Below are 72,089 nucleotides of genomic sequence, written 5' to 3'. Positions count from 1 at the left end.
GAAGCAAAAAAATGAACAAATTTAATTATTTTGCACTTCTATAATAAAAAATTTAGAATTTTTTTTAAGAATTAAAAAAAAATTCTGATGTTGTGTATGAACGAACTACAAAAATATGAGAGATGTCAAAAGATAATTACAATGTCCTTTAATACATGATTTATATTCTGAATTATAAGAAAGCTTTAGAAAGTCATAAGTGATAATGCACTTTTCAGACAAGAAAGAAAGAGAATTCAGCTTGAGCCTTTCTCCTTTACTCAAATGCAAATTGGCAGTTTTAGCTCTAAGTAATTTCAGTTCTGAATTTTTTTTAACTGTGATGGCGTAGTTATAACTTTTTTTCATATTCGCTAGTATAATAAATCATATTTTAAGACTCCACTAATTATCCATCCTGCAGTTTTGAATACTTTGATTTTGTAGCTTATAAATGATAAAGTCTGAATTGTTTGTAAGTAATGTTTCGTCAAAGAACCTTTGAACGTTTTTCACCAGGATGTATAATATTTAATGTACTTAAGACTATACTAATTAGTTATTACACAGTTTTCTATACTTCAATTATGCCTTTTATAAGTAAAAAAATAAGTTGGGATTGTTTCTAAGGAAGGTTATTCTTAAAAGCCCTTTAAAGATTTTATTGTTTATAACTTAATAAATAGTTAAATACGTAATAAATTTGAAAGCATATGTTTTTCTTAAATTCTTTGCTTTGTATTACCTTCAATTTTGAACGTTATTTTAAAATTTTGCTTAAATGCAAAAAAGACAATTCATCCACAAAATAAAGAAAATTTTTCATGCAAAATTTTGAAATATCTATTTCATATTATCTTAAAAACTACAAGTTATACTCTTTTTTTCTATTTAAATGAGTATTTGTATTTAACTTTTTTCAAAATAACTTATATTTTTCTTATTCTTTTCCATTTCACATTCTGTTATTAAATATTATGTAAGAAATTAATAAAGAAATTCATAAAATTTCATAATTTTTTTTGTTTTAATTTAAATATTGTATACTTTGATACAATTGAATTCGATATGGGTTTCATTTCATTCCAACATGAAATAAACATGAAAATAATTTCCATTACTTTTCTGTGTCTAAAATTGAGGGAATTCATCAATATCTTATTCTTACTTCATGTCTACTTAAATAAAAATCGTCTTATGATATTCTTAAGAATTACATTCATTTCTAAAAGAAGAAAAATTATCGAATTATTTCTTGATTCGAAATATAACACCCTATAAGTGTATATTTTTGTTGTATTATAGTTTGTTTGATTATAATTTTAAAAAGCGTGCATTATTGTTACGTTTTTGCTGTAATTTTTCTTAAAAGCATAATATATGCTTTGTATTATATTGATATTTAATCTAGAAAGAAGAATTTTGCTTATTCCAAATTAGTTTTCTATAAAATTGTTTCATTTATAAACGAAAATCACATACTATTAAGGCCTCAAACTGAAATAAATTATTAATAAGTTTATATAAGCATTTCGATTATAAAATATTATTAAAATGGTTATTTATGCTTCTTAATATATAAAGTTTAATGAAGATTAATAGAAAATTTGAAGAAAAAAAATTCCCTTAATTTTATAGTGGCAAAACTTTCGGAAATTTCTAAAATATTCGTTCAGTAAACTGAAAGTTTTCAAAGAATTTGCTGCAAGGAAATATGTCAGAAAGTAATAATTTTAATTTCATTTTTAACAAAAATAATTGAAGAAGGTTTTTGCTAGTATCTTCCAGGTTTTGTAATATAAAATTTATTTGCTTCCATAAATTTATCCTTTTTCTCACTTAAATCCAGAGTTATATTTTTTAATAATATTTTATTTAAAAAAAATTATAACGCATATTTAACAGATTTTTAGTCAATGAGCTTTTTCTTAGTTTCAAAATGTTATTTTGTCTACAATTTTTCTACTACAGAAATTAATTATAAAATTCCTTTATAACATTTACTGCCTTTTCTCTAAGCGAAATATATTTTTTATGAATATCTTCAAAATTTAAAGTTTTGATATTAGTTTCTCTAATTTTGACATCACAAGAAAAATATTTATATCCTTATTTTGATACTGTTCTTTTTAATATTTTATAATTGGCAGAGAATTGCAAAAGATTATTATGTGGGATTTGTCTTATGCTAAAATACCTATCAAGAAAAATATGATACATTAATCTTATCTGAAGTAAATGAAGGCATTGAGATGCATGTACGGTACAAGTGTTTATTCCCGTTTTCCTTTGTTTTGATGATGATAAGAAAAATAAGCTCAGGAATGCAATAACAGGAATCAACCCACGGATACGTAAAGATTAATTTTACGTTCGTATAATTCATTCTGACAGAAGATAATCACATATGTCCTTTAATATAAAAATAAGCCTTCCGTCCAGATGAATCCACTTTACGGGATTTGCAGTGATCATTTAATGTTATCACTAAGTGATTGAATCTCTGTCTCACTCAATTGTTCCGGTTATTATGTATTCTAGACCATTCTTCTTGGCCGGATATTACAAAGCTCTCAAAGGATCCCTCCAAAGTATGGAACAAGAATACTCCAGACACACGATGAGATTTGTCTGGGGAACCTGCTTACCAATTCAAATAACAGCCAGTAACTGATTAGATCACTCAGACGTATCGAGCTATTTGTAGTCAGGCTATTTATATGATGTTTGCCACTACATTTAATAATATGTTGAATAAGATTGATAATATTGTTTGAATGAAATAAATGGTAAAATAACATGATTTTTTTCTTGAAATGTTCTCTCTTATTAATGATACGGAATAACGTCAAGTAGAGAAAAATACTTCAATGTTCATCTCAACATTTTTCTGATATTCCGTATGGATTTTATATATTACAGATCACATAAGAACCAATTATTATAAAGATGTATTTTTTAAAGCAATTTACTTCAAGACATGCAGTTATGTGCAATATGAATATCGGAATATGTTTGTTTTGAAATAATGGAATCGAATGTCATTTATAAACTGATTAAATGTAGTTTACGACTTTTTTTGATTTGGAAAGAAGTTGTAATGATTCTTTAAAAGCCAGATAACAACTACGAGACATGAGTAATTATTTTTGTCTTGTGGTCATGTTACTCAGCTACGAACCCAAACGTTTCGAGTTCGGTCCTCGCAAACAAAGTATAATATTGTTGAGGAAAAAATTGTAAGATATCTGGAAAATACTCAATTTTCTTATTATTAAAGTATTTCAATTTTTTCTACATTATCTTTCTACATTCCCTGTTTTAATTTTTAAGACAATTAGAAAAGTTATATTTATTTTCTCGTTTAAAAAGAATTGAATAGATCAAAATAAATCCTTTTTTTGCGAATAATTAATAATATCTTTCTTTATAAAGAGAATAATTTTTAAAAAAAATTCTATGAAATAATTTAGAAAATCTTTATTTAAAAAAATAATTCTAGATAAATTTATTTTTGCTTGTTGAAGTTATCATTTTCCAATATATTGTTATGGTGTGTTTTCTTAATCATCAATGTCAAAATTTTATTCTTAAGGTCAGTTCCATTTCTCCTCTTAGTTATCACTTTCTCTCTTTATCACTTTAAGTTATCACTTTCTCCTCTTTAGTTGTCCCTTTTTTTAAACGACTTTGCAGAAATATGCTCTAAGGAGTTTTCAAAAGTCATGCCATTACATATTTCTATTATACGATTAATTCTGCTTCACTCGTTTGTTATTCTGTATTTAATAATTTTCCTCTTTCGCAGACATTACAAAGATTTCCTCAACTGGATCTTTTTAGAGTATCCTAAATACCGAGTGATGCGGAGATGTGTCTGAGGTATTTGCTTTCCAGCTCTAGTCGCATCCGACAGCTAAACACATTAGTTAAACATTTAAAACACAATGCCAACAAAAACTTGTAGTATGCATAGCATTTAACTTTGCCAATCTTATTAAATGCTTTAATGGTAATACACTTATTTATTATTAAAATATGATTTTAATTTAACATTTGTATGTTTTTTAGTAAAGGAGAAATTAGTATTTCAAAAAGAAATAATAGTTTTATTTCCTTATTTCCATTTAATCAATTCAGAAACATTTATAATCTTTGATTTACACTTTGATGCATTTCAAATGTCATCATAATCATTTTAATTGCGCATTTCATAGAACCAAATACTTTCGAAATCAAATCAATCAAAGAAAATGAATTATTGTTAGATAGTATATTACTTCCAGTTGGAGGAATTCGAAATTTCTTTAATTTCAGATTTTGCAAAATTAGCAAGGTTTTTTTTTTTTTTTCTAAGAGTTAAAAAAAATTACTTAAGTTAGTTTAATTTAGATAAGATGTGTCTTTTAGTTCGATCTTAGAATATATAGATCCATTGTGATTATGAAGTTAAAAATATATGAAAAGGACTTATGAGAAAGCAAATTAAACTCAATAGTTCATTTGCTTATTAGTGTTCTTACTATGTTAAAGAATAATTCATATAATTTTAAAGATAAAACTGTGAAAAATTAATGAATCAAGAAAATTGAAGCAAGATACAGAAAACATGAGAATTTATTACATTGCTTAACAATAAACTGCATTTTAAATTCGGCATTTGGATGGAACGGTGTATATTCAAAGATTTTAAAGAATCTTAAAAGAGTAAATGGAAAATGAATGCAATATGCAAGACACGCAAAAAAAAAAATTCTTTAAAGAATGAATGAAAATTGTTATCAAATTATATAATGAGTGAATACTTCTCAAATCTTTCGGTTACATATTTGAAACTATATATATTTTTTAAACCGCAAATATAGGATTCTCTCAAGACATTATATATTGTCTTTTTATTCAGATATTCACTACTAAAATGTATTCATAAATGCAAGCAAGATGTAAAGAAATACCATAAAGTTGAATTTTGAATTTAATATTGAATTCTACTTTTATATAAACAGAAACACATTTCAGAATTTTTTTTTTTTTGGAAATCTTTTTGATTTTTTATATTATTGATATGAATAGAACTAGAATGATCTGTAATGAAATCTATGATGAAGCTAAAAATTAATTATTGATTATCTAATAATTTAATGAATATTTTTAATTATTCTTCTACTTCAACAAAAATAGAAAGCCCATCGGAATTTTTTGAAAGCCTAGAATGATAAAATAAAACCAAAAAAGGTTTTTTTTTTTCTTTTAACGAGAAAAAAAAAGCAACCGACGATTCATAAAAATGCTGAATAATAATTAAGGTGCCTTTCTCCTCAGAATCCATCTTCCGTGTCATGATTATGAGAAAGCTCTGGGAAATCATAAATGCTAATTTATTTTCTAAGAAAGAAAGCAAAAGGATTTGGCTTCATTTTTATTTTGATCATTTTGTAAATAGCCAGCTTCCCTTATAAAGAATTATAATCCTGAATATTTTTTCCATATGATGGAGTACTTTCGACTTTCTTTTGTATTCTGTTGATAAAATATTGGAGATTTAAGACCACACTAATAAGTTGTCACACAGCTCAGATTACTTGATTTATAAATATTAAAGCATGCTTTATAACAAACATTTTTGTCAAAAAGTCTCTTATATGTTTTCATTATTTGTAAAGATGAGTTTAATTCTTTAATAAATTTAAAATATAAGAAAATTTATATTTTCTAATTTCTCTTAATTTATGTTCAGAAAGAATTTATAATTATTTACTGAAACGAAGAAAATCTGCATAGCCTTCGCAAAAACAAACATTCTGATTATTATTTTTTTAATTCAGGATAATTGTTTACTTTTTTTTTCTTTTTGCCTTTGGAATAGTAAAATAAAAATAAAAATCAGTATTATCAGTAGACATTTCCCATTCAATGAGACATTTATCATTTATTGTATTTTTAAAGGAAATTCACATTGCATTTTTAAACAATTTAGCTGGGATTCTTTTTCTTTCTCTCTTCGTATAGAATTACAAATTAAGAATGAATGTAAAAAGGCTATTTATAAGATATAATGTTATATATATACCTATAATTATGATCAATTTCTCAGTTGCAATCCATTCCTTTGCAAAATTTAAAGAAATTTGCTAATAATTAGAAAAATCTAGTTATAAAAATCTGAAAACATTTGATTCTATGATTTATATCATCATAGATAAAAATTTATCATTGGAATACGAAATAAATAATTTTCAGGAATGGAAACCCTTTTGTCTATATACTTTTTATGTTTGTAGAAGTTAGGGGAACTTTATTTCTCAAGCTACTCTATCTTTACATTTTACTTAATCACATTTTTGCATGGGGCTATTATTAATATATCGGATCGGATTTCCAAACGTTTAAAGCCGAAATCTCGCAAAGAAGTGAGTGGATTTGATTTTTATTTGTTTTCTAAGTGAAGATTTTTCAGCTAAGATATCATGGAAATTTTTGGAAAAGGTCCCACTCATATTAGAGGTTACTCGACACCATATATAAATTCCCAATGTCTATCTCAAAAAGTCTTCGTATTGTTTCTACATTATTGTAAATGAAATTAAACTAAATGGGTATACGAAATGTTTAAAAAAAATAATTGCATTAGTCGAAACATTTTATCTGAAGTTATTGCTGAATTTCCCAGTTCAAAAGTTTCTTTAATTTCAATCATGCTTGAATCATGAATCATGTTCTCTATAATTTAAGTGAATATGGTATTATGAGATAGGCCAGTGAAACTTGGAAAATGGTCTTTATATCCAAAATTTGAGGTCTTTATTAAATTATGGAACAATAATTAATAATAAATTCTTTTCAAGAATACTTAAAATAGTAAATTGAAATTGATGAAATGCGGGAAATGAAACATATAAAAGCAAATCATTGAAACAGCTTACATCTTTTGACTGTAAAAAAGGTATTATACAAACACTATTAGCATTTTTCTTTTTGTGAAATTGCAGTATACTGAAAAATATTACAAACGTTTGCACAATAAATGTTTGGTGGCGTCATTTAAAAGTCAATTATTAAAACTTTTTGATACGTTAAACATTAAACAATTTTCAGGTCCTTCTTGGAGGTATTAACATTAATGGAAATTAAGGGACCCAATTTATTCTTCGTCTGAATCATGACCACAATATTTATTTTCAAATATATGATTTAAAATTAAACGATTGTATTTATGATTAGTGCATTTGTTATCATATATAATAAATGGTATTGATAGTTTGGATTCTATCAATTATTGATTTGTTAGGAACAAATGAATTTTGCTAAAAAAATTAAATTATTAGCTGTTTTTTTAGAGAAAATTAATTATGGCACAAAATAATTTTATGATAATGACTAAGACCAAAAATGCTGAATCATTAAAATTTATATGAGCCATACTGAGAAACGCCGAATAATGTTTTGAACTTTTTCTTGAGAAATGTGTTGCAAATAATATAGGAATTAATAGCTGAACTCTTCTTATTAAATTTTATTCAATATTAACCATGCAGTACATCAAAATGATTTTTTTATTTGTTTTAATGATAATTTTAATACTATATTCACTTAGAATCTTTTAAATCGATATAAAACTGCCTAGCATAACTGTTCTGTTTTATTAATATTTAGTATAATGTATTTTTAATAAGCGAAACTGATTCTCAATTAAACTTATTTAATTATAAATATTTTACATTGTTGTTAAAAATTGCTTCAAAATTATTTGAAATTTGATGGTTTTAAAAATTCGTATTGAAACAAAATAACTGTTGCAATACGAAATATTATATGAATATATTATGAATCATATTAAATTCTAAATAACATTTTCTTTTTAGAGAATAAAAGCAAAACCAAAATGAAACATTTTTATATAGTAAACAACATTTTTATCTGAATAAAATTTATATCCAGAATAAAATTTATGTCTGAATGTTATCAAAACAGAGAACATACGAAAATATTTCATTTTGATGTCTAGACATAAAGAAGTCCTTATACAATTGAAACAGAGAGTGGTTGAAAGGCCGCAAATAAACAAGATAACCTTTTACATTCAAACAAATACAAGCTTTCAGGAAGAAATGATTGAGTTTATTCAAAGAGATGTTCAGATTCCAAAAATAGAACCGATTTCAGCCTTACCGAGTCATGAGCTTATTTATATATGGGTGAAAGTCAAAGCTTACGAAATCCAGAAAGATCGTCAGACAAATAAATTATTTTTTATTGCTCAAGAGAAAATAAGAAAATGTTATTTGCGAAACTTTTTTGATAGAATCATATCTGCTCAAAGGTACGACGTTCAAAAAATTGCGTTTTTCATAAAAGTATTATTATTGAGTAGCATCCTACTTCATAAAAAGTTATGTACAATTTAAATAATAATTCTTTTAGAGTTTCAGTAATTCCTATGCAAGAATATACCTTAGAATGATGAATGCAAGATTTAGGATTCCTCCCATTTCTAATTATTTGTGGTGAATTGCATATAAGCCAGTAACAGCGCTTCTACCCGAACAGCTGTTTTGGCAAACTCGGAATGTTACTGGACTGCTAACCCAAAGGTCCCAGGTTCTATCCTAGCGCGTCCTATACCGCTAAATATTTAAAACAAAAAGTGAGAGAAACAGTCAAATTTTTATTGAAAATGTTTGTTTTGGCGCTTAAAGTAAAAAAAAAAAAATAATGAAAAAAGTTGTGTTATTCTTTGTTTTAAAAAACTTCACTTATATTTAAAATGAAATCAATCAGTAATTAATGTTTTTGTGTTTAATAATAACTACTGTTAATAAATAAATTTCGAATATTATTATTCTATTTATGTACTTGCATAAAAAATATTCTATCATTACTTTAAGAGTTTTCCGAATGATATTTCTAAATATAATTTTTAAATTGTATTACAATGTTATTTTCCTTTTGATAAAATTTATTTTATGCCCTACCAATATAAAATTAAATACTCAGAGAGAAAGTATCTTAAAGTAATGAATCGAAGAAACATCAAATACATGTGTGAATACATTTCCTTCAAATAGATGTGAACAAGTACAATGATTTAAATGATATGAATTTACGTTAACAAACTCTCATAAGATGACTAGTTCAATGAGTTACAATGAAAGTATGAATCCCTTTATGACTAATTAGTGTTATGACATTAGTCAACATTAGTTTGTTGAGTTTCATAAAAGATTGTATCTCCTGGCCACATAACACATACTATAAAACAAGCGTAATAAGAAAATTTATTTATGGTACATTTTCAAAAAGAAAGTTAACAACTATTTTCTATCTTTCAATAATGTTCTTTCTATGTAAGAAGTGCACTGTCACTAGTCACGCTATTCCCAGCGCTGCCATTACCTTAAATGAAATTTCAACGAAGCTTATTTTTAGACAAAGCTTCTTTTTTTATAGGCTTCAACTAAAAACTTATGTTTGTATTTCTTATATATTATAATTTTAATCAAAATCAAATTATATTTATGTACAGACACTCACTTTTACACTGGAATAACATACTTTAACACTCATAAATTCCTACGGCTTGATATGATGCTATAATAAACATTGGTAATAAATATAGGATATATTGGAAAATTCATATAAAGAAAAATGAAAGATTTGATTATTTTTAAATGTAAAAAAGTTGTTCCCTTGAAAATTCAATTATTTTGATTCTGCAAAATATGCCATATTGAGGTGAAAATAAGTATGCCAAACTAAACGAGAATACAACTCATTAACTATTCAATTGGGTATGTAGTCATCTATGGCTGCCAAACTATATCGACAACAATGGATCTGATCACACTTTTCTCCTCTAATTTTCTCGAAGACAAACTCCAATTCAAAAAGTATTGTGAATGTCACTGAACGGTTTACCAGATAACTTTTCAGGATATAATCGAACATTTTTCTTCTGATATATGTTTTGTTCCTCTGATAATCATGTTTAAGAAAAATAACCAAGTACATTGTTATTTACTTGTTTATATTTCTTTTGAATCCTTCGCTAACTTTAGCAGACTGAAAGAAATAATTCTATTTTTTTTTCCTTAGGAAACATATCCATTTTTTAATGCAATAAGAAATCAGTTAACTCACAGAATAGAATAGAATACTTCTTACAGCGGCTGAAAAACAAGTAACTCGAAAATGCTCTGGCATTTGATAATCGCATGGTCCAACATGTTTAGACTAGTGATTATGAAACTGATATGAACTTAGTGATAAGGACAGTGGAAGGACTGATTTTATGAAGAGGAAAGTTTTAATTTGCATAGTGCTGTATTAATCAAGTTTTTTTAGAATGACAAGAACTATGTTGTTGAAAAAGCATTTAATCGGCCAATTATGTGAAACACAAGTGGTGTTACCTTTCTATTCATCGACAAATTTTTTGCCAATATTTTAAAATAAAGTATGGATGAATATTGCCCATATCTTAAACTACCATAATACATACTTTGTCTTATCGAATATTCTGAAAAGCAGAAATTTAGTTTTGCCATTTCTATTTATTACTTAGTGAAAAATAAATGTTGCCACAATATATACCTTCATTATCCGGTTGAATGTATTTTACAATTAAAATCATTTTTAATTGAGTAAATACAATCGATATAAAAATCAATTTAGTTATCTTTATTTTGCTTTGAAAATACAATTATTCATAGAAACGTTATTGAATCAGTGAATTACCTTTGCAAATATGCTTATAAAATACAAATTTAATAAGAAATTCGATTACTATCAGTTTAGTCGCAATAACTAAGAGAATGAAATTTATAATCTTTTGAAAAGTATTACAATTAAAATAATTTTTTGAGTAATGCGAAAAATATTATAGAATTTTGTTTTACATAAGTATTTACTTACTGTGTATGATTATCTGTTTTATCTGCGGGTGTTGATTCCGAACATCAGCTTCCTAAATGCTTGTTAAGAGTCCTTCAGACACTATAGTAAAAAGAAATAATAAAACAATACATTTTATAAGAACAGAAAACGTATTCAATTATTTGTTATAGTAAATAATTAATTATTATTATTACAAATAATTTGATTTTCTTTATTTTCATTGTTTTTATTTATAATTTTTCTCTATTGAGTGAGTTAAGATAAAAAAACACTCAACCTAACTACCATTATATGTTTTAATTCATTGAATACTTATTATATGATTTATATAAGAAAATTTCTTGCAAGACGTTGGACATAACAATATACTTTCTCTACAAAAAAGTGCTATCAATGTTATTGTCCTTTAAAATAATAACTGCATTTAATGAGTTGTTAATATTGAAAGCATTTTACTTTTCTAAAATACATTTAATGGTTCAATACAATTACGAGTCCCTAAAATTAGTTGATTTTTAATATCTACTTACGAAGAATAAAAATAATTTACCATAACTAAACTACTTTGATGTTTTTATTTGCAATTATGTCTGATTGAAAAAGAAAGTTAATGCAAATTTTGAAGCAGTTTAATTGCGATAGGAAATATACTTTTGAAGAAATTTGATACATTTTGTGATAACACCAATTAACTGATTTTTCTCTGCATAACGAATAAATATGGATAAGTACAATTTTTCGTAATCAAAATATTTGCTTTAATTAATCCAATTAATCATTTATTCCTTAAAGCAAATTCAAACAAACCTACTAATAGTTCTATTACGAAAAATGTGAAACTGTTTTTTTTATCAATCGATTATACAAACTTAAAGTTCAGTTTTTAACTGTCTCATCAATTTCCATGAAGTTAGTAAAGTTAATAAATGTTTTCCAGGAAACGATAAGTTCTTTAAATTCCAATTAATTCTTCCTAGAAAGTCTGATTAAATATTGAATTCTCTGTAATTTTATATAATGATTTTTTTTCAATATTTGCTAGAAGTGTATCGCAGCATGAATTACCTCATAATTTAGAATAAATAATTTACTTAGTTAATGATAAAATCAAATTTTAGTTTACTTTACTGATTGGAATATTTATAAAAAAGTGTATTACATTATTTTTATATTTATTTAAAAAGATAAATGTTCTTTCGGTCCTAGATTTGAAATTTATATTTGGAACAAATATTTATAATATTTTTAGAAAAGATTTATTTTTCTATGTAGTTATTTCCAATCATGCAATTTCCAAAAAAATATGTGAGAAATAGCTTTACTACTGCCTTAAAACTGCAGTTAAATATCATAAACAGCGAGTAATTTCTATTCTGAATGAGCGTTAATGCCCTTCCCGTTTAAGCACCGAATCCGGTTTAAATTTAACCCTGTCAAACATTTGATGAACGCTGAAATAGGAAGAGTCAATTCAATTAAATCTCATTAGGGTGTAATATTGCGCTGAACCAGGAAATGACCATTATACCACGCTATCAAAACACGTCACTCGCTGTTAAATAGATTTGATATTTGCTGCAAAATGGACGTTAGAATTTCAAGCTTCAGTTCATAAATGCTGTTAGGATTTTACTAACAGCATTGAGATAACATGCATTCAAACTATTTTAATAATCAGTTTAAAGGGTTGTTGCGTTATTATGGTGGTTTTATTACGCTTGTTTACATCATACATTCTTGTCTAATTGTATAGGGTGACGAGAGTTCTGGTATTGAGTTATTAATAAGAGTAGCTAGTTCTGTTCAAAGTACCCAAACTTAGAGAAGTATTTAGATAATTTTGTAGAATAGTTCGTTCTGTTCAAAGTACCCAAAATTAGAGAAATGTTTAGATAATTTTCTAGTAATTTGCATAATTGATACCAGTTTTAGATGCTTTAATACATGTTTATTCTAACTGTAAAGGGCCATTTACACCATTACAATGTAGGCAAGTAGTAATGGTATTTAATATCAATTTAATGACAGCATTAAATATAGTATTAACATATAACTTCCCATGTACAATATTTTCTAACATTTTAAAAACATCATATAATTTTAATTATTTATCCATTTATATTGATAAGAAAATAAAACAAAAATTAACAGCAAGCGCTGAAATATTGCCATATTGATGATACATGTGTTGTAGAAACAAGAATATTGGATAGGTATGTTTTATAGAAATAATGATATTTTATCTTTTGTTTGCCATTTAGTTTTACTCTACACTAACTGAGTTTTTACATATATCAGAAGAATAAGCATATTTATAAAATAATATAACATACGCATATTAATAATAAAAACATGAACTGGAAGGATAAAAAACAGTATTAGTTTATTATTCGACAAGGCATGATTTAACCAATTTGTTAAAAAATTAAAATACAATTCATTTTAAAAAATATATAAAGAAAAGAATTCGATTTTTCATTTGGCAGGAATGTTTCATCTTTATCATTATAAAATTATAATCATTATCAAAATCAAAAATGTTTCTTTTTTATAATATTTTTTTTTCCTTCAGTTGCTTCTCACGCATTGGCTTATTAGAAAAGAATTGAAAATATCTGACTTTAATTATTTTGAATTCGTATATTTCGATTGAATGAAACCAGTTTTTTAATCCAAAAAAATAAGAATTTCAAGCTTTCCTCAAAGCTAGTTGTCTGTTTTATAAATTTGAAGAAAAAAATATGTTTTTATGATATTTGAGATATTTCTTCAATTAAATGATAATTTATTTTATGTATATTATTTTTGTTTTGCTAACATTTAAATTCTTATGAAATTAGTTCCATAAAAAAAGATATAGTTATTTATTGCTTTTATCTAGGTAATTTTTCAAAAATTTATATGAAATATTACAGATAATTTTGCTTCTTGAAAAGGCTTAGAAAAAATCGTTATTAAATTCTTTGCAAAAGTTCAAAAAAATATTACGGATGTTTCATTAAATTTATTAATTGTATACTTATAAAAAAAAAAATGTCAACAATTCTTAAATTCTGAAAAAGAATTTTAGTTGTTAAACTGCCATGAATTTATCGTATTCAAAATTAGTCGAAATTCTTTCTGAGATGAAAAAAATATATGAGTTCCTTTATTTAAATAATTTTTCATTGTAACTTAATCAAAATTCCTTGACATTTGAAGCGAATTTGCTTTTTAACTATGTCGCTTGCAAAAATTAGAAAGAAATTATGCACATAAAAAAAAAATATAAATATTTATTAAAATTATACGAAATGAATATGGAAATATAAATTTATTAAAATTATATGAAATTAGAATTATGTGAAAATTAATGAATTAATTACTAATAGTGTTTTTAGTAATGGTGATTTGATGAACGGATACCTTAAATTAATTTCAAAGAAGTTTTGAATTACTTAATATATACTAACGTCCAAATTTAACTATGAATGCTGTTTTGCAAACTTTTTAAACAATTCTATATTTTTTATCTGTCTTGACGAAATGTTACGCAGATACTCTTCAACTTCAGAGGTAGGCCACTGTGTTATTTTCCCGAGAATTAAGAAAAATATAAACAATTAAAAATCGTCTATGAATATGTGTTAAGCAATATTTTTTGGAAACATTATTTCACAAAAAATAATATCGAGCCATGTTCAATTTTTTAAATAAAATACCGTTTTAGTAATAGTAATATCATTTCTATACTATTTTTTATTTAATTTTAATGTTTTTTAAAAATTATATTTGTACATTTTATTTATATTACAATGCGAAGAAACATTTTTATTAATATGATGAAATTAAAAAGTAAATTCTCGTAAATCCTGATTTTTGTCTTTAAGATTGTGATAAAAGTTACTTTTCTTTGAAATTAAGCCCAAAGTTGAATTTCCATCTCCGATTTTATTTTATTATGCATACTATTTTTAATTTGTATTCGCAGAATTTTATGAAAATATACTAGATTACTTTTGAATCTTTATTTTTCAGTATCATCAAATAACAGGTAGAAATTTTAATTAATGCGTTATTAATTAATTGCAAAATAAAATATTAATACAGTGCAGATCCTCAACAATTGAAATTAATTGGCAATATTTATTTACCAAATTTCATGACTGATCATTCAGAATGTTTTTTTATTTATTGCTCAAGTAAAATGAGATACAATACATTCATTTTTTTTTAAATGTAGTCTATCAAATGTGGCTGACATTACTGAATTAAAATTACTAATATGTTGCCAAATTGCTGGTTGTCAATTAGCTCAAGTTAAAAGATTTTTCTTTACTGCGATTATAAATACTTTCAAATTTTATCAGATATTTTCAAAATTAAAAAGTTCTTCAAAGTTATAAGATTGTCAATGAAAAGAAAAAAAAACATTTTCATATTATATCTCTTAAAATAAATTCAAATATTTGCCGCAAATAAGAAGATATTAATTTCTATCACTATTTTCTAATTTGTAGATTTTACTAAAAAAAATAAATGGACTGAATAATTTATCTTATTAATTGAAATAATATTATTTGGAAAGAAATCAGATAATTTTTTTCTTTCAATTTCTGTTTATGTAATTCAAAAATGTATTTATTTAGTTATTAACTAATTGGTAATTTTAGAAGATACTCTTAAATGGAAAAGGTCAAATCAATTATCTTTGAATGTGTTTTCATTTCCCAGCTGAAAAAAATATTGCTTTCCATTAAAATTGTTTCACTTTCAGTTAAGACTTTTAATTTTGTTCAGAAACATTATAATGATTCAATTACTCTTAAGAACTTTTGATTTTGCTGTTATCATTAATTGATGCTAAGAAGTGATTTAATACCAGTATCCTTACATTCGCTTTGTTTATATGATGCTTTTTATATTAATATCTGGCTTGCTAATGCATTAATTATTTAATTTAGCTCATAAAGATAAGAAAATAATTTATTAAAAACACAATTTGGCCATATCAGAATGCATTAGTGTAATAAACATAATAAAGTGCGATATGTAGTAATATTTAAAAAAAAAATAAAGGAACTTTTTATTACATGCTTATTTACTTTGAATGCATTTTATGACTGAAGCCTATACCATATAATCAACCAGAACAAATACACAAAATTATTTCTAACGCATATTAATTTGAGAATGTCGATATCTATTGCCACAAATTTGGTGTCTACGTATGGTAAAGTGACATATCATACGTCAAATCGGTTACACAGCAATTTGTCGACAAACAATGGAAGTGGCTTTCCTCTCTCAAAAATAGGATACGATATTTGAAAATAGTGACTAAAAAAATTATAGAATATCTTCGATTTAGAGCAAGAGAGCACATTAATACTGAGAACAGATCACTCAAAATGCATATTCATTTGTGCTGTTGTTTTTTATGGCACTTGTCATAAACAAGCCCGCTGACGAAGTAAACAATTTTGAGCCAAGAGAGTGTTTCTTGTTTCAGGAGTGCCATCTAAGGCCAAGAGTGCGACTTAGCTACACATGCGTCACGCTCCTTTTTACTGGGTGGACTTCATTCATACATTACATTCACTCATCTACAGATCGTAATTTAAACCTGAATCAGAGAACAATCACCTCTGAATCAGTGCCCTCAGTGGTATTGTCTCGACATAGAGGACTTTGTGATAACTACAGATTTATACGTGCACTAGCCACTACATACACGAGGAGTCTTCGGCCGACAGAATTCGAACTCACAACCCCAAGTTTGCGAATCCAACGTGCTACCAACCAGGGTATATATTTGTCTGTTCACAGTTTCTGAAATTGGGTCATCATCTTGGGTCAAGACATAAACAAAAGGCGAAAATATTTTTCAGACAAAAATTGACACCAATATACTTTTGTCTGTTGGTATGTCTCATGCAGTAAATTGCAGTCAGGTCTGTAAGACTTCCTATAATGTGTTATTGTTATTCGTGCTTGTACGCCAAACGATGTGGTAAAAATGTAACAGATGAAATTTAGACAAATTCCCAAAACGATGAAGAGCAGTTTGAGCACCGAAAATAAAATCATTCTGAAGTAATTCTTTTTTTTCTTTCCTATATTGACACGTTCTATGCTAATATCGGAAATCGTTACCAAACAATTCATTTTATATATTTTATTCTTAGCATTACTTTACTCAAGGTGTTTTTTCGTACTAAACCGGATGCACTCTATAATTTCATAATTCACTTTTTCCTGATATTAGGCTGTTTTTGAGAGAGAAACAATAAATGCAGTTTTTTTTTCTTTGCTATAATTGACTCCACCATACACAAACAAAATGTTATCTACGCTTCATTAACATTCACCATACTATGATAGATGTGGCATTGAAATTCACATCTTGTGCCAATACGCTTTGTTTTTCAGTTTATATTTACTTAGCAAAAACAGTATTTTTTTATAAATTTTAAATATAGCTTAAAAACCTTCTATTCAAAATCGTTTTTCCCTTGCCAACAAATCAATAATTTTACAAAACTTTGCTTTTAAAAAAATTCACACATTTGGAATATGTAAAACGCAACTGGAAAATACGTTTTATTTTGTAAACAAAATAATTCATTAGTAGATTAGGTAAAATACACACATTCACACAGATACCAAAGAAAGGTGTTTATTAGAGCATGTTGAGGTCAAAAATTGTTGGAAACTTAGGATAATAGCAAACTGTGTAGTACTTAAAAGTTGTCTTATAATATAAAATATTTGTATAAAATGCAACATTTTAGTGTTTTTTATGAAATAAAAAACACTACAAGCACTTATGAACAGATGTATCTTTAAAATGTATGTATACAACACTTATGTAATGTACTTATGCATGTATGCAACATTTATGTAATGTATACAACACTTATGAGCAGATGTATCTTTAAAACTGTACTTTGAATATATTTTCGCAGGATACAACTAAATTCAATTATAAAGTCGAAAAATATTTCTCCTAATAATATTTCTCATGTGCATAAATAAGAACAATAATATAACTGTTTGTAATCCCAGGCAGAAATCAATATCTTGACGCCTAGGACATCAACTATAAATGATATCAACAAACATCAAAACATACTTTTAATCTTGTAGACAGTCATCATTTCGTCATTAATCATTCCGATAATATTTTGCAGACTGATGACAAATGTAAAATGATATCATTTTAGATGCGACTTCCAGTTATGTCTGATGGAAGTTTTTATCATTCTAATCTATATGTTTGATCATCATTAGTATATATATATATTTTATCAAACTGAAAATATTATGCATTTTTTTATAAAACAAACACTGAAAGTTTTAAAAATTAGAATAGATTCTACATATTAAGATCATTAGCATTCTTCAAATTATTATTAATATTAATTTTTTTTAAATACTACACTTTCATTTTGTAACTGTGACTAAAATTTCATGTTTAGAATTCCTTCTTTCTCAGTCTTAAATACTTTATAACAAGCATGTTTAGATGTTTAGACGACATTATTTCAACATCAGCAAAATAAAAATTAGTTTCCGCTGTCAAGAATTCATTGAATTGTTAAAAAAATGAAAAATAATTTAAATTTTCTCACCAAAAAAGAATGTCATTTTATTAGTTACTTTCATCAAATAAAGTGGCAAAACAACATTCTCCCACCTTTTCCTATTTTCTTCTGCGAAGTAAGATAGAAATCATTTGTCTAGGGACCATTCAGAATTTGATGGGCTCTGACACCCACCTGTATATAAATAAGCTCATGACTTGATAATGGTGAAATCCTTCCTATTTTTGGACTCTGAACATCCTTTCAAATCATCTCCATCATGTGACCATGGAAGCGTGCTTTTATTCTGATTGCGGATGTAGAGAGTTATCGTATTAGCGCAAGGTTTTCAACTATGATTTCATTCGATTTTGTAGGGTATTTTTTAACTACACTTTAATAAAATATTTTTTTATTTAAACGCTTATCACCTTAATAAAATATTTTTTTTTATTTAAACGCTTATCACTTTAGTAAAATATTTTTTATTTAAACGCTTATCACCTTAATAAAATATTTTTTTATTTAAACGCTTATCACCTTAATAAAATATTTTTTTATTTAAACGCTTATCACCTTAATAAAATATTTTTTTTTATTTAAACGCTTATCACCTTAATAAAATATTTTTTTATTTAAACGCTTATCACCTTAATAAAATATTTTTTATTTAAACTCTTATTTCCATAAAAGATTTTATGGTTTTAATTCATGAATTTAAAGCACGAGCACTCATATATGCTCCATAATCTCAATGAATGAACAAATTTTCTCTTTTGAATTTCATCTAAATTTAAATATTTTTAGTATGATTATAATATACTTAAATTATTTGTAATAATTATTTATAATAAAAATTAAATGAAAGAGATCTTAAATATAACGCTGATACTCAAAATATTCTTATAAATGTATGTTATTTGATATTGATTCATATAATTAAATGATTAAAACGTGCCAGAAAAACTATTTCACTTAAATGACTTTTTTCACAATTATCAAAGGATTACGTAAAGCATGATTTCATGGTGCGTTGTGTTGTGACTTAGGGCACTTTACAAGCCCGATGGCAGGCATCTGTCAGCGATGTAAGCCGAGTGAGCGAACTAGGGCCAAGAGTACGACTTATCTGCTTCATGCGTCAAATTCGTTTGCACAACGCCTTTTTAAGGGGGAGGGGGGACACAATCACACACCTCACAGTTTTTAGTTTAGTTTAGTTTAGTTATATTAATGTCCCGTTGTAAAGCAACACGAGGGCTATTTTGTGACGGACCTCGTAATTTTGAACCGCGGTCAGATAACGAGGACGACACCTGAGCTGGCACCCCCTCTCCACACCACACCACACCAGCGGGAGGACGTTTGGCATGACGGATTTAACGTGCAACAGACCCCCTTACAAGACGGTTCTTCGGTGGAATCGGGTCTCGAACCTGAAACCCTACGGTTCACAAGCCGAGACCTTACTACCAGGCCACCGCGGCCCCACCTCAAAGATAAAACACAAAAGAACAGCCATACCCGAACCGGGACTCGAACCCGCGACGGCCAGATAACGGGGAAGACGCGCGCTACCCTTATACCAGGACGCCGGTAGCGTGATTTCATTTGAACATATATGAACCCTCTTCTAAATGTCTGATTATAAAAAATTATAGCAACATACAAATGTTTTAAATATGAATTCTAATTGAATAATTCAAAAATTTAGATTGTCGGTATTATTCACCATCCTTAGTCATAAATATAAAATTGAAATAAGGGATGCAAAATTGGTAATTATAATCTTTGTATGTTACTTATCGATTTCTTTTGGCGATATTTCGTTAGTTTCTTATCCACTTATGTAGAATAAAGGAAAACTCTACTTTTTGTAAAGATGACTGTAATTATGCTGTACTCCAAACCATCTAGAAATTCTTCTATTTTTCGATCAACGAGAAATATTTTAAACTTGTTGAAATTTACACCTCCGTATAGGGAAGAATTAGAAAATGGGCAAATCCTTTTGGTTTAAAAATACAAGCGTATTGTAAAGTCAACCATCTAACTCTCCGACCCGCCACGAAGGCACACGGATTTAAACTATAAAACTGAATGCCCGGACCGCCGCAACAGCAACATTGGTGGGAACTGTGGTTGAGTCCTAAGGGCCGTCACCGGCCACGGTACAACCCTCTCCGAAGGAAGTACGTCCCGTCATCCTTGGGAGGAATCAGATCCTCCACCTATTAGTGTACCCTCCAGGGTGGCGAGATCCAACCACCATGCCGGAAGCATTTCATCCTCATTTTGAAGTGCCTCGCGGGGGGGGGGGCGTATTTTAAAAAAGAGTCATTAAAGAATCTCATTGAGTAACTGACAGAAAAAATAATTTGTAATTCATTATATTCAAGAAGAAATATTTAAATTAGCAATCAATTATTTACTTAAATAAAAGAGAACATAATGATGAAATTACTGAACTAAGAAATTACTGAACCAATTCCGACATTATGTTTCAATTCTTATCATTTTGTGGCCTATAAAATTTGTGGCAATATCATTTTTATACATCAAAAAAGGATATATAAGATCAAGGTAATCAATTGAAAATTATAATAATTCAATTTCCTTAAATTTGAATTTTATTTAATTTACTTTAAATGAAATTGACATTTTATTTAAAGCAAATTAGCGAAACGTTTAAAACAATTAATAATTGAAAATATATCTTAAACTTTTCAGTTGAAATTTTACTTAATAAAAGAAAAGAAACTGAATTAAGAAATTTTTAAAACAATTCATTTTTTATACATATATTTCTTCAACGTATTTTATTTCTGTATGACATTAAATTCACTTGATTTGCAGTTCATTTTTGTACTAAATTTTATTTGTTTTCACTCAAACATTTCAGATTAACAATTTATTTTTCCTCTTAGAGTGCAATACTTTTGTAATTCTGTAAAACCGATTTTTAATCATTAGAGAAAATTTATCTTTATAAACATATATTTTGGTATTTCAATCTGAAACAAATTAAAGCTACATTTTTACTTTCTCAAAATCGAAGAATAAAAGGTGAGAATATTGCAATCATCAAAATATTCAACATCCATTGTTTGGAGAATCTCTACGTTTTAAATTTCACTTTTCAGAAAAATAGATTTTTTGGTATTATATATATCTATCTATCTGTGAACACGAAAACTCAAGAAAGCTTTAAGCTAAACAGTTGAAATATGGTAAGTTGTCTTTATATGTGCAGTTATATATCAAATGATTATATAACTGCCTCATCACAAATGAATACGGTAGCTTCGAAATGTTAAGAGTTTGATAATCAAAATTTGATGCACAATTTTATCATCTAAAGTACAGTATCAAATTTTGAAAGCCATTTGTCAAAGATTTTATCTCTAGACGCTATGTAATCACTATGCATGTAAATGGAATTACTTAAAACCGTGGCACCATTGAAAATTATAATTTTTAATGTATCTTGTTACTAAAATCGATGCCGGCGTCCTTGCATAGGGGTAGCGCAACTTCCCCGTGATCTGGGCGTCCCGGGGTTCGACTCCCGGTTTGGGCATGGTTGTTCTTCATCTGTGTTCTATCTGTGAGGTGTGTGAATGTGCTACCCTGTAAAAAGGGGTTGTGCAAGCGAATGTGTGAGTTTCATCTTCATATGAGCTAGAAGTCAGACTTCTGCCCTCGGGTGCTCAGGCTTCTTTACCCTCAGAAGCTACTGCACCCCCCTTTCCGTGGTAACGTGGACATGACATCATCACTAAAATCGATGTCAAATTTTAATTTTATTAGAAAGATGAATGCATTCAAAATTCATATTGGGTTTTTTTCACTACTAAGAAACACGAAACGGTCATGCACGGTACTTTTAAAATGAAAATGTTTGCCCTCATGCTCTTCATGGTTTTGCCCATCGTCCATTCAATTTTTATGAGGGAGTTGATGGATTATAAAAATTTCATACGTAAATATGCGAAAAAGTTTTACAAATAACATTCCTACTATTTTTTAAGTCCAAAAATAATAGACTGCGATAGATAAAGAATGGTTAAATATTAAAAATAATATATTTCAGAAAAAAATCGATGTTAATTAAATTTGAAAAAGTTATACATTCGGAGTATCAATACATCATAATGGATTATTAATATGATACTGCAACAAATAGTGTTATTATAATAACAAGTATTATTTAGCTTTTAATCGGTAGTTCAAAAATACCTTCAAAATAAATAAAAATTACTGTTCTCGTATTGCCCATGATCTTGCTCAGCATCCACATTTTTTATGAGTGAAAGAAGGAGCTATAACAATTATTAGGGAATATGCAGGAAAGCTTTATGAAAAACATTCCAATAGGTTTTATAAAATCCAAAAATACTGGATTGCGGCAGACAGTCAATAGATAAACGTTAATAAAATATATTTCCGAAATAAAATTTTCCATAATAAAATATATTTATAGAAAAGAGATACTTTCGGAACATCAATATATCTTAATGGATTATAAATAGGATATTATAGCAAATATTGCTTCTAAAATAATGTTAATGTAATAATAAATAATGTTAATAAAATAGCAAATAATGCTCAGTTTTTTTTTATCGGACAAGATAAAAAAAATGCATTTGCTCTTTATTTTTATTTTTTGTACGAATTTGTTTTTAGAAAGTAAAGTTATTATCTAAAAAAATCTTTTTTTGCGTATCACTTCAGAAAATTAAATTGGAGCGAAAAAAAAGAACTTAGAATTCGAATTAAGTAACTGACAAACATGGCAGAATATGAATTAATTGAGAGGGACCTTAAAAGAGATGAAACGCTGTAATTGAAGTTGCATACAAATATTTTCTCGGTATCTACTTAATGGTTTTTCAAAGAGTCATTTAATGTAGAGGATTCTGTCAGTTTTTTCATTACAAAATTTTACGTATCAACTTCAATTACGCTGACGCCATTATGCTTTGCTTTTTCGGAGTGTAATATGACACAAGCACGTGAAACATATACACCCAGATAATAATACTGCACTTAACAAAATGAGGTAATAGCCGTTTCTGTCAGTCTGTCAAATCTCTGTATAGCAATAAATTTTTGAATATTTCTAATGAAGCTTTCTAGTAAATTAAAAAAAAGGCTTATGTCTAGAACTTTTTTATAAAATTATTTACTGTATGCGGTTTGCAAAAGTAGATTACTGCTCAGTGAGATAAGTGTGTTTACTCTTTGCTCTGTTCTTAACATTTCATGAAAAAATCACCAATGATAATTTTTATAATTTTGTATCTTTGTGGTATTGTATACACTCTCCCGATGCAATTGATTCCACCTTTGATTTTCTTAGTACATTTTTTGTGTGGTTTCTTCTCTGTAATCAAGCTCTGCGAACTACCGCACCAGACACTCCAATTTTAAATAAATATTTTGCATCTCAAAAAATAATTTCTAGTCAATTAATTTTGTATAGAATAGCATTGTAAATTGATATATGAATACTAATAAGGATACTATTTATTACGAATAAATTATTACTCATAATAACTTTTCACTAATATAGATAAATGCAAATATGTTTGTTGACAATCTTCATAACAAGCTGCCAAACCTAGACTGTTAAGTTCGCACAGATATAAGTTGCAGAGTTGAAATTGGATCTATTTTTTTTTAATTTTTATTATTTCAAATTTAAATCATATTTCGAGGTTTTACCCAATAATCTACTAAAGAATTGTCTCACAAAAATTATTTTTATAAGATCTTAAAGTTCAAACATAAATAATTTATTTGTTTGAATTTTCAATTTTATGAGTTCTATTGCTCGAAAATAATGTTTTGTTATGTTTAGAAATAAAATATTCGAATTATTATACTTAGAAAATTATTTTCAACCGAAAATAATTTTGCCGGACAACTTAAATTTTAAATTGATGTAACGTAAAACGATAATGACTTCTTTAAAAAACTTTTGAATTTATTAATATTTTTATTATTGCCTTATTAAATTTCATCTATTTTGAACTAATTCGAAGGTCGAACCATCTAGTCACAACGGTGGCTAGCATGAATTATAATTTTTTTAAATAAAAATTATAAGAAAAATTTCATGACATCGATTATCTGTCACAGCGACATTACATTTTCAACGGTTTTCAGGCGGATACTACCTAAGTGAATAATATCCGCAATTTAAAAATTCAGGATTAGAATGCTAGAGTAAATAAAACCAATAATCTATTTCAAGAATGAACTCATAATAAGTCCAAGAAATTGCATGCACTTAGTTTAAGATATTTAATGATATTTTGATAATGATAATTATATTTAATGATATTTTGAATATATTTGATATTTAATGATATTTTGAATATATTTGATATTTAATGGTATTTTGAATATATTTGATATTTAATGATATTTTGAACGTATGCAGGTAGTATATTCTAATTTAACTTAAAAATAATTTTCTAATTCACTTTATGATTTTTTTTTAATTTATCACTTTCTTGGAGTTAAAAAATTCAACTAATTAACTTTATCAAAATAATTTTAATAAATTCAGATCATAACTTTATTAAAGTGTTAACTCCATTAAAAATTATAGTTTAAAGTGCTTGGAGATTTAAAGAGTTTTGCATTTGTATTTGAATAAAATGATTCTGTTAGCTAATTCTATTGATATTACGAAATTCATTTTGAATTTATTTATTATATATAGAATTATTATACTCTTTTTAGTAAGCAAATTTTTTAATGTAGGTTTAATTCCACCGCTTTCCCATTTAAATAAGATGAGAGTTTATTTGAACTGGATTTACCAATTTTGAGCCCTATTTAGTGTGCATCTAAGACGATTTTCTTTTTCTTTTTTTTTTACTGCTGAATGTATGAGTGTTTGGGTGATTCGTATCAAAAAATGAATGCAAAGTTTATAGGTACTCCTTCATCTTCAATTGATATTAAAAGGCATGGTTTATATATTTAAAAAACAAGCATCATTAATGTAAATTAAAAAATATACAGAAATTTTAAATGTGAATTTTATATGGAAATGGAATCGCAGGTCAAATATTGCGAAATTAGAAAACACATTATTTTCCCATTACTGAAAACATTGTCTTGCACAATACTTTTTCGGATAATGAATGTTATTATAAAGGAAACGATAAGACATTTGAAAACAACTTTTTTGATAAATGTTCTCCCAAGATAATTACTGAAATATATTATCTATAATAATTCAAGTAAATTACTTGTATGTTTGTTTTTTCTAAGTTTATATTTCTAATTCATGAATATATGAATCCACGAAAGACGAATATTCCACTGAATATTTCTGCATGCTACACGTTAAATTAAATTATTAGTTTGCTTTATTTTTGAAATAACTGCATTCTTTGTAAATAAATATGCAAAAAATGTTAATATATCTCTGAGATGAGAAAATGACTGTTGTTTACTATTTTTAGTTTATTATTTAAAAAAAAAATATTTCAGTGGTTATAAATATTTCTCAATAAGCAATTTCTTAGCTTAGCATCATAGATCAATTAACTTATTTAAATGCAAAATTTGGCAACATTAAAAATAGGTGTTTGAAAATAATTATATTCATAATAATTATAATAAAAATAATTATTGGTTTAAATTGAAGTTCACAAACTATAATATTTATTTAGAATATTTTTGAACCACAATTTTCTTTTTACACCAAAAAAAAATATTTGCCAGTTCCTTGGATCAAATTTTTTTAACTTCAATCATGATTTTATTAAATATAATTAAAAAAATACTGTAAACGGAAAAGTAAAGTAGTATTGATATGATTGCTACTAATCAAAAAAATACTTTAGTACTTTAAAAAATACTTTTTTTTCAAGGAATTATTGAAAAAAAAATTCTTTAAAATTTAATTTGCAATTTTTAAGCTGAATAAAGGAGAAAAAAGTGAGAGCCCAAACTTTTGACTTTTTGCTCAGAAATTGCTTTTACATTTATGATTTACAAAGCTTCTTTATAATTATGAATCAAAAGATGACTCCAGTAATGATATTTTCTTTCTTCTATTTTTAAGTTCCCTTAGAAAAATGCAATTTCTTATACTTATTTTTATATCCTGCTTTTTCATGTTAAACCTATATGTTTTTATAAAGAAAAAATAATAATTTAATTCAGAGACAATAAGTTATTTTTTTCTTTTTAATTTAGCTCTTTTTCCTTTAATTTACTTTCTACTCTTGAAAAAACTAAGTGAAATTCTTAATTCTATGCATCACATGTTCTTGAATAAATGTATCGTCGGATTAATGGTTATACGGAAAAAAAATCATTTATTTATGATTAGAAATCTGAGAAAATCTGATCAGCATTTTTGAAATATGCAAAACTTTATCGTAGATAGATTCTAACCATTTATTAATTATAATTATTTTTATGTCAAACACATCCTTTTATATATCTTTTTTTACATCCTCTGCCAAATGCAATCTGGGTGTTCTGTTTATTCCTAACTAAGATCTTTGAAATTATCTTCATAATATTGTTTCAATATGATTATCAAAATTTTCAGAACTCAATAATAGATAGACGGCAGATTTTTCCATTCCTTTAGACTCTTCATCATTAACAATAAATTAATAGTGCAATTCATTTCTATCCTTATATAGCCACCATGATACGGTAAAAAATGTATTATATGAGCATTTCAATTTTTTTCATGACTTTCTCTGAAGGAAATCAACAAGATGTATTACAAAAATCGAAGTAATTTTAAAAATCTGTAATTTTAATAAAATAATTTGCCAAGAAGCATCAATGGAGTACCATCAGAATATTCATAACATATTTTCTCCGATGATTTCATAATATGACTTCATGAATTCCAATATCGTCATATGCTTTATGTTTAATTGAATGATTTGTTTTCAGATATTTGCAATACTGACACAATGCAAATTATAATTGCTTTCTTACATTTTTTTTTCCTTTCAGTATTTATTGCACTGCGAAGTCAGTAATTTTCAGTAAACTGCATTCTTTGTAAAAAATATTTTATTATTCGATATATATTTACTGAACCATTTCATTTGTAAAGGTAGAAAAATTAAATATAAAAAAAAATCATTTTTCTATTTTTTTTTAAATATTAAATAATTCATATTGAATTACAAGCGATTAACGAAAAATAAACGATAAAATAAAAAAGAATATTTAATGATGTTGAAAATAAAAACATTTGTTATACTTTTCAGACAACTTTTTTCATCAATGCAATCCTTCACAACTTATACCGCCATAACACATTAGTCAGTATCGCTTATTCTTTAGATACGGGTGATATTTATAAAAAAGCCTGCAAATATTCATATTCATGTAGTAAGAAGGAAATTTAAAAAATTGTTTAAATTGTGCAATATAATTGGCATGCAAATAAAAATAATTGACTCTAAAATTGCTTGCATTAAAAAGGCATGCCTTGATGCATTCAATTATTCACCCGCCTTTTTGGATATATATAGATTAGTCATTGATGTATTTTGACATAAGTTTCAGTCATTTATAAGCTGTCAGTCTGAATGTATCAAATATATAAGAAATAGATTTTGATAATCAACATTTACATCATTGTATTCATTTTTATTTTTAAAAGGAGAAAATGTGGCAATATATATGACATTTATTAACTTTACTTTGCAGAAATATTCTGTGAATTATTCAAAAATAAAAAAAGCAGTTTGCATGATTTTTTAATGAAAATTTTAGTATTAAAGACGATCCATATCTTGATGCAGTAAAAAAAAATCTAAAGACGAAGAACTTTTTTTACAGGATAAAAACCTAATCCAAACATAAGAAAAGCTTGCAGAAGAATTGAGAGTCGTTCAATGAGATTTCATACAATGGGAAAGATACAGAAGGAAGGAAAAAATGGGCTTATCCTAAACAAATGAAAAGAAAAAAAAATGTCGTTGACATCTGCATAAATTTGCTTTCTCTGTAAACGCAAAAAAAAAAAAAAAAATCATGGGTTGATCCAAGCAACCAACATTAGTTGCAAATACTAATATTTATTCTAAGGAAGTATGACTGCCAGTCTGATGGGATTGGAAAAAGAAAGTCAGGGGAAAAAGGGTCAAACTGTTGCAGTTGTGCTTTACCATGTTAAATTGATCGAATAAAGTGATGTCTGGAGGAAAAATATACTATTTATAAGCCAAAGGAGATGAAAAATTATATTAAAGCATACCAACGGTTGTTCACACACAGAAAAACGAACCTGAGAACTGGTCTTCTCCCTAGACTGCGACGTTTTCCAGAATGCGACGTATTTCCCAGACTTGGTTCCTTCTGATGCCGACTTAATCAGATCGATGCAGTCATATTTGAATAACTAGAGGTTCACAGAATTTGAAGATGTGTGAAAATGGCTAGATAATCATTTTTCTTTGAAATCATCTTCTGTCGGGAAGATATTTATTATCTACAAATTGAATGGCAAAAGACCATATACAGAAATGGTAAATACTCCGATTAGTAATTTTTGCAAAAAATATATGTTCAATAAAGTTGAATCCGTCCCCAAAATGCCGAGATTCTATTTGCACACCTAATATATTGATTCACTGAAATCATTATGTGGTTTTAATCACCTCAGACGAAAGTTAATAATGAATTCGCGACCATTTTGTTAATAACTGGTATCTTTCCTGTGGATATCCTTCTATCCTTCGATGCTATTCTGAATATTACCAGAGACTTTGTGTTCCAGAATCAGTGCACAAACAACGAATGTTACCGACTGATCCCACACAGTATTTAAAGCTATACAAAACATCCCTTTTCATATAACTAACAAGCCTAGTTTCAAATAGCCCATTGCATTTGACTTCTCAGTTCGGTTAATAGACGTACCCAAATTGGAGAATGTTTACCTTGACTTAATTCTCTGTGTCTAATTTATTCTGCGTAATCTGGTGAAATGTTTCGCTGAGAGCTTCCTACAATAATATTCTACCAGATAGAATTGTAGCGAATATAGCTTTGGTTGAAGAAGCGAATCAAACAAAGTGGTAAATATATCACAGTGAAAATGTTAAAATACCATTGAAACTCACTTAGACAGTTGGATCTTTCTTGATAATGATGGAATTTGCTTAACAAAAATGGAGCAACTCATTGTTAAAACATATTTTCTATAGAAAGAAAATAATTTTCAGGATCGAAATTCCAAGTTAAGGTATCATATAAGCAAAAGGAAAATTCAGCACATAGAAAATGCACAAATGTTACGATACATCAAAGTTACCAAATAAGATTATTTTCCGTGAGTTTCATGCTGCATGTCATTCATTCCTGAATGTGTAATTTTTAACAAGCAAAATTAATGAAATTTTGCTTAATCTATCTTCGGTCGTTCATTGTAATCAATAGCCCATCTTTGGCTCCGACAGCGCCAAAATTTCGCGTCTTATTTAAATTTTTCTCATCATCTTCCTTTTTTTTTCAAAATTAGAAAATTATATTCTTTATGTTGACAGTTTTATTTTATTTCGTTAATTAATTAGAAAAAAATTAACCTAAAACAATTTTGGTATTTCTGAGGAGATGTTTTTAATATTAAATTAGTGCTATAATTATTTTTTTGTCCTCTGACGTTCTTGAAGAAAAATGCCCCATTTCATTAAGAAAATATACAACAAGAAATCAAACACATTTTAATATAATATTAGTAGTAATTGGATTGAGATCAAAAGAGTAGTTGAGCGAAGTGCATTTTCAGTAAATTTTCAAAGTGACTTCTCATTGTACATCTACGGACTGTCTGATTTTTCCACAGCATGGACTTTTGACATCACATAATAATAATTAATATTTAATTAAAATTCGGTTGGAGTTTTATTTAAAATATCTTTTTGATGCATACTGAAGATTTTAGATTCCTGATTAATTCAGAATTGATAAGAATATTATTCAAAAGACATAGCATCAAAACCGGCTTAAAATTTCTGTCATTCAGAGGAAAGGGTCTTTATTTCTCTATAAATTTAGTGGTTTTAATTTAGTTTCTTTATATTAGTTGAAGTGTTCAGTTGCCTATATTTTAATATATAACAGTATAGTGAATAAGCTCTGAATTTAAAAATTATATTGGATTTAGAGAATTATATAATAATAATTAAATATCACTATTACTATCACAAACATCACTAACACAAAGAAGTCTTAAATTTCCTGAGGCATTTTCATTTTTGATTTCAGTTATGGATTCATTTCTGGTAGTTGTAGATATATCCTGATGATTATATCAATATCACATGGTCTAGAGGCAGAACAATCTGTTCTGAGAAAAATTTCAGATATCAAATTAAGTGTTGTTGATTATGTTAAGTATACTAGCTTATAAACTGCATCAAGTTAAAATATGATCAATTTAACGTATAATTAAAATAAAGTTCTAGTTTTGAATTCAGCCTCACAGCCACGAAAACTCTGAACAAATCTCAAAAATGTTAAAAAAACGAATAATAACTTTTCTTTACTTTGGTTTACAGCATAAATAAATATTAATGTTATGAAAAAACATCTGCACCCATTTCGAATTACTTGACGAATTTATGATGGATAAAAAATGATTAAAAACAACTAAATATATTTAAATAAAAAAGAGGTATTAACTATTGAATTTAACTGAAAATTAATTTACATTGTTTCTTGAAATTTCACAATACAGTAAGATTATAATATTATGACTTCCTAATTACGTGTTTCTTCTTTATAACTGTGAAAATTTTATTCGAAAACAATTTTTAATAGATATGTAAAATGATGATCCTAATAAAACAAAGCTTATCGGGGAAAAGTTTTATATTATCTCAGAATAACTTAGGAAAAATATCTACAATTTTTGAGTTTTTCTTTCAAACTCGATGGAAGAAAAAAAATGCATTCCTTCTTTCCATTTCAAAGAATCAAGCAGTAGCTACTGGGATTGAAAAGCTTCAAAGAATTGCAATATCAGAAAAACAAGCCAACCATAAAATAGCACCTTGCTTTTTCTCAGATAATGCGCCTTAAAAATAAATATTTTGAATGATTTATGTGCTTGTTCACATCCTATAAAAAATTTTAAAAAATGTTTTAAAAGTTACTTTTATTATTTCTTTGAATATAAAATTTAATTTATGAAAATAAGTTGAAAACATAAACAACATGGGAATTCCTTTGAAATTCTTGCTACCAGATGTTTTTTATATGATGATGCGTTTCATGCTCTGCTTAGCATAAAACAGAATATGAACTACGTAAAGTGCACCATCGTTGAAGCTTTAAATCTGCTCATAAGAATATTTGTTATCAACTATGTAGCTTTACAAACTAATATTTGCTCTATAGTTAAAAATAGTTTAAAGTCATAGGGGGAAAAAAGATTTTTTCCTTTCTCTCTTCGTTAGACTACAAAACCTAAGTTAATGTTTTTGTCCCAAACATAAATAGTCTCCCTTATGCATAATAATTCAAAAGGACTAGCAGGTCATTTGTGAATGGGAAAAGTATAAAATTCATTTTTATTCTTCAGGAACATATGCTGTATAATTCCTCTATCCATCGTTATGTAAAAAAAGGCGTTAAGAATTTTCAAAACTGAATTTACATATTGAAAAAAAGTAAAATTAAAAAGTCTTTTGTCCTCTGTTTATCTGTTCACTGAAATATACACATAATCCTAATAACGCATACTACTTATGCAATATTGTATGATATTAAACAATATTCGCAATAATGTATAATACAGCTGAAATTAAATATTATAATATAAATTTACATACGAAGTTGCACAATAATGAACAACAATATTTCCCGGCTACATAAGAGAAAGAAAAAGGATTCGATATACTGAAAAAATTGGCAAATTCTATGAGAAAGATTTAGAAAGAAATATTTTATCATATGAATAAAATTTCTAATATGAAAATGTTTCAAAATTACAAAGTCATTTATTCCCATTTAATCAATCTTTCATGTTAAGCAGCTTCTTGCAAGTTCAAAATTGTAGCTTTGGTTATATAGTATGTACTTATCAGTTTGTTAGTCTGAATTACTAAACTTCATGGATTAATTACTAAATTAATCGATATATGCAACAAGAAAAATTCATAAAATGTTTATATTCCAATTGGAAATGATTATACTAATTATATATTTCAAATGAATTTCATCGTGTGTACAGTCGACCACTGAACATATCAGTATCGACAGGATTTGTTGTGACCGACTAAATGAATTTCATTTGCAAGGATTATTTTATCTTCATTTAATAGCATGGCTTGAAAGAAGATAATTTTTTTTCTTTTAGTTATTATTCTATATGATTAATAATAATCAATATTATAAATATGATAATTTTTTTTCTAATTTGTTATTTCTACTAATATAATGCTCCTAATACGTATTTGATTTGTTTGGTATTTGCATTTTACTCATTCGTAATAGAAATTTCAACTCAAATCGAGAGATGGAAATCAACTTCCTTTCAGAATCCTCCACGGTGAGACTTTATCCCTAAAATGGCTTATTTTAAACTCCTGTTAATAATAAGTGATTTATTTAAACAATCACGTGTACGACAACAATGCCCACAATATCCAGAAACTTACTCACATAGAAATTCGAGCCACAAACAAAAAATTTATTATTTAAAAGTATACAAAATACTGTCAAGAGAATAAGTACCATTTAAGAGATGTAATTTCTAAAGTCTCTCTATCTCAAATAAGATGATAAATTAATTTATAAAAATATACTTGATCATGTAGAAACGGGAAATGATTATTCCAAACGATTAGCAACCATCAATCACTTTTAGGCAAAACATGACTCCCATCGTATCAATAGTAACTTTCTCTATTTTTGAGCATAATAAAAATTACAGCTTTTGGATACAATATTCGGTAATTTGATTATTTTTACAGAATAATACTTAGAAATCTTTTGAAAAGAATTATTATATTATTATCTATCATTTCAAGAATCTACGACAAATTATAAATTGTCCAGGCGCTTAAGAATATTTTCTGATTTTATTAAAGAAGACTGAGTCTCCTTATGAAATTTTATCAGAATCAATAAAAAATCAGATAAAATTCTAAAATTCCAAGATGACATAATTCAAATAATAAATAGAGAACTGTCCATGGTAAGTCGTACCCCTTAAATCTCTCTCAAGATTTAGTTTTTATAAAATGATTGCAATCAAATTATTAGTAATTTGTAAAACCAAATGAAACCTTTACAAATAGGAACTCCAAATAATACTTGCTAATGAATACTAAGGACAGCCATTTGTTCCTTCTAAAGAATACAAAAGCATATTTAAATAAATAAAGAATATTTTAAAAGAAATGTAAAAATAGAATTGGATAAAATCTCAAGGCTATTAAGTTGGTAAACAAATGGCATTTTTTGCTATCAAATGCTATTTTTAATTGCCGATTGATATTCGCTCATTTTTAAAATTCAAATAAACTATGAAATAGGTATGGTGGAACGAGAAATAAAAGATAAAAAATGACTCCCAGTTCCGAGAAGTATGTTCATAGTGCAGACGATGATTTGTTTTTCTCTTTCTTTCTCCCACTCGTCTTACTAAAAGAAGTCTGGTAGGAGCACATTAAGATGGCTTTTAATTCAAAATGATTTTCCTTCCTTGTACATATACACTATTAAAAATGTATTCTTCAAAATAATTACTTAAGATTTAGTTTCGTGAGAGGAAAAACATTTTTTTAGTAATTTAACTTTTTAATTGAAGTTTCATGTTTATAAATATGAGTAAAAAATGTGACCTTTTCTCCAATTTACTGTATGTTCAGTTACTTTCAATGCCTGTATTTTATACAGGGCCAACAATTTTCACTGCATCTGGAAATTTTCCGAACTCGCAATTTTAATTAATAGGACATCGCTTTCTTTATTAACTTAATCTTCTAGAACCTCTCAAATGTTTGAGATTCTGCTAATCATTTCTTTATTTCTTTATGATTAAAAGATAATCAAAAACTATTTATACCAACTTTAAAGATAAATCTTTTTTCTAAAAATTACTTTTGGAATGAAATAACAGTAAGCTTTCGAAAATTCTTAATCATTAAAACAGAAATAATCTCTGTACCAATCCTAAGAAATATCAAAGAAAATTTCGATTTTTTTTTTAAATCACAAACTTTTATTAGTTTAAACGATTTTATGTTTATTAGACATTTTATAAAAAAATTATGTGGTTTTCCTAGTTTTTCCTTTTATTATAGTTCATAAGTCAAAACATGTAGTTTAACCATTTCAGCTAATTAATACTAGCTTAAAAGAAGATTAAATGTTTAACTATGTTAGAAAAAATGAATATTTTATAATAAGTGACAAATATTGCTCCATCTTATAATTATCTCAATTTTTATGAATGAATTTAAAACCCTATGGTCTGAATGAAGCTTTTTTTTTTTTAATCTTATCTAGACTATTTGCGTAATTACTATTTTTGGTTAAGAGAAAATAAGGAGCATGAAATTAGCAATTTTTCTTAGTCACAGCAGATAAAGAAAAGCAAATGTTTTATTTTAATCCTTACTTCAGAAACTGTTTAGTTAAGAAAACTCAGACGAAAATAAGAAAGGAAATTGAAAAGGATGTCCTTCAGGGAACTTTTAATCATAAAGAAGAAATTTTTGCCGTCTATGTAAACGCAAATGATGATTTGCATTACTTTAAAATTATTTTCTTTTGGAATTCACAAAAAGTTGAAACATTTCTCTTATTTATTTTTTTTACTTTGAAATGTTATGTAACCAGTTCTCTTTTTGAAAGAGAAGTCAGTGTCTCTCAGAATTCTTACAATGTTACCTATTCTTAAGCTCACTTGTTAGAAGTAGTGTAGTTATGGTAAAACAGAAAGTTAAATATAATTAAATACTTGAAATCATCTCTTATCTATAATAAGTGGAGTATTTTTTAACCATTTTCTCATCTATCCTTCCCATCACATTTCCAATCTTTTTTAAATGCAAACAAAAATGCACAACAAATTTCAAAATGCAAACACATTGTGAATTGAAGTAAAAAGTAATTTAAAAAGTTTAGAAAAGCGGGATACAAAGCAAAAACTCATTTCAAGTAGAAAAATCTGAATAAGCATTAAAAAACTGATTGAAAGGAAGCTCAAAAATTATTTATTCGAATCTGATATGAAGAAATATATATCTTAATTCTTTGTCGTTGTTAAGTGTCATTAACAGTATCGCAAGCACTGACTACGGAAGAATGTTAAGAGAAAGTTATTTGACTCTTAATTCTTGACTATAAGATTCTAACTTTATATTGTGATACACTTTATACATTTTCAAAAAAAATAATATAAAGATATTAATAAAGGAAGTTTTAGAAATATCGCGCGTTTAAAAGATGGCTCATAAATACGATTGAATTTTGATGGGGTTGAAATATTATACAAAATTCTGTTTCATTTAGCATTTGATAAAAAAATCAAAAATAACAAGTGAGATTTAACAATAATTTGCTTCATTAAAAAATAAAATATGCTGTGATCTGTGTATTTAAAAATATCATAAATAAAATGTGATTTTATATACATAATTTTCTGAATTGCCAGTTTTGAAATATCTCGACAAAAAGAGTATACGAGTCGAGCAGTCAAACGGACGTTAAAACAATCCATTAGTTGTATTGAAAATCAATAAGTAAGACATACAAATTTAAGTGATCTCTGAACCTCTTCTACAAATCATTTCATGTTGTTATAAAAATATATCTCTATTGTATTTATAAATTCCTCCTTAAATATACAATCAAATATACATTCGAAGAGAAATGCAATATAATTATGTTAACTATTTTTATTGCAATTACTTCAAATGCGATTTGTAGAAAAGAGTGAACACTGTTTCCACGACTATGATTATCGACAGGATTTTGCATAAATCCAGCAGTATAGAAAAATTGATAAAAATTTGTTTAAATGCGGTATTTTTTTTCAATGAGGTGAAATAAAAAAAATAGGAATTACGACACGGCCATTGAAAGGTTTAAACTCTGAAACTCTACTGTTCACAAAACCTTTGTAACTCTGTAAAATTTCAGCAAATTCAGATTAAATCATTGGATACTGAAAAAAATTCTAAAATTTAACTATTTCAGGATTCAATGATTAAAATTTAAAAACATATCAATCATATTAAAATTTTTGATATTTAACATGATCTTGAGAATTGAGGCATTCGCCTTAGAACAGATTCTTGGTCTTGAGATTCCAAACATTTTCTTAAAATTTTGTATATTTCTTATAGAAAATTATTATTTTATATTATAAAATCTTTGGAAAAATTTAGTGGCAGTTTTGAAATAAAAATCTCGAATAAAATGAAAAATATAATAAACCTATAAATCAGGATTGAACCAACAATGCTGCAAATTTCAAAATAAAATTCTTCTAGTTTTAATGGTTTCAGTATACGTTCTTTTTTCTCTTTACTTCATAGTCACTCTTTTTAAATATTTGAGTTTAATTACAGTATTTATGTAATATCCGATTTGACCATCACTGGAATGTATTAAATGGCAAGCCTTTTTTCACATACATTGGATCCATGTGTATGTAGGATATCAAGGTTGTATACATTTCTTGTTGCAAATTTCAACTTTAAAAGAAAAACGTCATTGAATTTTTTCCACTACAATTTTAGAAAACGCATTGCAACATTTTCTCAAATGGTATTTTATGGAACTGGATCTGAACTCCATATTTTTTTTAGGAAATGTATTGGCTACTCCTTTATAAATATATAGAAAAAACACAGAAAGACAAATAAACAAATTCAAGGTTCCAGTTGAGATTCGAGAAGATGAAACTCGGTCTTCAAGAATCAAGCGAGCAGCCTTAACAATTCTATCGCAAATTCTTCGATAAGATCAGATAATAATAATCAACACATTATTTTAATATTATAAAATCATTAGAAGTTGAATGCAATGGTAGATGCAGTCAATTGATGAGAGTCGAATTAAAACATTACCAAAAGTCGAAACAATCAATAAAGGTCTTAAAACATAACCATGATTTAAATTAGATAACTAAATTCTCTTACCTTTAAAAATTCATTAAGACTACAGAATACTATTACGTTATTTAACATACTTTATAAAATATCACCTACAAGTTCAAATCAACCAATTTCTTCTCCGAACGACTATTTGTGGTGAATATCAATACTACATAAAACTGCGCTATTTTTTTCATTATTTTTTCATAGATAATGTAAATAAAATACTTTAAATAACGGTTTTAAACTAATTATTTTTTAGTTGAGGTATATATCTGATAAATAAATATGCATAGTTGAAGAAAATTTGAATTTTATTGTAATTATAATAAAAAAATTAATCAAATGGTCATTGAAAGAATTTTTTATCACTCCTTCATAAGTAGAAAATTGATAAGATTGTTTATATTATAATTATATATATATATATATATATATATATATATATATATATATATATATATATATATATATATATAAAGTCTTTATTTTTGATCGGCACAAAAAGATCGAAATATTTTAATACCTCTCTTAAGTCTCATTTCTTTATTTTTCCTTTTCTAACATCATTACAGATCCAGCCAAAAATACTTCACTGTCTCTTTCATTTATTTTCAAGAATTAATTGATTGAATTTGGATTGAACAAATCATATCAAAGTATTTTACCTACTTGGCACTTCATTTCGGAAAGCAAAATCTGTTCACAGGTTCAGTATGTTCCAAAATTAAAGTACAAAATAAAATAATATCAGATTAGTACCTCATATTAAAAAGTAATCCTTAAACATGAAGTGAAAAATCCATTTTAACGAAGGAATATATTAAGGAAATAAAATAATATTTATGACAGCTTAAAACTATAATAAGGATAAAAAAGAGATAAAGTTTCCATAAAAAAACTATAAAAAACAGACAGAAAATCCTTTACTCTTTCTTCTCTTTTCTGCATCTCACTATCCTTCCATTTTTATTTTTTCCCAGTGAGATAGAGCATGGTTAGCACCTGCATTGTTAAGCTCAAAGTGGAAAGTAAAAAGAGGATGGATCACTTCTTTTTGCAAAACACTTTTTCAAATAAAATAAGAAGTAATAAAAAGTACTGAATGCAAAAAACATTTAAAACTAGGCGAACAAACTCTTGAGGAATGAGGATTCTGAATCAGACTTTCGGTTAATTCCTTGTAATTCCTTTTGGCGTTATACTTTTTATGCCTTCTTACTCTAAGTTTTTGAAAACTAAAAAATATAAGCTACCATAAAAAGGTAGAAAGCGTAAGAAGTGAATTATTAAATAGGACGGTAACAACAATACAAGAAATAACGCTTGTTAGCTTTAAAGCTGTCAACTACTATCCCCATGATGAATAAAATAGAAAGTTGAAAAAATAAATTTAAAAACCGAAAGTTTGTGTTTTTATTTTTTTAAGTAAAGAAAATATTTTTAATACAGTATTTCACTTCTCGTAAAATGATATCAAATGAAAATTTACACTGAAACTGGCAAGCTAGGCTAAAATTTAAAATTTTCTTCCATTATATTTAAGCATTTAATCAATAAGGCTAAAATTTAAAATTTTCTTCCATTATATTTAAGCATTTAATCAATAAGGCTAAAATTCAAAATGCTCTTGTATTATATTTAAGCATTTAATCAATAAAGCTAAAATTCAAAATGTTCTTGCATTATATTTACTCATTTATCAAAAAAGCTAAAATACAAAATGTTCTTGTATTATATTTAAGTATTTAATCAATAAAGCTAAAATTCAAAATGTTCTTGTATTCTATTTAGGCATTTATCAATAAAGCTAAAATTCAAAATGTTCTTGTATTATATTTAGGAATTTATCAATGTGATTAGGAATTGTGGATTCATTATTAATAAATACATTTAGTGATTTTTTTGCATTATGCACAATTATTTTCATTTATTAAATAAAAATACAGAAAATCAAATTTAATTGTAAATTTAATAACAAATTTCTCAAAAAAGACTTGATGCGTCGCCTTGAGTTTCGATCAAGTTAATAATGAAATCATTTTTTTTCTTTGAGCTCTTCAGTGAAGAATTCAAAGCAAAAATATGAACATTCAGTCGCGAATCATTTGAGAAACTAACAAAAAATTGATGAGTAAAAAGAGGAATTAAGAGGAAGATAAATTATAGTAATTTGTTACTTTAATGAATGATTTGTTTAGGTTGGCGCAATACATATTTGTCATAATAACACATATATTTCAGAATTTGGTTTCCTTTTGACAAGAATATTTAATAAAAGCATACGAAAATCATAGGAATAGCATAATATATCAGCGTAGCTTTACAATAAAATTTAAACATAATATTTTGTATATATGTGAAAATATAAGCAATAATAGCAAATAATTTTTAATTTCTGCAAGATGTAGCACTATTTCTAATAATTTCAAAGTCAAATTTGTAGGGAAACATACTGCTGAATTCAATAAAGATTTAGGCATTATAAAGAACCAAGTTTCAGATATCCTCTAAGAGAAGAAATATTACAGGAAATTTTCATCAAATTATTTTCGTATGAATTTAAAACTTCAAATAGTTATATTGAATTGTGTAATACTTCAAATATGTTAAATACCTTGATTTCTTATAAATTAAATATATGATTTCAATTGCAATAAAATAGGCATCATATTGTTAGAGAAAATCCAACCTTCGTCTTGTGGGTATAGAGAAAATAAACCACAAGGCACAATTATGAATTTAAAAAAAACTTTCTTTGTGAAATTACGAATTCACTGCAGAAAATATATGCAAAGTGTACATAAAACAAAAATTGCAGTAAACAGCACCATGCAAACACGCTTATCAATAAATCAGTAATGAAAAAACCGTAACACCATAAGTTATTCAGGAAAAACTTATTCAACTACTCCCAACTCAACCGACGCATTTCTGGCTGCCTCATGAGTTCTTATTATTTTATGGATGGGATAAAGAATCTTCCCCGTGATTTGGGCGTCCCGGTTTCGAATCCGGTGAGGGCACCGTTGTTCTTCATATGTGTTCTATCTGTGAGGTGTGTGAATGTGCCCCCCTGTAAAAAGGGGTTGTGCAAGCGAATGTGTGAGTTTTATCTTCATTTGAGCTAGAAGTCAGACTTCTTCCCTCGGGTGCTCAGGGGTCTTTACCCTCAGAAGCTACTGCACCCTCTTTCCATGGTAACGCGGGCACGACATCATCATGGGATGAAGAATATTCTATATATTGTTTGCACCTAGTCGATATATAGCCAAACATCCAACAGTTATGGTAATTTTCGCTATTACGAACAAGACAAAAGGTTGTAAAGTTACTTTCCATGATCGGGGGCATATTGACCTAGAATTATAATTATCCATAAAACTATCTTCTTCACCAAGATACATAATGTGTTGGGCAAAAAATATCACAAATTCGTATCAGTATAGAAAATTAATTTTTTCTATGTTATGTTATAATATTAAAACAAATATTTGAATTTTAGTGCTGTGTAACTTAATATAAACCGTATATTTAAAAGTTATATACTTTTCTTATCCTTTAGATGCATCAATTAATTAATAATATGAGACGGAGCTACTATTTTTGTGCGATGACAGTCTTACTTTATGATGGAGACTATGAGTAAGTTTCAAGTTTTAGAATGAAATGCATATAATTTTTGTAAAAGTAACCTTGAAAGTTCTATCACAAAGAAAAGGCCTTATAGCCTTTTGTTAGAAAGTGTTCGTGATAAAATAATTGCAGCAACTGCAAATGATGTTAAAAGAGAAATGTCATTAATTTTTAAAATGCAGTTTGTGCAGAATGCTTTGAAAACATGCACATAATAATTAATAATATTTTGAAAAATAAACATATTTATCTTTTTTATTATCTATTTTGTGACTAATTTACATTCAATTTATTGAAAGAAAAAAATCGTGATTTAAGTTCTTTAAGGACAGGCAAGATGATCTGCTAAAAAAATGAAATAGTGAGTTAAAGTAACGATTCGCAAATAAACAGTTAATTAAGAAAATAATAGGGAATCTTTTTTTTTTCATTTTAAAGAAATTTTTAAATTTCTACCTTTCTGCAAGATTTACGTAGCCAAAATTTAACCAAATCCACCAACTCTAAACAAAACCGCTGAAACGAACTCTAAACCAAAACTGTCAATTCTTTAACTTTCTGTAGGTCTGTCTGTTCATGTGTATATTAAATAACAAAATTTGTTATTTAATCTGAAAATAAAATTACATAATCCAATCAAAGTTAGGACATTTACTTTTAATTCAATCTTCACCAAATTGTAATTTTGATAACTTAATTGAGTGTAGTATATTACAAATAATATCTACTTATTTTATATCTATATGCGTTAGTGCCCTTGAATTATAGAATTTTCCCATTGATAAAAGCCTATGTTAAACTGTTTCCGGCGATACCCAATGGAAAATTGTTACTGACAATTCAAAATTTTGTAGAATCCTTTTGCAACAATTTAAAAGAAATTTAAAAATATTTTCATATATTTACTGTATTTATTTAAAATACTTTCACTTTCCTCATTTTTTTAACACAAAATAGTCTATGTTCTAAATTCTAAATTATAATTTCTTGATAATGCAATTATTTATGTATATAGTATTGTTACACTACGTAAATATAATATAAAAATATGATTCTTTTAACACTGCTTTAAGATAAGAAAACTTCAAAACGTAATAACTGATTTCGGTGATTTTTCACCTTATCTTGTGGTTATGTCATTCAAAGAATATTGGAATAACTTTAAAAAAAGTTTAAATATATACAGGGTGATCATGAAGGGTTGCGGGAATTTAAGATTCTGCAAGAATTCTCCAGTCAATGTCGTTGTCAATACGTGATCGTGCTTTATCAGTCAAGCTGTTTTATCAGCGGGATGAAAATATCACTGCTGTACTTTGAATACCGGCGGTTAAAACAGCCACGTTGAGGATAGATGAATATAACAAGAAGAATGGTTGAAAGATTTGAAACAAGAGTAATTTTTTGGTGTGTAACCTGGCCAAGGACGAAAAGATATCAAGCAGGAACAAGTTAAAAAGTTGCAACTGCCGTTATGGATCAGGGGATAGCTAATAAGCAGTGCACGTTCAATATCACGACAACCAAAAATCCCGTTCTCGACGGTGCAGAAAATATTGCTTAAGATCTTGACATTAAATCATCATCAAATATCACCCATTCACTGATAACACTGATCTGAATCTTGCCGATTTCTGATTGTGGGGATACTTGAAAGGCGTTGTGAATCAAAGACATTTTCCTGATTTATCAAAGACATCTTCCTGATTACTACTTTAAAAGATCAAATAACGTTGCATGTTAGACGAATATATGCCGATATTCTGTGAGACACTGTCAAAAACCTCGTGTACCGCATGCAATTAATGGAACATCAGGCTGGTGATGACCTTGAGCCAAATTTGTAAATTGCAGTAAACGTTTTTCATTGATTTAATATTGTGTTGCTATTTACTATTTCCATTGGCAGTTATATATTCTTTTTTCACACATTATACGCTTGCAGCGCCAGGATTTCCTCTATTGGCATTTCATTGTACTATTTTTTAACAAATCGAAACCGCATGCTTTAATGTGTATAATGGCCATTTTTTTTATATATATATATTTCATCTGGTATGTTACACGCAACAGGGCTCCATGCACCTCCTGTTATTTCTTCATCACCTTGTATATATAGAGAGTAATCTTTGGATTAAGAGTTATACATGAAAAATATACATATATTCCATCTTTATTGCAATTCCTTAGGTGCCATTTTGTTTCATTGAACTGGAAAAATTAGAATTTTAAAAATCAATCTATTCTATTATCATTTGGATCAATATCGTATTTCTGTCTTTAAAACTGCATGCAGGAGAAATAATTTTATGCTGATGATGAAATCCACATTTTTTGGAAATCGAATTATTATGGCATCAAGAATATTCAAGTGATTTCGTTTTGGTAAGACATTAAACTGAACAAACCTACAATAGACGTCATTATCTTAATATGAGCAACTCTTTTTTTCGGAACAATTTTTTTATTAATATGTGGAATAACTGGCTTTTCTTTCTTTTGTGCTCTTATTTAACTACCGGAAATAGAATCTTTCCTCATTACTGCTCAATTTCAAGATTGTGACCGTCGAGTTTTAGGTTTTTATTCATTGATGGACTGTTATAGAAGAATTTTAATTGCAATTTTAATGAAGTTGTAGGATTGATTGACGACACTGCATCGTTGTTGAAATAAAACTTTTTTGCGTCATTTGAGCGATTAGTGGTTTTTGGATGTTTTGTTATCAAAATAGAGAAGCATGGGCTAAAATATTTGTTTAGTTTTTATTGTTAAAAAATTAATTGTTTACATTAATATCATATTTTAATTAGATTTGTATTCAACAGGAATTTGTTATTCTTAAATTATATTGAGTTAAATTGTTAGTTATTTAAAAAAACAGACGCTATCGCACATATTTTGAATGTTTATATGTATACATAACCAATAATTTGGATTGAAACTGATTTTTTCTTTTTTCCGTAATTATATTCGCTATAACTATAAATTGTAACTTGATGTTAGAAATATTTCCTTAATTAAGAAATGGTTTTAGCAAATAAATATTTGACACAAAACTATGTTTTCGTTTCATTTTAAAATGAATATATTCATACCGCTATTCAAAGATACGCATATTTAACATACCTAAACACAGAATAAATATTTTTAATAATAATAAAATATTAAATGCGGAAATATCCGGACTTTTGGAAGATAACTCAAAGAACATAATAGAAAGATAAATGAACATCAGCGAAAATTTATAATGTGAAAGTTTACAAAAGGATGAAAAAATAAATAGAAAGTTATATAAAGATATAAAGAAAAGTTAATCGGGGAATACTTTTTTTCTCTATAAATTGCAAGTTATAAAAAAATTGAATGAAAAATAAAATAAACTCTTTAAAAGAGCATGTAGAAGTGATAGGATAACAGACAAAATAATTTAAATTTATCATACCATCAGTATAAATTTCACAGTTTTTTTTCATGCATTAACGCAAACATCCAATGTTATTTTTGAATAAGAAGGGTTCTAAGACACAACTCAAATATTATATATCACTCATAGTTTGTAAAAAATAAAGAAAATAAATAATAATAATCGAAACTGTACATAAATAAATTCATTTACTGCTTCATTGTTTAGGTGGAAAAAGTGTTAATAAATCTATTAATTCAACGATTCACAAGGTAGGCTTTGTGAATTCAAATTATTCAATAATAAATTTCATTGACAGTTGATTTCAACATTTCTCTGAACAAAACAATATTTATTTTAACGTTCGTTTTCAGAAAAAAATAGACAATCTAAATACAATATTTAAGAAAATAAACGTTCGTTCCATCTTTTTGGCCTACTCTCTACGCAATATAAAAATGTAGCACACAATATTCTTCTATAAAAAAAATCAAGCTAATAATTAAGTTTCAATTTTGGTAAGAATGCTGTATATATCCTGTAATTTGAATTAAATAATTTTGAAACCATTTCTCATAAATTCAAGATTAATATCGTTAATAAAATCTGCTTTATTCTCTTTCCAATTTTCTTCGAGTATTAAAAAATGAGTCTTCAAAAATTTTAGCACCATTCAACAATGCATTCTATATTGTTGTTCCTGTTTTATTTAACACTTTACTGTTCGTATTTCTTTATAGTTATTATTATTTCTTACCTCCCGAAAATTAAAGCGAACGACATGTTAAAACAAATGTCACATTAAAAGAAATTAGAGTACCGTAACTGAAAATCCGGTTTTAAAAATCCAATTCACTACGGATTTATGTGTTTCTTTTATGAACACTTTTCTTTCTTTACTCCTTCTCTTTCCAATAGTAAAACCGTTTTATTTCCCTTTTTATTTTACGTTTCATTTTATGTGTCAGCTTCATATTTTACACAATAAGTATTAACGATATCTTACTTCTCAGGGACGAAAGGAAAATCGGTGCCAGAAGAATATAATTCTATTAGAGGTAATAAGATATAATTTTTCGGTATTTGTTGTTAATACACTATGCAGCCCATATTGAGAACTAATTTTCCAGAATTTGTTGTTAACAAGGGCAACAAGTTCTTAAAAGAAAAAAAAATGATAATATTAACAAGAAATTTTACTTTTCAATATTAAAAATTATTAATATTTTTTTCTACTAGCTAATACTTTTACAACATGAAGTTAATTGAAGTTAATAAGAAAATTGCCTTCAATTATTATAAGATTAAATTACAGAATTCAAGAAAATGCTCTAAAATAATTATATTTCTGTATTATAACAATATCTTGTTTTTCAATACCATTATATGAAATATGTATATTTATATCAATCTTATTTTACTTTGTTTTATCATAAAAAATTAAACTGAAAAATGTATCGAGTATGTAAGATTATTTAAAGCATTTTAAAAAAAGTTAATTGAACAATATAAATAAGTGCATCAGTCGTTTTTCATGAATTTTCTTATGCTAGTGCATCTCCTGAAGAAAAACAATAAATGCAATTTTAATCTAAAAGTAAACCACAAAATATTTGTTTAATCTATCTTAATTTATCCACCTTTAAATATATAAATATATATAGATAAAAATATAATCTGTAACATATAGTTACATGATTTTTTAAATTTTATAAGCAGAAAATCAGTATATTAGGATGATTGATAATATTTTTTTTCTTTTATTGCAACTAAGTATGAAATTAACTTCATTTATATTTTCGCAATATTATCAATAGGAATTCTTATTTATATCATGGAACATTGCCTCTCAAAACAATATTTTTAAGCAGTATAAAGTTTTTAGATATTCCTATATAATACAAGAAAAGAAAATTTATTTTTTTATATATTGAAAAAAATACTCACAGAACTCCTTATCTTCGTATTCTGTTCCCAGCTTTAACTTTTTCCAAACAAGATAGGGTTGGTTAACACCTTCTTTATAAAGAATGAAGCAGCGGAATAAAAAGTCTTTTCTCGAAACACTTTTACTAGAGGAAGGAGAATTACGATATAGAACAGAAAGAGAGCACTTTACAAAAAAAAATGCATACACATGTTTTAGTAATAGAATTTTTAAAGAACATTTTTAGCTAATACTTTCCAATTTTTTGCCTTTTTTGTTTAACTTCTTACGCTATGCTATAGAAGGTTAAAAGTAATAAAACGAAGAAAGAGAGAAATCATCCGAGAACCATTTTAAGGTGTATGTACACACTTGAAACTTCGAAAATCATTCAAAATATCAAATATTTTTTTTATTGCTTAATAATATTCTCTGATCATTTAGCTTTCAAACGATACCAAGATGTTGTCAATATTCGAAATATTTCTCGAGTTATAATTATTTTTCTTGAGGTGCTTTCATTAAAAACTCGAGTTACGGATTTTTTTTAAAACTCATTTTATGAAGAATGATATTTTTCCACTATGTTGCTTCATTCAAACAATCATAACTCAACAAGAAATTAACCAAATACTGTTATTTATATATCAAAATAATCTGTATGAAATAGCGGATGTTTTGTGTTCAATCAAAGTTATATTTATATAAACAAATTTTTAATAGCTATTTAAAAGTTAAAATTACAGAAAAAATCTCGCTTTTTCTATTCATCGTTGATGAAAAAATTGTTAAAAAAAACTATATATTTTTATAACTTGATTGAGACAGACAACATAAAGACTAATATTAGGCATCATTTCCAACTAGAATTGTTTGTCTGTACAAATTAGAATTTACGATATCATGTTTCAAAAAATAGGCTAATTAGCTCATTAAATATTTAATTAATTAATAATTAGTGTAATATGGTTTTTCTCCCTGAAATGAGTTTAAACATATATTAATGACCTACTGTGAAAAAAATGGATTTTTAAAGTTAAAATTTAAAAAAAATCTTCAAGTGTGTACGTACACCTTAAATAAAATGTATAAGGATAAGGTAATAAGTATTTAATTTAGTGTTTAAAATTTATTTTAAAAACAAAACTTAAATTTATTAATATTTAAAATAATTAATTTTATTATTTAAAAGTCTAAAATATTATTTTCGAACGTAGCCAATCTGCTTTTGTATATGTCCTTGCTCTATTGATGTCTAAGCTTTCTAATAACATCAGAAATAAAGGATTTTTTTTGAGAAGCAAATCACAAAGTTTAAATCAGTTTTAATAGGAATAAGTGAATTATATTCCTATGGTCTGTTCCATAATATCGAAATGAAAATTATGTATGGTGAAAGAGTATGCAGGAGGGCACTTATTGTAATACAAAAGAAAGAAATTTTCTTTGTTGATAAAAGATGGTGTTTGATTCAAATTCCATACTAACTTTTTGCAAAACATATCATTTCAATGTTCACTGTTTATCCTTTTTTTTTCAAATAATGTTTTAGAAATATGAATCCAAAAAATGAGAGTATTTCAATTTAGAAGAATGAATCTTATTTGCTCTCTAGTTCGAAATGGCGAATTTATGTTTTGTTTCCATTATAATTCTTTTCAAAATAAATTTCATCAACTTTTACATGACGATCTGGTAGATATTGATAGATACCAAAAACCTGATTACGTCTTGAACTAATATTGCCTACTCGTATTCTGACGTACCATCTTTAACCTTATTAATATCATTGAATAAAACTGAATTTTTGAAGAAAAAAACATATATAAGGAGTTTCATACGAAATTTTTTATACTTCAAAGCTATCCTTCAAAAAATTAAATTTCCATACATATTTTTCAATTGTGTTAGTTTTTTAGTGCTGTAGATGACAATTTTTGAATTTCCTTATTTAAAATTTTACTACAGGACCGCTATGTCCTCGTAGTAAAATTTTAACATAACAATACAAATATTGTAAATTTAAAATCACTTTTCTATCATAAGTCTATTCTAGATACAGAACTTTTGTTGAATCACTTGTTTAACCCTGATAGTGCACATTCTCTTGTTGGCAAGAGTCTGGAAAGGATTGGTGCCGGTTACAATGTCATCATCTGGATTTTCAGAAGAGAAATACCTAAATTTTACAAATAATCATAGAGCGTATTTTGATTATCTATTTCCAAATAAATTTTTCTTAATAGATATGCTTTCTCGTGGTATGGCAGATTTATTCCCATGTTGATTGTCCATCAAGATTTGAATGATCATCGTTAATTTAAAGAAGAAGAATTTGAAAAAGGTTATTATAAAATTAAATAACTATAATAAGTGATTATAAAATACATTATAGGTATAAATTTAAAAGAAAAACATAATTCAAAGTAAGGTTTGACGATTTTTTAAACCCGGTTTTAAAAAACAGGTTTTTAAGATAAATTTGTCACATTTGAAAACCAGTTTTTAAATTAAGGAAAGCGGTTTTCCAAAACGCCTGGATACTCATCTTCTTTTTAAAAAAAACAAATATTTTGAATTTTATCTGTTAGGACCGATTCATGTAGCAGCTGAAGGCTTAGGGCGATGAGATTCCAATTTATTAGCAAGTGAAGGTATATTTGAATTTCTGATAAATGAACTAAAAAATTTAAACTCTGAAATACGTTTGAAATTATTATATGCTTTAGAAGAACGAATTCAAGAAAAATGACAAGTAGAAGAAGCAACTCTTTCGCTGTATTTGCAAAGTCCTCAAACTTTTCTAGTTCAACGAAGAAATCTAGTGTACTTTCTGTAGCTTCATAAACCGAAATCATTAAGTTATCTGGAAAGATATTGTCTAGAATATTTCTAAATCCTTATGTGAAAACCGATTCTGACGAAGAGCAATACGAAGAGACTACTCACAGAGTAATGCTTTTTTTTAAAAAAAGCCATGGAAAAATCAATTCATAAGTTTCTTGAAGACCTTGAGGAAAAACAAATCCAAAGACACTGAAAGCTTAATTTTCCTTATTTGAGGCAACGAATAATAAAAACTTAGATTTGAAATTTGATGCCATAAAAACAATAAAACCAAGTTCAGTAGCTAGTGAACGAGTATTTCCAATTTTAGGCAGTTTTGTGTCCAATATAAGAAGAACAATTACCCACCGTTCAGTGGATATTTAATGTTTATTAAAATCCTATTTTCTTAGGAGAAATTAAGATTAGTGAAAATAATATAAATATTGTTTGAAATTTTTATTTGAGTTTTCGTTATTTTGTGTAAGTAATATGTATATGTAATCCTTATATTTTTAATGTATATTTTGACTTCAATTTTGATTTTTTTTTGTTATTTTTTATAAATTAAAAAAAATATTCACCATTTTTTTTTTTGACAAAAATTCGAAAACCGGCTAAAACTGGGTTTTTTTTGGAAATACTGAATTCGAAAACCGGATTTTCAAAAAGTCGGTTTCGTATAAACCCTAATTCAAAGAATTTAGAAAAAAAACCTTTCAGTACGAAAATAGATTTTTTTAAAATCAAATCTCTTGATGAAAACCAAAAAGATAAATGCATGAGGATCTTATGATAATGTAAGGACAAGGAAACGACAATAATAATATAAGAAACAATAGTATTTCGATTAAAAATTAAAACAAAACATAAATGTGATTAAAATTCGGATATATTTTGTGTATTTATGCTTATGTCTTGCGCTTTCATGGTTTGTTTTTATCTTCAGATTTCTGATGAAAAAATGATTTTATTAAAACCAATCCTTAATAATAAAACCAATCATTAATTAATAAAACCAATCATTAATTAATAAAACCAATCATTAATTAATAAAACCAATCTTTTTTTTGTCATTTGTGTCATGGCGATTGCATTTTAGAATAAACTGCGAATTTACTATTTGTTACTTTTAATATATCATCTCTATTCAACATAAAATACCATGTTGGTAGATATTAAATACAGTAGACTCCTGATTATCCGCGGGCGGGTTATCCGCGGTGCGGATTATCCGCGCCTGCCGCACAAAGTTTTTTTTTTTTTTTTTTTTTTTTTTTGGCTGATTTTTTCAAAAAGGTGTGGTTTTACAGTTATGCTTTTGTAATTACGTAATATATTACAGTATTAAAACAGTACATATGTATTAATTTTTCTGTGTATCCTTGACGCCTCTCGTAAATACATCATCTAAAACACTTTTCTGTTTTCATTAACACAATGCATTTTAGGTTAGTTTTGAGTGATATACTAAAATATTAAGCGTTAGTTAAACATTTCCTGCTGTTTATTTTATGTTTTATTGTACATAAAACGATGTTTCAAAGTTGGAATGACTGTTTCCTTTTTTGCTATACCCGTTTTTAGCTTTTTTCGGATTATCCGCGATTTTTGTTATCCGCGGCGGCCGCGCCACCCAATTCCGCGGATAATCGGGAGTGTACTGTAAAGTGATTAGATATTCATAAATTTATCATGTGATTATTACATGGTGTAATTTAATTCCTTTAAATATCAATAAAAATTGTATCGTTTAAAATTTGCATAATACAAATTACAAAAATGCAGCTTAAATATTCAATCATCATACTAATTAGAAAGCAAACATACTTAAATGTGAAGCTTCAAATAAGAAAATGTCAACCTTACTTAAAAAGTTTCTAAATTTTAATTAAAACATGCTATTTGGATTCTGAAAGGTCTCAAAATGTTTACTTATACGAGTTCTACTATAATGAGATAAAAATATTTTAATTAGGTGCACTTAAAGGAGAAATAGTAAAACTCGGAGCATTTGTAAGATAATTATTCTATCTAGACTATATTTAGAAAGAGTTTGTAAATGATGACATTTCAATTAACAAATTGTAACACAGTTCACCAAATATCGTTAAAAGCATCTCCAGGATGTTCTGCGAAATGGTATTTGAACTGTTTCTAAATATTTGAAAGGAGATTTTTCAGAAATATTCTTTGTTAAGATGAATTCTAATTTCATAGAACAATTAATCCTGACATCATTGTAACAATATATCTGGAAATGTAGCAACTAGAAGTTAATTTAGGTAAACTTATTAACTTTGAAATTGTTTTAAATTAATAACTCGTAATAAATAGACAAAATTTACAATAAACATTATTTTGTGTAATTCATTGATTTTTTTTAATTTATCACTTTTGATCTCTAATGATTACGCTTGTCTGTTTTTTATTTTTTTAAAGAAAAAAAGGGCAATTTTGAAATAAGGCATCGGGATAAGGATTAAAAATAAAAATATTTGTCTATCCAACTGTTGAAGATAGCAAATTATTTATCATGCGCATGCCTGGGTCCTGTGCTTTTTTTATAAGCATTGACCTTAAATTTTTGTGCATTATTTAGGATAAAAGATTAGGTTCAAGAAGCTAGAATACTATACCATCTGTTGTTGAAATAGTCAACATATATTGAATGTAAGTTGCTTAAATTATAAAGGCTAGTACTTATTTGTCACTGGGAAATAACTACATACCAAATAATTATTAGTTGAATTGATAAATACCAAATAATAACCAGTTGAATACTTAAAAATTGCTTTCCAGAAATATTTTTAATTATTCGTAAAATAGTTGCTTCAAAAATTTGGAAAAAATCCTTCTGTTATTTCTTTAATAACTGAATTATTTATAATATTCTTTTATTATTTAATCCACAAATACATTCAAGAAAATATACTATAAATAATGACTATAACAAGCATGGACAAATATTGATGCGTAGTTATAAAATGATATGGCCATAAAATAAACAGATAGATAAGATCAATGAAAATAAGATAAATATTTATACGTTCTCGAAATGCAATGGTCTCTTCAAGAAAACTATTCCAAATAATTAACTGGACTTTTTTATTTGTATAATATATTCCTTATTCATATATTGAATAAGGAATGCATATAGTGAATAAGCTTGATCAAAATGTTTGTTCTTTATAAAACATTTAATTGAAAACTGGTTCGTAATGCAAAGATATGACTTTTCTCTTATATGAAAAATTCTGGAAATGTAATTCCCTTCTTATTTTAAATCTATTTTTACTTCAGTTTGATGGCGATATGTAGAATTTCTTTATGATATATCGACTCATCTGACGTTCATAATGGAATCTATTTTGTATTGAGAGCAATGACAAATTTTTTATGTCATTCAAATGGCATGGGCAGTACGACAGAAATAATTTTTTTATGGTTATTAATCTAGATATCGTGTAACTGAAAAATTAGAATATCATGCAAAGTAATTTTTGAATGTAAAAAATTGCCTAGATATATTATTGTTATGAAAAAATTCCCCTAAAATCGACGGGTTCGCTGTAGTGAGTGTATAATGACACAGTCAACAGGCCTCAATAACAAATAATGACGTTTCTTAAGGTGTATGTACACACTTGAAACTTCGAAAATTGATCAAAATATCAAATATTTTTTTTATTGCTTAATAATGTTCTCTGATCCTTTAGCATTCAAACGATACCAAGATGTTGTCAATATTCGAAATATTTCTCGAGTTATAATTATTTTTCTTGAGGTGCTTTCATTAAAAACTCTTACGGTGTTTTTAAAACTCATTTTATGAAGAATGATATTTTTCCACTATGTTGCTTCATTCAAACAATCATAACGCAACAAGAAATGAACCAAATACAGTTATTTATATATCAAAATAATCTGTATGAAATAGCGGATGTTTTGCGCTTTAATCAAAGTTATATTTATAGAAATAAATTTTTAATAGCTGTTTAAAAGTTAAAATTACAGAAAAAGTCTCGCTTTTTCTATTCATCGTTGTTGAAAAAATTGTTTAAAAAAAACTATACATTTTTATAACTTGTTTGAGGCAGACAACATGAAGACTAATACTAGGCATCATTTCCAACTAGAATTGTGTGTCTGTACAAATTAGAATTTAAGATATCATGTTTCAAAAAATAGGCTAATTAGCTCATTAAATATTATTTAATTAATTAATAATTAGTGTAATATGTTTTTTTCTCAGTGAAATGAGATTAAACATATATTAATAATCTACTGTAAAAAAACTGGATTTTTAAAGTTAAAATTTTAAAAAAATTTTCAAGTGTGTACGTGCACCTTAAAGCAAAGTCACAAATGCACCGATGGCAAAAAAGCAGCCAAGACATAAACAAGCAATACATTTCAGTACTTACAATAACCAGCACCCCACAAGTAGTAATAGATAGTTGACAACCACAACAGCACACAAATGAGAGACATAACTCACCTGGAAGAGAGAATCCATGTAGCTATTCACTAAATTCTCTCCAAAATACCTACTATTCTCCACTTTCTAATTTCCTCAGTTGTGCTCTTCTGCCTACTCAATACACGACGACTGGCTCCTCAATAAACGGCTCGATTCTTCTTCAATACTAATCTTCAAGATTCGCCGTACACCTCAGTTCTCAATCCACTGATTTCTTGAGCACCACTCAACACTTGAGCTTCTCTAGACTGATTCAATTAATTCTTTGCTGACTCAATTAACTATACGACTGATTCTGGTTTGGTTTGTCGGTCTTTGACAGCTTCCGGATCAGGGCACAGAAACTTCTCGAACAACAAAACATAATTCGTCTCCGATTGGTCGAATCGTCAAAATTCCTGAAAATTCTTGTATCATCCATTTTCTATCCAAGGTTGCCAAATTCGCCCCTAAATGGTGACCCAGTCCAGGGCTCACTGATGTGTCGTCCGATCAGCATCCAATAGAACTGTCGGTGAAATTATCTTTCCAGTGATGGAAATACATGTACTGAGAAGTAACATTATAGGGTCGGAATATTATTTTTTCCAACTTTCCTTATTCTCATCATGAAAACTAAAGCATAACAAAACAAGTTTTCCATGAAATTTCTAATCACTATATTTACTTACAAGAGATAAACATTTGCCCGTATTTCTTAAATTATAAATAGACTAGCTATTTGAGCATTACTGGATTAATTCAGGAACTCGATACCATTTCTTATTTCTGAAAATGAAAAAAAGTTACAGAATTGTCAGCTGTACTTTTTTTACTGCAACTTTAATTTCTTTAATTAATGTTTATATAAGAAGTTTCTCCCGTTTTTTTTAAAGTTAAAAAGTCACTTTAAAATGTTTCCGATTTTCTTATTTTTTATGGGGTAGAACTTAAGTTCAATCTAACGTCTCAGCTCCACAATATTTTTATATTTCTTTAAAAAATCTCTTACTTGCTTGAAAAATGTATTTATCTTAATGTCTAGTTTCTTCCACTCAGTCGCAATGATATATTCAGTAAGTCTACAGAAATTCATTATTTATTTCTTTGAACAATGAAATCAGCACTAAATCAGCAAAATAAACCACAAAATATTCGTTACATCAATCTATATATCCATATCTAATTTTATAAATATATATAGATATAAATATGTAGAAATATTATATTCATAATCTAACTATATAGAAATATGATATTTTTTGGTAACAGAAAATCACTATATTATTATTATGTACGTTTTTATCTAGTAACCAACAATGAAATTTAATTCACTCATGTTTCCATAATATTATAAATAGAAATTCTTATTTATAACATGAAACATTGCCTCTCAAAAAGCATTTTTAAACAATGTAAAGATTTTAGACAATTCTGTACGTATAAGATGAGAAAAAGTAAATACCCACATAGTTTCACATTCTATTTCCAGCTTTAACTTTTTCATAACAAGGTAGGGCTAATTATTACCTGCTTTATAAAGAATGAAGCAGTAGAATAAAAAAACTCTTTTCATAAAGCTATTTTACCAGAGGAAGGAGATTTACGAAATAAAGCAGAATGAATGTACTTTACACAAAAGTCAAACATATGTTTTAGTAATAGAATTTTTGAAGCATATTTTTAGTTAGTTTCTTTTCATTTTTTAAAATATTTTTTAAGCTATGGAATTGAAAATTAAAAGTAATAACGTATACAGATATAAATCAACTTTGGAAAATTTTATATAAAATGTATTAGTATCTTTCAATAATTATTTCATTCAATTTTTAAAATTTATTTTAAAAACAATATTTAAATTAATTAATATTTAATATAATTAATTTTAATAATTAAAAAGTTTAAATAATATTTTTGATCATTGTCATTCTCCTTTTGTATATCTTTGCTCTTTTAATATCTCGTCTATCTAATATCAATTGCGTTGAGAAACAAGTCACAAAGTTTAAATCATTTTAATCGGATGAAATAAATTGCAATTCTTTGGTTCAGGCTGGCCCAAAATATCGAAATGAAAATTATGTAAAGTTTGAATGCTGAAAGCTAAAACATGAGGACACGTATTTTTATACAAAAAGAAGAAATTTTCTATGATAATAAAAAACGACGTTTAGTTCAAATTTCAGACTTGAACAATTTGTAAGGAAAAAAAGTATTTTTAATGTTTACAATATTTTTTTCCAAGAAACTATTTAGAATTGTGAGTCCCAAAAGTCATGAGAATTTGAATTTAATCAAATGACTCATATTTGCTCTCCAGTTCGAAATAGCAAATTTATGTATTGTTTGTATTCATAATTATTTTTTTTTAAAATGTCATAAAATTTTACATAGCGACAGGATATTGATAGGATGTGTATTTTATTGTAATGGGCATTGATGGGTATCTTCAGGGCCTAAAAACATTAAGAGTCTTTTATTAACTTTGCGCATTCATGTTTCCCAGCATATGCGGACACATCATCCTTATCCTTATTAATATCATTGAGTATAATTTAATTAAACAAATAAAATAAAAGGAAGGTTAACAAGAATATTTTATTATCAAAATATGTATCAAGATTTTTTTTAGAGTTGTACGCAACAATTTTTAAATTTTCTTCTGGTATTAAAAGATCACCGCATCCTCGTGGCAAAATTTCCAATGATCCAAAAATTGTGAATTTAAAGGTTCATTTCTATCAGACATCTATTTTGCATGGAGAACCTTTGTTGAATACATTGTTTAACTCGGATATTACACATTCTCTTATTAGCAAGAGTCTGGAAAGGCTTTGTGCGGGCTCCATTGAATAGAAGTACAGTATATGTGCAATATTTTAAATTTGCATATAGAATGAATAGAAATATAGAATGTATTTTCAAATATTTTTTCCTATATAGATAAACATGATATATAGAAAGAAATACTTATCCCCATGTTGTTGCTTGTGATGAGTCCAATTTACTCCCATTTGACTGATCATCAAGTCAAGATTTGAAAGAAACGTGGTTAGTTAGGTCAACAACAATTCAATGAAAAAGAATGAGAAAATTATTATGCAATACAATAATAATAACTATAAGAAAGGATAATGAAATATGTTAAAGACACAAATTAAAAGAAAAGAATTCAAGAAAGATTTAAAAACCACCTTTTAGCGGATTTTTTAAATCAAATTTATTAGTGAAAACAGAAATTCATAAATATATGCGGCACTGGAAACAATGTAAGGATAAAAAAAGTAACATAAGCAATATTCCGGTTAAAAATAAAAATATGCATATATCATAGGTGTTATTAAAATTCGGGTATATTTTCACTATTTTTGCCCACGTCCTGTACTATTATGCTTTTTGTTCTCATCCTCAGATTTCTGATAAAAAATAATTTAAAATTTTCTTTTCATTTGTATTGGAAACTTTCTTTGACCATTTGTGCAAATGATTGCATTATAGAATATTTGCGCATTTACTATTTATTACTTGGAATATTTCATCTCTTTTTAACACAAAACTCCATGTTGGTAGACGTTAAATGAAGAGGTGAGATATTCATAAATTTATCCCAAGATTATAATGTATTGTATGTTAATTACTTTAAAGATCAATGAAAACATTCTGAACATAAAACTATTTGTAGTATACAAATTATAATCGTAACTTCAAGGTTTAAAATTTGTATAATACATAGTTCAGCTTAAAGATTCATTCATCATTCTAATTAAAATACAAACATACATAAAATGTGAAGCTTCACTTTGAGTAAGAAAATGCGAACCTTAGTTAAAAAGTTTCTTAATTTTAATTAAAATCTTACTATTTGGATTATGGAAGCACTGACAATGTTTGCTGATATGAATTCTACTATAATGAGGTAAAAATATTTTAATTTAAGGAGAAATATTATCATGACTCAGAATATTTGTAATGTAATTATTGTATCTGGACTATATTTAGAAAGGGTTTGAGGAATAACAACATTTCAAATACCAAATCGTAAGACAGTTCATCAAATATTGTTAAAATCCGATTCAAAATGTTTGATGAAATGATATTTGAATTGTTGTCAACTGTTTCAAGTAGTCCTTCTTAAGATGAATTCTAATTTCTTCGAATAATTAATCCTGGTGTCATTATAATTAGATGTGAGGAAAAATAGTAGTTACTTCAAGTTAATTAGGGTATACATGTTAACTTTTAAAACATTCTCAATTGGACCGAATAAAAATTGGATAATATTAACAATAAATTATTGCTTTGTATAATCTATTGATTTTATTTTATTTATTACCTTTTATCCTCAATGATGGCGATTATCTATTTTTTTTTTTGACAAAAAGAACAAATTTCAGATATGCTATTCGGATAAAGATTTAAAATACAAGTAAATGCCTATAGATCGATTGAGGATAACATATTGTTTATCAAGAGCTCGTCCAAGCAATGTGCTTTTCTTTACAAATATTGAAATTAAATTATTTTGTATTATTTAGCATAAAAGATTAAGTTCATGAATCTGAAATACTATATCGTCTGTAATTGAAATAGCCAACATCTACTGATTGCACGTTGCTTAAATTATAGAGGCTTGCAATTATTTTCACTTCGAAAATGACTAATTACATACTAAACAATAATCAGTTGAATAATTGTGATATTTTTTTTTCCTGAATTAGTTTTAATTATTCATAAAATAATTGCTTCAAAAATCTGGGGGAAAACCTGCAGTTATTTCTTTTATAGTTGCGTTATTTATAATATTATTTTGTAAATTAATTTGCAAATACACACAAAAATACAATACTTTAAATAGTCTGTACAGAGCATGGACTGTTATTCCTGCATAGTTAAAAATACTACTACTATAAAATAGAAAAATAAATAAGATCTATGAAAATAAGATAAATACTTATTCTCTCTCGAACTACAATAGTCTCTTTCAAGAAAATCATTACAAAAAATAAACTCTTCTAAAAATACAATTAGATTTTTATTAGATTTATTTGTACAATATATTCTTTTTTCCTTGCATATATTAAATAAGTTTGAGCAAAATGTTTGCTCTTTTGAAAAAGTTTAATCAATTAAAAACTGATTCGAATTGCAAAAATATGACTTCTCTTATATAAATATTCTGGGAATTTAATTTCCTTTTCTTTTTAAATCCAAATTCAGTCAGTTTAATAGCGATATGTAGTATTTCTAAACGAGATGGCGATTCATGAGCCGTTAATAATAGAATCTATTTTTCATTGATAGCAATGGCAATTTTTTTATGTTATTCTAAAGACACAGATATTTTAGTATGACAGAAATAATTCTTTATAGTTATTCATCAACTTAAAATTGCATCTGAGAATCGCATGCAAATTAATTTTTGAATACAAAATATTGCCTAGTTATATTATTTTTTCTCAGTATGCCTTATTCTTATTATGAAAGCTAAAACATAACAAAACAAGCTTTTCAAGCATTTTTTAATCATTATTTTTACTTAGAAAATGTAAACATTTCCCGTGTTTCGTAAATTACAAATATACTGAGTCTGACTTTTATTTGTTTACATTAAGTATTATTTCTTATTCCCGAAAGTGAAAAAAGTTACAATGTTTTATAAAACATCCCTCTGAACTTTTTTTTACTATAACTTTATTTTCTTTTATTCATGTTTACATAAGAACTTTCTCACTTTTTTTTTTCGTTAAAAAGTCACGTTAAAATTTTTCCGGTTTTGTTATTTTTTATGGGCAAGGACGCAAGTTCAATCTAACGTCCCAGTTCCACAATATTTTTATATTTCTTTATAAAAAGCTCTTACTTACTTGAAAAAGTTATTTATCTCAATGCCTAGTTTATCCACTCAGTCGTAATGATGTATTCAGTTGGTCTGTAGAAATTCATTATTTATCTCTTTGAACTGTGAAATCAGCATTTTTAAGTTGTTGCAGTTGAAAAGTAAAAAAGTAATCAAAACAATCTAACTAATTGCACCGTCGGGGAATAAAACTATCTTAATTTGAAGAGATATATTTTGTATCGTAAAAGCAGGGTGGCTTTTGATTGAATTTGATTAGAATTTCCCTAAATCCATTCTATAATAAATTATCTTTTCTTTACTTACTATGTTTTTTACTTGCTTAATATAGAAAGATAGAAAATGTTTTTTCAAATATTTCCCTACCTGAATATATTTTCTAAATCTGAATCCCATCGTTTAGTTTGTTTAAAAATAGAGAAGGAAAGGGAGATGAAGAACGAAAATTAAAATTCATCAATTAAAACAAATATGTGATAATTTTTTTTTGATAATCATCATATGATGATGAAAATGTATAGCGTATTTAAGAAAATTGAATACATAACTGGCTTTATGCACTTAGAAATATAACAAATTCTTTAATATGGTTCATTGTAAAAAGATCTTGTTTGAATCTATTATTTGAAATATTTCTTGCTAATATTTTAAAAACGGCATTAAAAATGATTAATCTAAATATAAATAATCCTATTAAAAGTAGTTTGTAGAAATATTCTCATACCTTGAATCAATTTTTTATATGAAATTCCATATTAGATTGACATTTATGCAAAATTAAATTCTAAATAAATTTTCATAAAAGCGATTATTAAGTTTGGAATATTAATTTAGTATATTTTATGGAAACACACCAGCATCCAATATTTCTAAACTTTAGTGTATCAGGAAATAAGTGAAAACTCGATTGCAATATTCTATTTTTATTAACAAGAATTATACACAATGAAATGAAATCGTATGCAAGCCTGGAATCCTAAATATTTTATTTAAAAGTAGGACAACTCTGGATATATTCAAAAGTAGGAGGATAAAAAGGAAACAGATGAATTTATTATCTCCTCTCCTCCCCCCCCATATACAACTTCAAATTGCAGCATGTAAATATTAAAATACTTCTTTTTATTTTTCAAAAATTACGAAATAAAATATGTATTTCAATTAAAATAAAAAATGGATTACTTTCAATAATAATACATAACTTTTAAGTCATTGATTATTATTAACAAATTATTAATATTAATAATAACCAATTAATCGCATCAACCAATTATAAATAAATTTGTGCCCTTGAATGAAGAAATAGCAATATTTTTGCAAGAATAAAAGAAATTGAAACAAAATTATATTTATATTAACGAACACATGTAAAATCCGTACAACACAAAATCAAATATAAAATATCCCAAATAACAAATTTAAGAAGAAATAAGGAGTTTAAAAAGAAGCTATAACGTTTTGGAAGAATATAGTAGAGGAAGTCATATAGTATTTGGAGAGATAAAGAAATTGTTCGTAAGAATTTAGATTGCAGTTTCTGTTATGAAAATATAGTGAAGTATTTGCCATTTGTCATTCTAAAGAATAAACACCAATCGACTGACCGTATTATCCTAGATAATTTTTGGTAAATTCAGCTTCTCCTGTTCCAGCCTCACAAAAACGTCTTTTTCCCTTAAACCATGTTAATTTGCCCTCTGCCACAAGACTTTCAGAAACATCTAAAGCATTTCCATTATAATTAAAATTGGATAGTAAGGTAACTCTTCTATTCGATGAATTTCTTTACTTCAACTCTAAGATGGTTCCACTCTAAAAGTCACATGGAAAGTCACACCGGATTAGATAAATCTTTACTTAAAATTGCTGTTTGCTTTTCAAATTTTAATAATAAAAATTAAATAAACGCGAATTGAAAAAAAAAAATTATATATACCATCCAAAGCTTTTATTAAGAATGTAGAGATAACTAAGATTAATAGATATTCATTTATATAAAGACTCTTTAGAAAATGTTCACATATAAGTTTCGGTTCCCTTATAAGTTATCTACCCTTTAAAATAATTTTAATTAACAACAAACACATAAGAAGCATAAAGTATTAATAAAAGAATAATTTATAAATATCATTTCTTCCTGAAATATTAGGGGTTATTTATTTCACAAATTTATATTTATCCTAAAAGGCTATCCTAAGAAAAGTACTGACCACAATATAAACAATAATATTAGTTAAACTTCTGATATTGGAATTGTTAATCAGTAATAACAAGTACAAATAATGACTAAGAATCTAAATAAGATACTTAAGAAACATTGGCAAACAAAACAGTATGTTGTAGGATTAAAACAAAATATACTATTCCACTAACTTCCAAACAAAAATCACTCGAATCTTAGCAATGGCTCCTAAATTTTTCAATTTTCTACAATGCAATTTAATGTTTGTCACAAAATAAAATAAAACTAATTTTTAATCATAATAATAATTGGGCTATCCTTCATGAAAAAGAGTCCATTTAAATCCAAGAGATCCAATGATGTAGTTTCAAAATTATATATAATAAAAAAAAACATTTTATCACTATATTGAAATTCATATATAATATGGCCAAAAAAAGAAAATATGTTCTATTGAATCAGCAAGTTTTTAAATTTAGTTGTTAGGGATCTGACAAATCTAAATTTTCGTTTTAGATCACAAGTACAAGCGGTAAAAATCTTTTTACTACGATATAATGTGTGAAAATGAGCAAACCTCCTCATCCTAGTCACAAAGCACTACAAAAAGAAATGTATTTATCATATCTGGTGAGACATTCATAGTTTTAAGAAGTTCCTAATCACACGTCACACAATGGTATCGGGCACTATTACTCATGATAATGAAACAATTTCCAATAGTCTCATAAAAGTCACTTACATGAGTCAATACAATTTACTGGAAATGAATTTCTGCATTTATAATACCTCTTTCAAAGACTTTAAAACTTCCCACTCCTGTTCAACAATGTACGTGCACAGATTATTACCACATACTTGCACATTATATTACCACATATGTGGTAGTCATCTTTCAAAATGTGGTTGGAAGAATGACAGTTTCAAATTCACTCCCACTATATTGGCGTTTTGAATTAGGTGATCATCGAAACATGTTTTCATATAAAAGTACATTTCATCAGAGTTATTGTTGTTGTGACTTATGGCACTTTACAACCCCGCTGACAGTTATCTGTCAGTGATTTAAGCCTAGTGAGCGTCTCTTGTTTTTTCAGTAGCGCCAACTAAGACCAAGAGTGCAAATTAGCCACTTAATGAAACACATTCGTTTGCACATCCCCTTTTTACGGGGTGGCACATTCACACACCTCACAGATAGAACAGAAGAATAACCATGGCCAAACTGGGACGCCCAGATCACTGAAAATATTCGCTACCCCTATGACAGGAGGCCGGCTTTCGTCAGAGCTTATCAGTCTATATTGCATGTTAACTATTCATAACAGATAAAGTATTTCCAAAAATACTGCAAATATATATTTTCATTGGAACACCTATAATTTCTTTAATAGGAAAATAGACCAATACTCTTAACACATTCAGGTCAACATATGGCTTCATACTCGAGTCCATGGCTTGACAGCAATTATTGGAAGGCTTTCTTTTGTATTCTTTGCATAACGATCCTCAAACCAGAAATTTTAGCTGGTCTATCAGAAAATTAATATATCGTAACTATTGCAGCTTTATGAAATTATTTTCAGAGTTTTGTCGTTCCATTTTCGGTAATACCAAATTCATTGATACCATCTATAATCGAATGATCTTCTACTAATATGCCCATGATATGTAGATAAAACCGTTCGATTGAGTTACTAATATGATTTGCTTCACCAAGAAATAAAATGCACCTTATTCACACAATGCTTATGAAATATCTTATCTTGCATTATCTTTTACCATCTTTTGCGATTTTGATGTTGTAAAACATTTACATATTCATCAGATAAGAGTAAAACCTATTTCCAATACTTGGCAAATATACTTAACTATTTCCGCTAAAAATGGAAGTTTAAAGAATTATGTATATGGAATAATATATATACAAAAGTATTAGAATCAAGTTAATAGGAAAAACAAAAAATCAAATAAAAATTAAACCAAAAAAATTATTAAAAAAATATAAAAAAAGAATCCGGCCTGAAGACTTTTTCAAGGATCACCCTCAGGCAGGGATTCAAAGAAAGGGATTTTTTCTGTGAGGACATACAGACATTGTCTAATAATGATTCCTCGTGACCCGAAAATCCCCTGAAATTATGCTCAAGAGATATACCATTTTAACAGAAAGGAAATACAAAATAACAAATTAGAAGAAAAAAACACAACAAAGTAAAAATACAATAACAAAAATAACAATAAAAACAAAAACTAGCACTAAAATTAAAATTAAAAACGAAAAGGCCAGAACATACCATCCAACAGTCAAGGAAACTTTAAACTATCGATTGTGATTCCCTGTTTTTTAAAAAAATTAACGGTAAATTATGTAAACAGAGGTAGGCTCCCAGCGCCATCTATTGAGTGATCCAATATGCAAGGAAAGTTCTATTTTTATTTAAGCCAAAGGATTAATCCCAAACCATACCTTGTTTAATTAAAAAATTTACATTACAGTAATTTCTAGGAAATTTATTTTTAATTAAATTTTTAAGGAGGATGTTTGATGCTTCAATATAAGAATTTTTATTATTGCAAACCCTTTTGACCCTGTTAACTTGTGAGAAAATTAGATTTTTGAAAATTTTAGAGTTTAGATTGGAATGGTAGTTACATAGTTTTGTTATTTTAAAGTTGAAATCATCCCTTTTATCGTATATACCAACTATTGTTTTATCATTAGCAATTTCAATTTTTAAATCCAGAAAGGTAGCCTCAAGTTGATTTTTATTTGTATCTTTTAGAATTAAATCTTTTGGATAGCAATTAGTAATAATATTAGTATTGTCGAAGTTAATCAAAAGTAGGTCATCAATATATCTCCACCCGTTTATTAAATTATATTTAATTATTTTTTTCTCATAGTAATGCAGGAAAATATTAGCTAAAGCACTTGAGAAAGCTGTTCCCATTGGAATGCCCTTGACTTGTTTATAAAAATTAATACCATTTAACACGTAATTTTCAGTAATATTAAAATTACATAACTCAAGCCAGTTATTTTTAGGAATGATATTTTCATTTAAATATTCGTCATATATAAAAGTGCAGACCTTTATTAATTTTTCATGAGGTAGATTAGTGTATAAATTTTCGAAATCAAAAGTATTAAGTTTATTAATGTTGTTATCTTTAAGAAAATCCAATACTTCTTTGTTACTAGAAATAATAAAGTTGTCTTAATTTTTTATTTTGTCCAGGATAATTTTTAAGTATTTAAAGAAATGTTTACCCGTATAGTAATTATAACTACCAGTGCTACAGGTTACGAATCTGAATTTTAATGGATTTTTATGAAATTTAACTGTTGGGAATAAATAAGGATAGTTAAGAGAGCAAGTCTTAGTTTTGGTTTTTTTTGCGAAAGCTAGCATTCTTTTATCTAATTCCTTTTTCCCGGTTATCTTTAACATATAAGTTGCATTAGAGTTATATTCATTAATTAAAAGTTCTTTATAATAATATTTACAAATTAAACAGAAATTATTTGCTGATTTATCTATTACTATAATAACAAATTTTTCTTTTAAATTTTTTATTTCGTTTTTTAATGTTTTACTAAAATAAATCCCACGTTCTTTAGATCTGTCAAAATCAGTATTCATTTTTATTTTAATTTCCTTTAAAATTCTCACTTTCCATTCCCCGAAACCTTCCGCAGGCCAATGGTATTTTCTAGATAAGTTGGCAATAAAAATATCCAAATCATTACCAATAGAAATCAAAATTTTGTTATGGTTTATTTTTTCTCTTAATCTAAATTTTGTTCCTCTTCCCATCAAATCTCTTAAAGAGTTGGATTCAATAATTTTTAAATTACCTGTAATAATATGACCTTTATCAATATCTATAAAATCTTTATATTTTTCTTTGTTACAGTAACAATCTGTTTTATTTATTTTATCTAAATTTTTGCTATAGTAATTATAATTACAAATTTTTTTCTTTAAAGTTGAAGTGTAACTAAACGCTATTGAAACAGTTTTATCTGCAAGAGGAAAAAATATATTATTATTATGTATAATTTTGGGTAATTTTAGATATTCGAAGTAAATATCCAAGAATTTAATCATACAGTATTCTTTGTAAACATTATTTTTATTATTAAAAAGTAAATCGTTTTTTCCAATGTTAAGTTTACATTTAATAAGATCATATTATATATATATATATATATATTTACACCTTGAAACTTTTTTCTTTTAATGAAATTACTAATGGAATATCCTTAGAAGATAAAACAGTTGATTATAAAATTTTATACCTTTTGTTTTTTCAAAGTTTATAATATGTTCACTCAGAAACTTACTATTCGAGTTATTATGCATAGGACATAAAGTATAATTTTACGGCATATACATAAACTTTAATGCAAAGTTTTGAAGAAATATATTATTTCTTTCTCTCCCTCTCTCTCTCTCGACTTCAAAAACTATCAAGTTATCCAGATATTATAGTTGAAAAACTAAAATTTATTTTTAACAGACTTAAAGATTCAGAGAATGTTTGTGCATATCAAATGTTTTTCTTTCTAAATTATTTTCCATGAAAAGCAAGAAACGTGCCAATATTTAATCAATCCGAGCACTGAACTTTCACAGATTTTGAAAATTTCTTTGAATTAAGTATTCTCTTTTTCATATTTTTGAATAAATTATATGTTAGAAAAAATAACAAATAATTTTAAAAAAGCATCAACAGTGTTTATCGAAGACATAAATCAGGTTTAAATAAATAAAGGTTTTCAGATTTTTTTTTTTTTTTTTTTTTTTTTTTGTTCTTGGTATATTTTTACGACTTCTGTTTTTCCTCCTATGAAAATAACAAAAAAAAGGGGGGGGGGCTAGGTACCTGAAGATTTTACTTTCTTGTGTTATCTACAAAATTATTTAGAAATAAATTGGATAATACATTTCAAAAATCCTCTCGATGTTCGAAATAGTAACTGTGATGTCTTTTTTTGCATTTACATCCCATTTGATTTGTTTTATATCTTCAAAGCTGGCATGTTGTGATCGATTCTCGATCCAAGTACCGATATAACAGGTTTCTGAAATTTATTTGTATACTTTTTGTATTAAAAAATGTGCACTTATTTAGATGGTAATGTGTTATTTTATTGTTTTCAAAATTGAATTATCACTTAAAAAATTAATTTACTTGAATATTGATTCCATATAAATATTACCTTCTCATCTAGAAAAAAGATTTTAATGATTTTTTTTTTTTTGAGTAAAAGTCAAAAATTCAAAATAAATTTAAATATGAAAATGTGTATTTTTTTTTTTTTTTTTAGATAATGTGTTTTACTTTTATCTTGAAAGCGAATTGAAGATCTTTAAAAAAATACTCCAATATTTTAAAAATTATCTTGTATAAATTCAAATAAATTTTTTTCGTCTGTTTCAAATTCTCATATTGAGCCAAAGTTAATTCTAAAAAATAATGTCTCATGTATGTAATTTTCAAACTTGTAACATGATGTTATTTGGCTGCAATTAAATTGTATATTATGTACCATTATTATTTCAGGCAAACGTGTAGAAAAACTGAGAAGAAAATGTATAAGAAAAACCTAGATTACAAACATGTATTCTCTTCCCAATTTTCTATCACTTTTGAGTGAATCTGCTTTTTTTTTTTTAATCATACAATAATTTGGTCAGTGTTATATTGTATCATGAACAATTCCAGAAGAGACGCTTGCTGCAGCATTTGAGTAATTCAGCCAGGGAAATATTTACTAGCTTTACTTGGCAATTTTAATCTTTGATCAAAATTCTCAATAGTCATTGGTGAAGTAACTCACCATGGACAGAATATTTGATATCACTTCACAATTATTCACTTTCATAATTATCTGTTATTACAAACAGCAAAAGTTTCGAATACTTTCCATAGAATTATGCACGCAATTCAAATTGCTATGCGTTTAAAAAACTTAAAAAGGATTATAATAATTTGTAATACACGCCTGGAAATATTTTGCCTTTAACATTACTTTAAAGTTTGTTGCAGACTCTTTTCTCTCTCTCTCTTTTTTTTTTTTTTTTTTTTTTTTTCATATTGCCCTTATTACTTGTAAGTGATTTAAAATTCAGATTAAACATTTTAATTTTATTTATGAAATATATTCCTTAGAAAATACTGTGACATAAAATTTAGGATATTAAATTATAGTATCTTCTAGAATTATTTCACCAATTTAGCGATTCAAAGGTAAATGCATTGAAACTAATAAAAATTTAAATGATTAGTTAAAGTTAAAAAGTTTATTATATCACAAATAATTTTACTAGAAACAAAAAACTAAGTGAATAATTTAAATTTATGCAACTAAATTTAACTTTATAAGAAAATGTCCTATAAAAAATAAGAAATTTAATCGTTACGATTAAGAAAAACAGTAATTGTATATATATATATATATATATATATATATATATATATATATATATATATATATATATATGTGGAAATACAATTTAGGAAAAATTTAAGTATTATTTCATAGTAATTTTTGCAAGTCAAGACAGCGTACTTCCAATGTATTTGAAATAATTCTAATATTTTATAATATCTAATATATAATATTTAATTTAAATATTATCAACTCATGGAAAAATCAGTCGTTGCATTCTGTGCATAATGCATTACGCAATCTACATGCAGAATATCAATTTAAAAACCTTATCCATTTAAAAAACATATCCTAAACCTTATCCTAATAGTAATCCTCATAAATTCTGATAGTATTTTAACTACATGATAGTCTCATATAATATTGCCGTCTATATTGTTCACAAACAATAATATTGTATAACTCTATATTCAGATATGGAATGACCGTCTTGCATCAAGAAATAATAAGATGTTAAAAGGAGTTAGGCTGTAATTTCAAATGCTAGTTATATATATCATCCTCGTTTTCTATGCAACTTAAATTAATCCATTTTTCTTCAATGAAATGATAAAATTCATATCTGAAATATTCTTTAAAGCTCACTTTATATAAAACAAATACTCTGAAGTCATGCGTTTTGTGAATGAACAGAATTCACTCAAATGTATTCTGATAAAAATTAAAAAAAAAAACGAATTATTAAAAAATAATTGAGCACAAGAATAAAGTAAAAATTTTATAATAAATTATTTTTTGAAAAGGATTCCTCATTGTTTTTAAACGTTTTTTTAAATGATGTAAATGGTAAAATTAAAAGTATAATTTTCTCGCTTGCTTTTCAGTTACTTAAAATAGTGATTTTTTTTATTGAATGTTTGGTTGCACTTACGTTTACATGTCTTTAATATAAATTGTAACTTTGACATCCAAATGAAATTTTTAAAACATTTTATATTATATATGTGTAATTAGACATTAAAAATATGATTGTCTTGCTAATAGAAATAATTAACCAAAGGCTTAAAAAGCGAGCAAACAAAACTTGTCTAGAAATCAACAATATTTATGTGTTTAATCTAGAATTCCTTTCATCTGAAGACATAAGAAGAAACAATTTCTATTTTTAAAGGAGAGGAATATCAATATTCATTTGAAAGAGCATTCGATCTATGATATGAGTTTCTTCTCTTTCCACCTTGATTTTCTCTTCTGATTCATTTCCACACTTCTGGATATCTCGCTGATCAGTTAGATTATTTTTACTTTTATTCTTCTGTTTACTATCAAATAAAACTTTCTTGAATATTTGGATTTTATCCCTGTGGATATAGAGATTAAATTGAATTTTTTGGATTTATTTTTGTCTGTAAATCAACCTGATTTTATAGCTATAACCTTAAGGCTATGAAACTTTTCTCAGATCAATTTTGAATGAAAAGGTCGTTTTTCGGATTTTTGCATAAGGAGAATTCAGAGAAAAAATTTTAAAAAAAATGCACCGTGATAGTTTTTAGAGAAGTTACGGTCAACTAAAATCTATAAACAAAGTGCTATGCCTATTTTTTGACAGATAACAAAAAATTTTTGAGGGTTCATTATTTTAAAATTATTTTTATTAATTTAACGCTATTTAAATTTGAAAAATATCCGTATTAATCCTTTTCAAATTTTTAAATATTATTTTAGCATTTTTATTTTATTTAAGGATAAATAAACGGTGTAATTTAAAAAAAAATTTAAATTATTAAAAATTATACTATATTCAACATATTGTACAGAAAAAAAAATGTGTATATTACGTTCTAAACTCATGTTAAATGTTTTGAAAATATAAAAATGCGTTTTATCAATTAATTTCAAAAACTTATAGGCATTTACTTATTAAAAAGTCTCTTATTTCGAAGCAAGAAAAATTTGCAGAATTTAAGAGTTTTCTGATTTCAAAATCAAAATGCTTCATTTTTTTTTTTTTTTTTTTTGAAAATTTCCTGAAATTTTATTTTAGTATATGAGTACCGAGTACAGGTATAAGTTTAGTATATGGCATGAAGAACCTAGATTTTGGCATACATATTGAGATTTATTTGAAGAGAGTGTGCGCGCTCACGCGTGTGTGTGTGTTAAATATTATAATTATTCTCATGACTCTAAAGCAATTAAATATATGCAATTTTCGGCAGTGTTCCTCTTAAGTCTGCGAAATTCCGCATTAATATCAAGAAAATTTTTAATTTATTTTGAAGGTCCCTAGTCGCCTTAACTACCGCCATATTTTTTTAATTCAAAATTATCTTTTTAATTAAAAATTATTTTTTTAATTCAAAATTATTATTCATTTGTGCTATTTAAGGCTTAGTATTAAAGTATGATCTATTTGTGATTGCAATATTTTTATTTTATTACTCTGAAGCTCTTCTATGCCTGGAAATATCAGAACAAAAGAAAGTTTACTACCCATTGTGGTTGTAATTCTTGTTGATTTTCAACTGTTAAAAAGCATAAAGCAAGGAATTTGTGCATGAGTAGATATGATTTTTAATCAAAATCTGACAGATGACTTTCAATTACATATGAAGCACTTTGTTAGTAAATCGTGGAGATAAGAAAAGAAAATTTTAATACACGAGACTTGAGATGATTGGTATTTATATATTTATCTAAAATATAAGTAAAAAACGTAATTACATGGAGGTGTTTTATTTAATAAAAGCCATCTGTAAATCCCATTTGAATTCGTTCAAATTTAATTCGTTAAAGTTCAAATTTAATATAATTTTTATATTGAATCAAGCATTTATGTTATAAAACTGTTATATTTTTGTTACTTCTATTTCATTTTCTAACTAAATGTTTGCTACTTTATCGGCCACACTATATGATTTTAACGATACCTAACACTGCTTTTTATGCCGTCATATAACTTTCTTTATTATTTTACTTCCCGTATTTTCCAGTCTTTCTATAGTTGTCCTTTTTTATCTATTTCCCAAAAACTTACAAAAATATAGTGTTGAAAGGAATTAGAAAGTATTAGCCGAAAGTTTGGTTCAAAAACTTTTCTGTTATTTTCCCTTTTTCTGTTATTTTTTTTCACTTTCAAAAAAGTATGTCCTTTTCGTACTTTACAATGTAGGTGTTAACCACGCTCTATCTCTTTCAGAAAATAAATAAAGTTTCAAGTAGTAAGCGACGGAGTAAGGTTAAAAAGCAAACATAAGTCTTGTTCTCTTTTTTTTTTTTCAGTAACATGTTTTTAAATGAAATTTTTATCTCTTCTTACCTATTATTATGTGGATGTTTTTATTTTAGGTTTTATTCTACTCGTTAGATAAAGTGCTTTCAGGATTTTTTTTTTCATTTTAAAGATAAGAATTGCTTTTGATTTTAAAGAATTAACTTGATCCAAACATTCTTTTACTTCGTTTGAACAAATAAAGGCAGCAGTTTAAATCCATAAAATAATTTTAATTTAAATAATAATTATAATGAAATTAATAATACTAATAAAATTTTATTTTTGTACTGGAAAAGTATTTTAGTATACTATTCTGAGATTTAAATAAAGGTTATGAGCAATTTTGAAGATCAATAAAAACTTTAAATACAAAAGAAAAAAAATTACTTCAAAAAATTATTAAAGCGAAAAATCATTAATTTGTCTTGAGACCAGAATGAATTTGAACCACTGACCAGATTTAACAGCAGGCATGCTAGGAATATATAATCCTTTATTTGGAAATTCCAAGGAACGAAAGTTTAAAAAATACCTTTTACAAAAGTCTTTTTATTA

Source organism: Argiope bruennichi, chromosome 5 (assembly GCF_947563725.1).
Source record: "Argiope bruennichi chromosome 5, qqArgBrue1.1, whole genome shotgun sequence".
NCBI lineage: Eukaryota > Metazoa > Arthropoda > Arachnida > Araneae > Araneidae > Argiope > Argiope bruennichi.
Note: the sequence above shows the minus strand (reverse complement) of the source record.